At 37.9% G+C, this 67099-nt stretch overlaps 2 pseudogenes; one reads left to right on the forward strand and one right to left on the reverse strand.

Annotated features, from left to right (window-relative positions):
* Window positions 1-2969: 2969 nt before the first annotated feature.
* LOC138393910 (transcription initiation factor TFIID subunit 10-like) lies at window positions 2970-27904 on the forward strand (annotated as a pseudogene).
* Window positions 27905-30716: 2812 nt separating this feature from the next.
* LOC138393911 (forkhead box protein K2 pseudogene) lies at window positions 30717-37216 on the reverse strand (annotated as a pseudogene).
* Window positions 37217-67099: the final 29883 nt, after the last annotated feature.

A 67099-nucleotide genomic window follows, 5' to 3' on the forward strand; every position in this document is an offset into this window, starting at 1 on the left:
TTTCCCTTTAACTAATACTACATCTCTTTTCTCAGTCAAATGTTTGGGAAAAGAAACCCTCAGTTTCTGTCTTCACTTTCTTACCTCTGGTTCACTTCTTTCCCCATTGCCTGCCATCCAGCTCACTCACACACATCCCCAGTCACTGAATTGCCATAGCCAATGGCATCTGTAACCTTCCTCTCCTCCTGGTGACATTTGACTGTGTTCTTTAGGGTATTACATATTGAGTGCCTATTGACCAAGCACTGTGCTAGGTGCTGCCATTACAGAAATGAGAAGAGCAGATGTCATCCCCATTGTGATGGGACTCACTTGATCAGGTTTCACTGCTCAGTTTTGCAGCCTTCACTTAATCCCTCTTAACTTTGCCTATTCTCCAAGTCTCTTTCCTTTCCAACCCCCATTATTATACACCACTTCTCACGGTAATCGCTTCTATACCCATGGCTTCAATCACTTTCTATATGCTCTGATGACAGCACAATTTTAAATTTTTTTTTATTTAACAACATTATTTTATAAAAATTACCTCATATGATAAAACAATAGATATGAAGTTATTCTGTGAAAGTATCACTTAAAAATATGATATTCAACCGGGTGTGGCTCATGCCTGTAACCCTAACAATTTGGGTGCCTTAGATGGGAACATTGCTTGAGGCCAGGAGTTCAAAACCAGCCTGAGAAACATAACAAGATCTTGTTTCTAAACACACACACACAAATAAGCTGGCTATAGTGGCACATCCCTGTAGTCTCAGCTACTCAGGAGGTTGGGGCAGGTGGGTCACTTAAGTCCAGAAATTTGAGGTTACAATGAGCTATTATGATGCCACTGCACTCCAGCTTGGACAACGGAATGAGACCCTATGTCACAAAAATTGTGATATGCTTAACATATAAATTTAAGGAAATTTTCCCAATTACTCTTAATGTTTGATTTATTATGTAATTTTTGAAAACATAAGTTGGTATGTCACAAAATGGATTTAGCCTACAGAGGTTACAACCAGAGAATGCCATTTTAATATGCCTTTTAGAGTCAAAAACTGTCTCCTTCCACAAACCTATTCCTCTTCCTGCATTTTCTGTCTAGGAGAAAGGCACTGCCATCTACCCAGTCCCCAAAACTAAAGCCTTAGCTGCCACTTTTTCCACCTACTTCTACTTTTCTTCCACACCAATCACAAATCTTCCTGCACTATCTCCTAAATGACCACAAAACCTTTCCCTCCACTTCAGTCACTGATACTGCCTTTAGTTTAAATCCTCACTCCTCTCCTAGATGAACAGAAAGTCTGTTGTCCTGTTGCTTCTTTCAATCCCTCCTTACTGTGCAAGTGACCTCACTACAAACACATCTCCTAGTGCCTCTTCAACTTTACAGGGTTCAATACCTCTCATTTTCAAGGATAAAATTAAAACTATACCCCAGCATCTAATTTGGGATCAGAAAGATCTAGGGTTGTATCCCAGATTCAAGCACTGTTCAGCAGTGTGACCTCAGATGACAGAACTCTCTAAGCCTTTGTTTTCTCATCTGCCTGAACTCACTGATGGTTGCGACTGTTTCATACCCACAGTGCCTGGCACATAGAAGGGGCTTAATGCATCCAGTTAAATGAAGGGAAAGCATTTTAAAGTTCACATCAAAAAGTTATTCTGCTTTTTAAAAAGTATACTTGACTTTTTCCTTTATTTTCTAATAATCAGGGTCAGGTGCTTGTAGGAATCCAGATTGTCTGGGATCAAATCCTTGTCTCACCACCAGAGCAGTCATGTGACCTTGGGGAAGGTACTGCCTTCTGCATGTCAATTTCTTCTGTATTAACAAAACCTACCATGTCATTGTTTGGGGGGTTAAATGAGTATCCCACAGCTGGAATAGTATAGGGCACATAGTGCCTGCCAAATGTTAACTATTCATCTTCATGGAATCAGGACTGTGGTACCCCACAGTGTGATTTCCAATTTTGTATGAGGAAATTGTGTTTTATGTGTTGTTAGTAAAAGAAGGAAAATCTGGAAACTGCTGCCTTGGAAGAAAGAAACAAAGGTGAGAAAAGGAAGTTGGTGAGTCCCAGAAATTCAGAGCTGGGAGGGGTGAGTCTGATCCTTATTTTATGGACAGTGAAGTGGAGGGTGATGTATCCTCAGGTCTCATTCAAGACACACAGCAGCAATCTTTATTGAGAGTAGGACCAGTTCCCTGAGGGTTGTTATGGTCATGTGACAGGTGAAAACTAATACTTCTGGGAAGACAGGAGAACATTTAGTTACAAGAACAAATTTGGCTATAAGTTTGGTGAGCAAATGAAAGCTGTTGGACTCTGAAAAACTGAATTGTTAATGGAACCAGCACTTTACTGACAGGGGCTTTCTCTAGGGCCCATTGATGAGGATGGCTCTGAGGAACAAACGCCCACTGTGCTTCCCACGGGACTGGAAAGTTCCCAGTAGCCAGGAATAAAAACTGGAGTCCGGTGCTCACCATGGGAGGGGCGGGGCAGGGAAGGGCAGGACATTGTGAGTCACGTGCGTGGGCTCTGAGGTAGGGATGTTGGGGGGTGGGACTCTGCGTGTGATTGGTTCCTTGTAACCAAGTAACCACAGGACACATTCTGGTTGGCAAGTGCCTGCCAGGGCAAGTGGCCTTCAGTTAGGAGGTGGTGACAGAAGAGGAAGAGGTCTGACTGAGCTCTCTTCTAGCAGTGGCTGTGACACTCAGTATTTTTTCTTTTAATATTTACCCGTTTTAAATAAGCCCAGCTTGTCACTGCCCTGCCACACAAGTCAGCTCGGGGGAGGCAGCCACTGCCGCGGTTTGGGGGTGTGGCAGAGGCTGGAACCCTGCCCAGAGCAGGGCTGCAGGGTCAGCAGGCTGCCGAGAGAGGAGGAGTCGGGCTCAAGCAAAGGTACAGGCAAAAGGCAACAAGGGGAAACAGCAGAGGCAGCCCCTGGGGAACATGCTGAGCTGCTGTGTGTCCCCCAATACCAGCCCCACATTGGGCTGGCGTATCCATCCAACTGAGATGGACTATGAGTCTGAGATCTCCCTGGCGGCAGCCAGGGACATGATGGCAGTGGCTTCTGCACCTGCTGCCATGGAGCCTGCTGAACTGGATTCTGGAGGTGGTGAGGGCCCCCACCTGCAGCACATCAGCGACAAGGGGATGCCCAAAGGTAGGGAGGCGGCACACCTCAGACACATCTGTGGCCTCTGCATCCCCCAGGGTTCCCTGGGAGGCATCCACTACCTCAGGCTCCTTCCTACCTGGAGCTGCTTTTCCAGGGGTGGGTACCAGGGATGAAGGCTGGCTCTGCCTCATGTCCCCACCCCTTATCTTTTCCCAACCTTATCTGGCCAGTTTCTTTCCTTCCTCCTGACCCAAATGCCCAGTTGCTGCCCCCTCTATCCATTCCCCAACCCCACATGGGAGCCTGCAGCCCACACCTCCTTTGGTCTGTAGCTGTCTTCATCATCCCACAGGAACTGATAAATCTTTTTGGTATATTCTCTCCCATTTCTCAATGAACATTCAACTACCCCCATTTATGGAGTATTCATCCCATTCTCCATCCTTCCCCATCCTAAGTGAAGGAGCCAGGGAAGGGCCTCATTGTTCCTTCCTCCCACCCATTAAGGTAGCTGATTCTCAGGATAGTTCACACCCAAATATTTGAGGATTTCTTATTTAAATTCAAAATAGAATTTGACATAGGAGACTCTGTACGGTATTCTTAATACGGGGTTTCTGTTGCCTTGATGAAAGCTTTTTTTTTTTTTTTTCCTTCCAACTATAATTCAAACACAAAGAAAGAAATTTGGGGGCTGCTTAAAATAACTGAAAAGTGTGAAATGTTATTGCCAGAGCTGCAGAATTTTTTTTAATATGAAGTAGTTTACCCATGGATTTGTGATTTCTTTAAAATTCTAACTTTGACACAGATATATATTCAGTGATTTAAGCCTTAATTTTCCTGCTCTAAAGGAGAGGTGGTGTAAAGGTTTGGGAGTTAAAATGCCAGACCCTGCCTGTAAAAGACTGTTTCCATGGCTTCCCTCCTCCGGCCCCCAGTAGAATCCTGTTCAAAGATAAGAATGTTGAGGTAAAAGTTCTTAAGACTCTAAACCACTTGGAGGAGGGAGATGGGAGGGAGAAAAGGAAGAAATATTTGAGTTTTTTTTTTTTTACTTTTTTTTATTTCAGCATATTATAGGGGTACAAAAGTTCAGGTTATGTATATTGCCCATGCCACCCCCACCCTGCTGAGTCAGAGCTTCAAGCGTGTCCATTCCCCAGACAGTGCACATCACACTCATTATATAGGTATACACCCATCCCCTCCTCACCCCCACATCTGCCCGACACCCAATTAGTGTTATTCCCAAATGTGTACTTGAGTTTTTACTTCTAGAATTTTGAAAAGAGATGAATCTAGGTAAAAATAATTTAGGATAACAAGGTGGTTTGTGAATAAAAACTCAGTGCTTTGAAATAGAAAACATTGTATCACAAAGATGTTTACATGTGGCTGGCTTATTTGTTTCATTTACATGCCAGTGGCTTCATTTCTATAGAAGAGAAGCCTTAGAGCTCTTCTATTGAAACTTTCATTAGACTCTTAATTCACTTAAAAGTTAGAATAATTAAGCCTCATGACATGAGAGATGTGCCTTTGCAATTGGGAAGTGCTGTACTCACTTTTCAGAATATTCAAAAATTGCAAAAGAATGAACAAATATATTATGTGAATTAATTGATTGTACCTTTATACACAAAGCATGTAAGTACTTGTGAAAATTTTTGCTCTGCTTGGTGGTTTAAAATAAGCCTGTGAGTGATTTTACAAAACAGTTAGTGGATGGGTAGCATAGGATGAGAGTCCAAAATGGTCTCTTTACATCATTCTTTAGGATGTACAACACATTTTCATGTACATCTTATTTGGCCCTTCCAAATACAAATAAAGCCTATGTATATTCTCTCTATATTTCTGATGAAGAAACAAGGACTTAAAGATCTGAAATGACTGTGTAAGACAGCTACTGAACCACACAAAAGTTCTAAGTTCTCAGACTGGCATGGAGGTGGCAGATATGCCAACTTTGGTTCTCAAAAAATTTTAAAAGCAGAGGAATGCATCATATTAATATTTTACCCAGCTATTTTTTTAAAAAAAAAATTTTAGTGACAGATTTTGCTATCTTGCTCCTCCTGGCCATGAACTCCTAGCCTCAAGCAATCCTCCCTCTACAGCCTCGAAAAGTGATGGGATTACAGGTGTGAACCACCATGCCTGGCTTGCATTGTTAGAAAGTACTTAAGTGTATAGCAATGGACTTGTAAAATAAACTGGTACATCCACACAAAGCAGTTCTATGAGCTATAAAAATAATAATATCTCTCTTTACTGCTATGGAGTCATCACTAGGATGATATATGAAAAAGCAAGGGGGAGAAGATACATTAACTTACATGAAAGAAAGCAGGGGAAATATGTGTTTGTTTATTTAAAAAAAGAAAAAAAACACTGAAAGGAATTTTTTTGTGTGTGTGTGACTGTTTTTCTCTCAACTTTAGTAGGTAGCCAAAGTGAATAATTGCCCAAGTTATTGTTTTGGTATAGGTTTTCCAATGAATGTCAAATATTTACTTTTTCCTTTCGAGTTAGTGAAACTTTTGTTTTTTAGTTTATTGTGCGTTATATAGTATATATATTGCTCTTGCATTTCATTCACTCCTCACAATGTTTTGATTTAGGTAGTGGAGAAATTATACCTGTTTTACATACGAGAAGACAGGCTCTGAGAAGTATAAATTGAGTTTCCAAGATTTTAAATAAGACTTGGTAGATCAAGAACGTAATTTCCAGACACATGGACTATAGGAACAAAATTAATAGAATGACTTACATGGGCCTCTTTGGATATTACATTTTTTTTCTCACCTTTTTTAGTGTATTAAAGTAATTAAGCTTTAGGGTTAAAACAGTAACATTAGATAATAAATGAAACAGAGGTACCAGTAACACAGAAATGTTCTTCAAAGTCTAAGAAATGGAGGTAAGTGCTCTTAAGGAATATATGAAGGAAGAAAGGCATAGTACAGTATATGAATAGTCACAGCTCAGTCACAGTCACTAAAACAAATTGAGGATTAAAAAAGTTAAGGCAAGACTGAGAGTTGATGCAGAGACAGATAAAAGATTGAGAGACTTAAAATATTTGTGTTATGGGCCATAAAACTAATACAATGTGCAGTATAGGGATGACAGAGCAGGTCAGTAAATGCAGTGAGCCTTTACATAAATGGGTGACCAGCAGTTGGCCCAGAAACTGCTTCTATTTAATTGGGATATACTGCAATCAATGTTGAACTCAATATCTTTCTCTGAAATGTGCTGGTTCTTTGATTAATTTCTTGGTCACTGCCCTCCCCCTTTAATATTTTGCAAGGAAAATTATTTCTTGATAGTTTACAATTGTAAAATTTTAACACTGTTGGCCTTTAATAATGCATTTCATTTATTCTAAGGTATATATATTTTTACATTTTAACATCTGTGCAATTGAGATGGATCTTACAACTAATAGAATCTTAGAGGAAAAGCAGTATTCAATGTCAGTGAGGTGTTTTATGGGACTTTTTCCTCTGAGGGATGTTTACATTAATTAGTTTATTTTTTTCCTCTCATGACAACTTTTATTATCCCATATGATGGCAAAGTTTGTCTTATGGGAATTCAATAATCTGTTTTGTAGTCTCACTTAAGTAGGAGATTATCCCACTTTGGTGACCTGCAGGAATAGGTAGGGTGAAAATTTTTTAGAAGCCCTTCTATAACCTGCTCCAGAAGATAATTTTGATGAATCCCCAAATTAACCATGCTGTGGGAAGAAAAACATGTGAGTTTAGCTTTGGATATTGAGGGCAAAATTAACTCACTTTCTGTCATGAAAGTGTTCCTGTAGATTAGAAAATTAAACTTTTTATGCAGCCTTCTTAAGTCTGCCGTGATGAATATCCCAGATACATCACAGCTAAATAAAGGAGTTCATTTATTGAATGGAGTTAAAATTAGCCTTTGATTATCTAAAGAATGCTTGCCAAAAACCACCCTCTTTGTTTTAGCATATTTGATATATTGAGCTGGTGTCTGACAGTAATTGGCCACAGCATCACTTGCTACTTGAGACTGATCCTGAAATGTGCTAGTCATATCAGCATAGAGGAGGGTGATAGTGTTCCTATTTGAGAAGTACAAGGAGGAGGTCATGTATACGATTCATCTACTAGTTGCATCAGATTATTTAGGTACAAGTTTAAAAAAAAGAAGTTGCATAGCCTAGTTTTAGTCTACATGTATGGAAAGATTCAACCACGTTGCATTTCCCAGTAGAATTTTTATATTATTGCCATTATATTTCTTCATATTTATTACTACAGACTTCTTCCAAGACTGCTAAAAGTGATTAAAATTAATGTGTAGCTATTTTTTAGACAGAATCTCACTCTATCATCCGGGCTGGAGTGCAGTGCTGTAATCATAGCTCACTGCAGCCTTGAACTCATGGGCTCAGATGATCCTCTTATATCAGCCTCCAAAAGTGCTGGATTACAGGCATGAGCGCATATGCCTCTAGTCACAATGTGTAGCTGTTTTTAGAAGAATCTTTTTCATTCTTCTAAATTATCACGTCTTTTTCCTCTTCTTCCTCCACAGATTTAACTTTGGAATCAAATCCAGCTGACCATCCAAGGGCAGGAGCAATTTTTCTGAGAAAATCTAAAATGGATGGTAAGACACTATTTTTTTCCTCCAAGAAAAGACTAAAAACTGTTTCTGTTTTATGGAATGCCTTATAGAAAGTATTTAGAAGAACTCATAATTACTTTAAAATTTTCAACTTTTCTTTTATTCACCTGTCATTTTGACATTTGATACACTTGCCTCTAGTTGTCACTGTTTCACTGAGAACATCTAGACTTTCTGTTTATACAGTTTGCCACCTCTTTATGAACACAATAGGCCCCATGATTTAGAAGTGGTCATAGATTTATCCCCATCTCTCCATATTTCTTTACCCTTCTTGCCCTGCTCCAAAGAACACACTTTAAAGATGAACTGTAGGATTTAGCCTGCAGTTTGGTTTTTATTTGAACAAATGAAAAAAACTCAGTTGTTTACATGTGGGGATTGAAACTGTGATTTTGGCCCCTTTTGACACAGTGATCTGACCAGATGATCCTGTCACATCCACATCTGTCCTGCTCAGACATTTAAGCTATTGGAAACCTTTTCATCCTAGTGTAATATAAACATGCGCTGAGGAATTTCCCAGAGGTTGGCCTCAGCAAGTGAAACTACTGCCAATTTTCCAAGTCCTGCTTGTTTTAGGATGAGAATCAGAACCCTAGGACTGTTCTGCACTCCTGCTTATTTACCTGAATGTTATGTTAAATCTTAGTTTATTTGCTAAAAAGCCATCTACAACCAGGTTTTTCAGTTGATCTCAACAGCAAGAATACAAGAATGAGGGTTGTATTACATAAGAATATTAGAAGTCGGCCTCTCCCACGGGTCATAGGAGCTGCAGCGACTGTAACGCAGATCGACCTGGCTCCGGCCTCCACCGCTTTGGCCCCAGGCCCGGTCCCCTGGTCCCGGCTCCCACAGCGCCGCCCACTGGGGCCACCCCCGCCGCAGAGAGCAAGGCCAGCCCCGCAGGGAAGGCAGGGGGACCCGGGGCGGGAGCCCTGGCTGGGGGCAGGGGGCCCTTGGCTGCGCGGGCGGGACCAGCCCAGCGGGGCGGCTCAGGTGTGGGCGGGCGGCGCGCGGTTCACCTGCTGCGGAGCGCGGCGGGCGGGGACGCGGGGCCTGCGGGGTCCAGCCCGCCTCTGCTGGACTTCTTAACGCAGCGGGAGGGTCACTCGCCCAGGGTCCCTGATGCAGCGACTGGCTACTGCCTGGACCCTGCTGGCTTTGAGGCCTCAGACCCACACATAATTCGGCTCATCCCCCAGCTGCCCAGAAATTCATCCCAGATATTGCCAAGGATGCCCTACAGCTCTGCAAAATGAAGGGCCCAGCCTCGGGCAGCTCCCGGAGCAAGAGCAAGGACCGCAAGTCCACTGGAACCGCGGGGGACCTGGCCCTGCCCTCAGCGAGTATGGCACCCATGCGAAGAAGCCCCACACTTCACCTGGGCCACCTGGCCTAAATGGACCTGTCTGTCCGATGTCCCCACACCTGCCTGTTTTCATAATAAACTGGATTGTGACCAAAAAAAAAAAAAAATGCAGCACAATAAAAAAAATAGGGGTTTCTTTTTTTTTTTTTTTTTCCCTATCCTTCAGAAATGGGGTGTCTGTCTATACTGCATTTCCATAGTTCGTGCGTACTTTGCCTGTCTTGAACCAATCATTTCTGGTTAGGATCTCTGTATTTCTCCGTTTCTTGCAGAGCCACGAGCTTCTCTCATGTAGAGTGTGTGGAGGCAGAAGAAAACTATCCCGTCCCCGTCTCTTCAGTGGTGAGAAATGTGTGCCTAAAATGCCATCCAGCCTCAGAGGAGGAGGCCGTGTGGGAAACAAAGTGCAGCCAAAGTCCCTCTTGGAGCATTTACTCTTCTGACCTTTGTTACAACAAAATTATTTTGTGTTCTGTAGGTACCATGTTCAATGCAGGTAGCGCACTCATTTTAAAATTTCAATGTCAGCTAGGTTACTTTCCAGTTATGTAAAGACCAATTTATTTTTCATTGACATATTAGTAGATCACCAATAAGGATGCTTCCAGGGATTCAGATGCATCTAGGGATTGGTGCCTGACCAGAGACTGGTTCTTAAGAGCTGTCCGCTGTTGGATACTGGTAATTAAAGTAAGCTGTGTGTCAATGTAGAATTAGAAGGTACTACTGGGTAGTGGTTCAAATATGCAACAGGTTTACTTTTTGATTAGCTAAATTTCTCATCTGGCCTAATTTGTTTTGCTCTTTTGTACATGGGGATTCCTTCATTTGTATGTAATAGATTTTCATTTATTTCTTATTTATTTATTTTGAGACAGGATCTTCCTCTATGTGACCCAGGCTAGAGCGTAGTGGTGTCATCATAGCTCACAGCAACGTCAAATTCCTGTGCTTGAGCAATCCTCCTGCATCAGCCTCCCAAGTTGCTGGGACTACAGGCATGCCTGGCTAATTTTTCTAATTTTTTGTAGATATGGGGTCTCCCTGTTGTTCAGGCTGGTCCCAAACTCCTGGCCTCAAGTGGTCCTGCTGCCTCGGCCTCCTTTGCAAAGTGCTAGCAGTACAGGTGTGAGCCACTGCACCTGGCCTGCATATAATAGAATATCTGTTAAATCAAAAAGTATAACTAACATATTAGATTTTACTTTATGACATTCATCTTGTGAGGTGATTTAAATTATAAATTTTGCAGAAAATTATTTTTAAAAGAATGGAATTTTATCTGATTTTGTATATTGGTAATTCATCAGATAATTAGCAACTACTTTTATTCTATGACATTTGTATCAGAATTGATCAGTTTTGTTATTTTGAGGGCAAGAAAAGAGGAAGAGCAACCATTTAAAGCATGAAAGTAAACAGTTGAAAAATTAAGACATTAATAGTTTGAATTAAAAGTATGTCTTTCAAGATTCCTTAAAAATATAAAGGAGACCACATACTGTTAGCGTGGAACTCTTTTTTGTGGACTTTCTAAATCTCTTCTATTTTCCTAAGTATCAAATTTATGTGGAAAAACCTTTGACTGAGTGGTGCCAACGTTTTAAGGCTTTCTAACATTTCAGCTAAATTTCAATAACTTGGTTGTGGTACAAAGATCTGCCTTAAACATTTTTGCCTTAATTATTTAAACTTATTTTTTAATCAAAGTAACAGTGATAATAGGTAAGTCCATTTTTAGCGCTCTCTGCTGATTTCCCGTCATAGCAGGTAAAAGCTGAGCTTCCTCACTCCACCGTGACCTTATTTCCCTCCCTCCATTTCCATGACATGTATCACATTTTGTATTAAATCAGTAATTAATATTTGCATTATGATGACTATGCAAATATTGTTTGTTGCTGAGTCATACAGTTTTCTTGCTGTTCTTCTTCTGCACACCCTTCATTCTTTCCCTTAAATATTTCTGAAATCTCAGCACCTCACTTCTCCCAGACAATCCCCTTTTCTTAGCCTACATTAGCTCACACAACCAAATAAGTAGTCACCGGCTGGTCTCCCTGCTTTCACAGCCTTCTATTTCTTGTGGAATTTTTTTCCTGACTACATTTATTTGCCTGTTTTCTAACAGCTATTAATCCCCCAAATTTTGTGACATTTGTCACATGCCCATCTAAATATTTTCCATCTACTAAAACATATCTGTTTCATTTTTCTCTTGGAGACAACTCCTCTCAGCCTTTTGTCATTCTCCTCCAGTATGGACTGCTTTGTTTTGCTAGTCCTGCTTTGTTAGACTGTTTTTCTGGGACATCTCTTTGAAGTCCTCTGGGCTCTCACATAATGGCTCTCTTGTGTGGGCTCCCCTATGCCATAGGTTCTGTGTTTCCCGTGTCTTGTTATACTCCTTGAGGGTCTTTTGTTGTTTTGTTTTTGAGATAGGGTCTTTCTCTGTTGCCAAGGCTAGAGTGCAGTGTCATCATCCTAACTCACTGCAACCTCAACACCCTGGGCTCAAGCAATCTTCCTGTCTCAGCCTCCCAGGTAACTGAGACTACAGGCATATGACACCACACCTGGCTAATTTTTAATTTAATTTAATTTTTTTTTTTATTTTTTGCAGAGATGGAGTCTTTCTTTGTTGATCAAGCTGGTCTCAAGCTTCTTTCCTCAAACAATTCTCCTACCTTGGCTTCTCAAAGTACTGGAATTACAGGCTTGAGCCACCTCACCTGGCCATAATCCCTAGTTTTACTGGAGCACATTTCCCCAGGAAAGGGCACATGGGCAGACATTCTTAGAGATCTAGCCTGTCTGAAAATCCCTCCCATTTGATAGAACATGTAATTCTAGGTTGAAACTAAATTTCATCGTCTGAAGACATTTCTCTATTGTGTGCTCAATTTAGTGTTGTCCTTGAATCTGTTGCCATTGTGTGATATATTCTATGCAACCAATTTCTCATCTTCCCCCCATTCCTTCTCTGAAAGAATTTTAGTGTAGTCTCTATCCCTGAGATTAATCCAATTTTGTAATATGGTTTGGGGGGGATTTTTTCATTTTATTGGGTCCACTAAGTTTGCAGACCATCTCTTCTAGAGAGTATTGTTTCCTTGCTATTTTTTCTGTTCCTGCTTTTTTCTTATATCCTTATTCAAATGTTGGGCCTCTTAGACCAGTATTTCTGCATTGATCTTTAATTATACCTCCACTTCTTTTCAGTTTGTCTTTTTGTTCTACTTCCTGGGGATTCATTGACTGTATACTCTAACACTTCTATTAAAAATTTTGTCTTTTTGAGAGTATTTTAAGAAATTTTTAAAAGTTTTTATTTTCTACTAAATTTTTACCACTTCTATAAATTCCTTTTTCCTGTTGTTTTGATCTCTCTTTTTGGAGCCTTCCCTCAAATGTGTGGTGGTGGTCCCTATATTTTTCTAATTGGAAACACCATGCATGAGCAAGACTTTTGTTAACTGATGGCTTTCAGTGTGAGGATTTGAAGGACAAGCCGGCTTTTCATTTGGGGGACCTCAGTGTATCACCTGAGGGTCTTTTCTCTAGGATAGTTCAGTCTCTTCAGAGAAAGAGCTCCCCACTTTCTACCTGGGGAGTGCAAGCTTGGCTACTTGTACATTTTTCAGTGAATGGACTTTTCCCATTTTCCAAATTTCAGCCCTGGTACCTCTGAGACTGGTACCTCTGAGCCCAGAAACACTCAGGTTTATAGCTCCAGGAATACACATCTAAATTCCTTATAAGATGGGGGCACAGGTGGAGATGGGGCTCTAACCACAGATTTTGAACTTTGTTGGCTTTTGTTTTGTTTCACCTGCCTCCCACAGTGCCATGTGCCTTCTGAATTCTGACACTGCCTTGAGTTCAATGCGGCTGTTCCAGTCACTCTCTGGGTGCACCAACGTTGTGCTTCCACACCAGTTACCACTCCTTTGTCATCTTTTTATCTCTCAATATTAAAAATCATCTGCTGTCAATCCTTTTTCCTCGTCTTGTATACAACCTTTATTTGATGCCTTTAATTCTAATGAATTTCAGGAGGAAGAGGAAATAAGTTCATGGTCCACCCATTAAACCCAAATTTAGAAGCTATATTTAAAGTATAAATCTAAGTTTAAATTCAATATAATTAATAATATTAGTTCAGGCAATTTTTAGTTATTCCTATAATAATCATATTACACTTTTCTACTAAACCCTCACTAGTAGTTGAATTCCAGCTCTGCACCCTGCCACGTGGTCCCATCACTGTGCAACATACATGGAGCTGTTTTCAAGAGTGCACAGTGTTAGATATCTTTAAGTGAATGAGAAGTCATCAATTCAAAAAAAAAAAAAAGAAAAGAAAAAAAAAAGAAAACACATATCCAAAGCCTGTCTTGTAAAAAAAGACAGAGAAAAAGTTTAGTTCACTTTTATTTTTTTAATGGGTTTAAAGTCAGAGAGAGTAGGCACAATGGAAAAAGTCAGTAGGTGGGGACAGGATTTCAGCGAGTACTTGATCTTTTATGGTAAGGCTTGGGTTGTGACTACTAGGTATTATTTTCTAGTCTTTGCTAGTCAACTTTAAATCTACTAAGTACCCTCTTTCCTTTCCTCTTAAAGACTATAAAATTCTATATTCTGGTATTTGTGCTGACTGAAGATAAATGCAATTCTCTGTCCCTGTCTATTTTGTGAATACCTGAAATAATATCTATGAACACTAAACTGTTGGTAGAGTTTTTGCTGTTTAAATATTTTTTAGTATTTGCATTTTATATCCTTAAGTTTGTCAGTATAGTTTGTTGCAATTGTAAGATGACAATGGTAAGGCTTTAGCCATAAAGGGCAATTGTCAAGTTTTCAAGCAAGATGAGGAGAATATTACCTGTTAGAAGCTATAATTGCTTTGCTCAGAAACTTAATTCTGCCACCCTCTAGTCTCAAGAGACAAAGGGATGCTCTTGATATTGAAAAGTTTGCATAGCTGAAATTACACGCACTTGCTGTACGTCTCTTGCTGTGTCCTTGTTAGCAGAGGGTTTTTACATCTATCTTTTTCTGATCATCTTGAAATTTGGGAATGGCCTGGTTGTGGGAAAAAATGAAGCAAGTAGAAATGGCCATTTTCCTGGCATGTTTAGAGTAAGGCTGGACTGATGGGGAAGTGTTTAATGTTTCTTTGGCTGGATCTAGCCAGTAGACCATAAGTTGCTGATTCACTAAATGAGGCCCCATAAAGTTGGTGATTCACTAAAAGTCACATCTAATTCAAAGTTTTAAAGGTTTTAGCATTAATATTTTCAGAGACAAACCATATACACTCATGACAGAAAAATATTAAAGAGAGAAAAATTGGAGAAATCATCATGTCAAGTTCTACAATCTAGTCTGCATTTTGGTCCATTTCCTCTCTGTTCTGTTTATTCTCATGTGTATGTTTTTCATAACAACTAACTTTTGTTATGGTGTAGTGTATGCCACATTGGCACCTAACAGTAGTGACCTTAAAAGATACCTTCTTCCACTGGGAATGAAATTATTTGAATGAGTTAGTTTTCATTTTTCATGCTGCATTTGTTTTTTGACATTATAAAAGTATACACATTAACACAGAGAGTGAATGTGTATACATTAACTGGATAGGTTAAGAAACACAAAAGAGTTAGATATAATTAAAACATTTCTAACTTAAAGGAGAATTTGGCCCTCCAAATAGTAATACTTCTCAAAAATATAAGTCTGGGACTTTTTATTAATAAGGAATAAGTGATTTTGCAGTAGAAACAACTGAAACAAGCAAAAGGGTGTTAGATGGCGTGGATATTTCTTATTGTCGGTTACTGGCAAGTTTTAAATGCTGGGTACTTTTAAAGGCAACAAGTAGATCTCCCTGCCCTGTCTCTCATGTATTTGTGGGGACTACTGATAGGAGAATGTGACAACATGTTAAAAACTATTATATTAATAGGAGGAAAGAAGGCTCATCTGAATTAGTTTTTTAAATGCATTAGAATCATTGGTACTGTGTGGTTTTAAAGAACGCTGCTGTTTCTTCCAACTATTCAGTCACTGATATTTGGTTGCTAATTTCATTTTTTAAGGAAGACAGCTGTCTTAACATTGTTTAGGACATTTGATTATTTGACTGTTGCATTCTTTGCAACCAAATGGATACTTATAAAGTGTTTTAAACATAGTTTATTTTCTACAGGGCTCAAAAAGTTTCTTCTAACCTCTGATATCATTACAGATAAATTCTCACTAATTTGTGTCTGTAGCAAGATTTATCTTCCCAATTGTAACTGATTTTAAATAATAATTTGTCAAACACTTGTTCTCGCTAATTTGTCCCAAATTCTGTGCTCAGCAGCTGGAGGTAGAAGGAGTAAGAGTCCCACTTACCATGTAGAAGCTTGGTTTTTATGAGGGGGCCGTCCTGTAAGCAACTGTTACCATGTAACAAGTGGTGAAATAAACATATGAGTGTACACAAAGGGAAGAGTTTTGTGGTGTGGAGGCTGGCAAAGGTATCCTGGAAGGTAGGTGGGTCCAGTGTGCTGGGAAAGGAGGAAGGAAAAGGCATTCCAGCCAGAGAGCAGCAAGAGTGGGGCAGGAAAGTGTTGTGACATATGTCAAATAGCTCATAGAATAAAATTAATAAAATTTTGAAATCAGTGGAAGGTATTCTCTAAAGTTCTCATTTGAGTAATATAACGGCCATCTTATTTAAACATGAAGTGAAAGTTAAACTAAAAAAGTTGTTTTTGTCCTTCATTCTCTGGCTATGAAAGTCTTCAAGTAATAATTTTATCTTCCATTAAGAAAACAGGCCCAGGGAGACCTACAGTCCCCTCATTTGTTGGTGATTGAGCAGCCCTGGCACAAAGGGCCTGTGTCTCTAAAACATTTGTTTCATCACACTGTCTCCTGAACTAATACATTTATTGTGAGCAAATTAGTAAACTTTATATTAGGCTTTAATTTACCACAATAAATTTCTCTTATCCCAATATCATTGAAGGCATTACATTTTACTGAAATAAATAACTACTAAAATCTCAGTTTTTTTATTGCTTAAGAAAAAAACACTGGACTCTTTTTCTTTTATTTCAGCATATTATGGGGGTACAAAAGTTTAGGTTATGTATATTGCCCATGCCCCCACCCCCGCCGAGTCAGACCTTCAAGCCTGTCCATTCCCCAGAAAGTGAGCATTGCACTCATTATGTAGGTATGCACCCATCCCCCCCCAATATCTTCCCGATATCCAATTGGTGTTATTCCCAAATGTGCACTTAGGTGATGATCAGGGAATCCAATTTGCTGGTGAGTACATGTGGTACTTATTTTCTCATTCTTGGGATACTTCACTTAGTAGAATGGGTTCCAACTCTCTCCAGGAGAACATAAGAGATTCTATATCACTGTTATTTCTTATAGCTGAGTAATACTCCATGGTATACATATACCACATTTTACTAATCCACTCATGTAGTTATGGGCATTTGGGTTGTTTCCACATCTACGTCATTGTGAATTGTGCTGCTATAAACATTCGGGTGCAAATGTCTTTTCTACAGAATGTCTTTTGTTCTTTTGGGTATATGTCCAATAATAGGATTGCTGGATCCAATGGTAGGTCTACTTGAATCTGTTTAAGGTATCTCCACATTGCTTTCCACAGGGGTTGCACTAGTTTGCAGTCCCACCAGCAGTGTATGAGTGTTCCTGTCTTTCTGCATCCATGCCAACCTTTATTGTTTTGGGACTTTTTGATAAAAGCCAGTCTCATTGGAGTTAAGTGATATCTCACTGTGGTTTTGATTTGCATTTCCCTGATGATTAGAGATGTTGAGCATTTTTTCATATGTTTGTTGGCCATTCTTCTATCTTCTTTTGAAAAATTTCTATTCATTTACTTTGCCCACTTTCTGATAGGGTTGTTTGATTTTTTTCTTAGTGATTTTCCTGAGTTCAGGATAGATTCTAGTTATCAGTCCTTTGTTGGATGTGTAGCATGTGAAAATTTTTTCCCATTCTGTAGGTTGTCTGTTTATTCTCCTGACTGTTTCTTTGGCTGTGCAGAAGCTTTTTAATTTAATCAGGTCCCATTTAGTTATTTTTGTTGTTGCTGTGATTGCCTTTGGGGTCTTTCTTCATAAATTCTTTGCCTAGGCCAATGTCTTTAAGAGTCCTTCCCACATTTTCTTCTAGAATTCTAATAGTTTCACACCTAAGGTTTAAGTCTGTTATCCACCATGATTTAATTTTTGAGAGAGGTGAAATGTGTGGGTCCTGTTTCAGTCTTCTACATGTGGATATCCAGTTTTCCAAGCACCATTGATTGAATAAGGGTTCTTTTCCCCAGAGTATGTTTTTGTCTGCTTTGTCAAAGATTAGATGGCTATATGAGGATGGTTTTATATCTGGATTTTCTGTTCTGTTCCACTGGTCTGTGTCCCTGCACTTGTGCCTGAACTCTTATTTTAAACTTTTAAAATCATTTATAAATGGAACTCACAGTAGATTCTTGCTGGATTTGACTATAGGTATTATATCAAAGGCAGCATTTTATAACCCATTCTTCAAACATTGTCTGTGGAAGTTAAGAGCCTTTAGCGGTTTCCCATAGAGCCACACATAGATACCACACAGGCAGTTTATGGAGTATAAGAAATATCTTAATGCTTTATCACTTGAAATTTTTAAAAATTTTTTATTAATACATAATGATTGTACATATTCATGGAGTACATGTTATATTTTGATACAAGCATATAACATATAATGATCAAATCAGGGTAATTGGGACATGATTCACCTGAAACATTTATCATTGCTTTATGGTGGGAACATTTGAAGACTTCTAGCTATTTTGGAATATAATAAATTATTGTTAACTATAGTTGCCCTATTGCACTATTGAACACTAGAACTTTTTCCTTCTATTTTACAGTATTACCCATTAACCAACACCTCTTCATTACTCCTTCCCACCACACTTGCCAATTCACTACCTCCATGAGATCAATTATGTTTAGGTCCCATATGGAAGTGTGAAAATGAAATATTTGTCTTTCTGTGCCTGGCTTATTTCACTTAATATAATGTCCTCCAGATCTATCCATGTTTCTGCAAATGACAAAATTTCCTTCTTTTTCATGGCTAACTAACACTCCATTGTGTACATACGCCACATCTTTCTTATCCATTCTTCCCTTGATAAACACTTAAGCTGATTCCACATTTTAGCCATTGTGAATAATGCTGCAATAAACACCGAAGTGCAAATATCTTCTGGTTACATTTTATGTCTTTGCCTCACCCAAGCGAGGTTTAGAGGCATGCCCTTCCCCTCTACAATGCTCACCGTGTCCATGTCCATTAGTTGTGAGTTTACTTCCCCTAGTCCTCTACTCCATGGAGAATATTACCACCGTTATCACTTGACATTTTAAACAAAGCGAAAACCACACTTTTATAGGTTTAACTTACTGTGACATGTTCTTCTGTTTCTTTTTTCCCTTCAGGTATCTCCAGGGCAGCTTATTAGAAAGGACAGCTCATGCTCAATGGTGTGTCTAGAAAACAATACAGTCAACCAGCCTAACCCTAGAACAACAGTAAAATAGTGAGTACAACTAGGCTGCCAAGGGCAGAGTGACAGACCCCCTTATACTAAAAGCATCCCAGCCATCCTCAGTCATTTCAGCCATTTGGCGCTGCTTTTTCAGGGATCAGTTTGAGAAATTGACATCAATTATATATTAATTTCAAGGGACTAAGTATGAATTTTCAATTTCTGTTTTAATCTTAGACTGTGTAGAGGAAGGGAAAGCCAGTTACCAAATGAGCAGTTCCAAAAAAAATGTAGCTCTTTATTTGATGTATTTACCTTAAGATAATGTCGAGCATAACGAAAAGGAGAGGTTTTTTTTATTGGAAGTTTCTGAAGAAAAAATAGTTCTTTGTGAGTTATAGGCCTGAAGTAATGTATACTACTTTGGAAACTATTCTTGGAAGAAGGAACAGCTTGTCTGATATTGGCAGCAAAACGTATCTGCATTGAAATATACCTAATCAAGCATGAGCACCTTTGAGGTGCACAATCACAGATATACTTTCAAAACACCCTAAGATGAACCATTCAAGTTTATTTAAAAGGCATTAACAACAAAAGTAATCCCCATTGGGTTGTCCTTTGAACATTATTAACACATTGGATTACAAGTGCTGATTTTCAGAACACAGTTTGGAAAATGCTACTTTAGAATATCAATGTCCTTATCCCCATTTTTGCAGTTAAAAAAATACAATTAGCTTATAAACTTAATTTTGGTTCTAATGTACTAGTTTTTTGCTAATTAAGTTACCTGTAACTTCTATATTTAATTAAAACTTGCAAGTTTACACTCATAATAATGTCACTTTCCTCTTTCACTTATAACAATAGTCATGATCAAATTGTGTTTCAGATAAAACTGGACCCTGACTCTGCCCAAAGTCGTGGGTTTTGGTACCTTATTAACTAATCACTAAATGCTTTTGTTCAGACAAGGCCCTAAATCTATGAGTAAAAAACCACTCTACTTTGGCTAGAGTCCCAGCTTTTTTTAAATTCAGATGATTCTGATGTTTCCATATGTAATAAAAAAGTAGTCTCAAAGATTAACTTTGCTCAAACAAGTACATTTTATGCTTTTTCCCCCTGAACTTAGTCTAGTTTTTAGAAGTCTCCCTTTGGAAGTACAGTAAGTTTTAATTTGCTGTCATTAAGTTTTAGAAATGATCATATGACATATTCACTGTTGGTGAAAAAAAGGTTTCTTGAGCAAATTAACAGGGAAAATTGGCTTTTAGGAAAGATTTTGAAAAACGTGTGAGGGGGTAGTATTGCTTGTTCTCAGCGGGAGAGGTGAACCGTTAGATTCACTTATGCAACATTTTTCAAAATACGTATCTGCAAATATGCATCTTCCCACCTCCACCTTCCCTCCATGTCTAGGCACTCACAAGCCCTTTAGGGAAATGGGGAAGAATGTGAGGCAGAATTACATGAACAAAAGCATCCCAGGTGATTCTGATCTCAACCCTAACGCAATCATTCCCAACCTTTGCTGTACATTGGAATCACCTGGGAACTTTAAAATAATTCTGATGCCCAAGTCATAGCCAATGCCATCTAAGTCAGAATGCCTCAAGTTGAAAGTCAGGCTGCTTTAACGTTCTTCAGATAATTTCTGTGTGCAGTAAAGGAGGGACAATGCTGCTTACTTTGCATGTAGGAGGATGCACTGTTTCTATCGGTGGGACTTCGGGCAGGTCAGTTTTAAGCCTTGGTTTCCTTACCTGTAAAATGAGTTGAGTTAAATGTCCTGTGAGGTTGGGTGGTCTTTTCCATCTTATAACTTCAAATTCTGTGATTTTGAAATCAATTTGGAGACAAAACTGCTGGAAGCATTATATTAATAAAAGTGTTCATCTTATATGCTAATAATGTTACAGGCTTTTTAAAAAGTGCTAATAGTATATAGACCTACTTTTAAAAATCTGATTTGCCTTCCCTCAATTATTTTGAGCCTCATTTTAGACATTGGGGGCAAATGGAAACATATAATTTACCAAAGAGAACCCTTTGTTTTCTAACACACAACATCTGTGGATAACAGAAATACAGTAACAGAGTAAGTAGTCTCTGTTCATTAATATTTCATTTAAAATATTTGAGAAATACCTACCCTTAATATTATACTGTGCAGTATTATGCTGCACTGTTAATACTGCTTGTTTTGGGATAGTTATATCTGTCATTGATTTTGCACTTATATTTTCACACTTATATTTACTAACAAATTTTTCAATAATTATTGCAAAAGTGACATTTAATGATTTTATTTGATATAAAGCTCTTTCATTATTTACTTTTAGAGCTAAAATGGAAAACAGGAAGGTAAATGATAGTGAACTAAATCAACTGAAATTCAAGGCCTAACAACTTAAAGTAAACAAAATTGCTATATGAGTTAAATTTAAGCATGTGTACAAATAGATATAACTTTCACAGGATGAAAGATTCTATGGGTAGCAGAACAAATGACAGGGAAAATAAGTAATAATTAATATATTACAATAATCAACAGAAACCTGTCTTCTAACAGCATATTGCCTAGCATGTTGGCTCTCCTATTTTTGCTAAAAGCCAAAGAATTAAAACAAAGGGGAAAGTGCCCACACAGTACTGTTCTAAAGTGGAGAATTGTAGAGCCCCTGGGAATGTTCCCCCTACCACCTTTTAAAAATTGTCTTCAGACATAACAAATGATAAAAATCTGTTGTTAAAAATATTTTTTTCCTCCACAGTGTGACTTTAGTAATATATTACAACATAAATAACAGGTGAACTTTTTTAAACTATCTTGTTTTTCTGACTAATTATTTTGCATGATATCAAGTTTCGTAGTAGGTCATAACTATAGACATAAGCTGTAGAGTGCTTACTAGAGTACTGAAGCAAACCATTTGCAGCTCTTTTGATCCTTAAGATTCTTTTAGCACTTAAATTATTGAGGATCACAAAGAGTATTTTTTCATGTCAATTATATTGGCATTTACTGTATTAGAAATTAAAATTGAGAATTAAAAAAATATGCTTAGTTTAGTTTTCTCAACCTTGGGATCCTTGATATTTTGAGCTAGATAATTCTTTGTTGTGGAATGTGTCCTGTGCATTGTAGAATGTTTAGAAGCACCACTAAGAGCCAGCAGTAACTTCCCCCAGGTTGTGACAACAAGAAATGTCCCCTGGGGGACAAAATCACCCATGACTGACAACCACATTGTTAACATAAATAATATTTTTCACAAAAATAACTTTTCTTCTGCAACAAAAAATTGGTAAAAAGTGTGTTTTATTTACATTTTTGCAAATCTCTAGTGTCTGGCTTACTAGAAGACAGCTGGATTCTCATTCCTGTCTTTGCAATTTGTTTTGGAGAGACAATAAGATGATGACCTAGCCTCATGCAAATATATAGTTGGGAAAAAGGTGTATTTTTAAAGTTTTCAGATAATTATGTGGTTCTCTAATACTACAAAAAAACTCCACAAGTCCTAGTTCCTTAGTTACAATGAAGTTTTACATATCAATGGATTTGTGACATTAATATTCATTAATCTATATTGCACAATAAATGAATATTTTCCTCTCACTTGGAGGAAAGATTTGCTTTTGTTATTATCAGCACCAATCTTATAAAAACATTAATGTTCTGACTCAGGGGGATGGGGGTCGGGCGAGGGTATGGGGGTATAACTACATCATGAGTGCAATGTGCACTGTCTGGGGAATGGACACGCTTGAAACTCTGACTCGGGGGGATGGGGGTACATGGGCAATATATATAACCTGAACTTTTGTACCCCCATAGTAAGCTGAAATAAAAAAAAAATTAAGTATTGAAAAGCAGTCAGGTTCACAGTAGATGGTATAAGTTTTCCTTCTGCTGTAATCTTAGTACTATCTTTTGCTTAAAAGTTTGAGTTTTATTATTGGCAACAAATGCTTGTTATTTTCCTTGAAGTGAAAGTCTCACCTTGTTTATTTCTGAGACTAAAATTTGGTTGTACTTGCAAATAAAAATGGTGTTCTCTGAAAAAAGTGGTTTGTTCAGCTCAGAATTTAATCACAAGCACTTTTGCTTAACACAGCCATGCTGTAGCATGCAGGAGTGCTTTAAGTGAACATTTCACTTATTCTGAATATTAAAAAGGTCAAGATTTAATAACACCATTAACTTTTACTAATTCATAAAGAACATTCTTAAATAAAGGAGGCTTTTTTTTTTTTCCTGCAAGGGGGAGTGAAGAATAGAATGACTAGTGTAACTTGGTATCATTGCCTTGATTCATGCTGAGAAACCAACAGTTTTATCCATGTATACTTTTATAAGTCATTGCAAATGTCAGTGAATAAGCAGACAATGTCTTGTCATTCTTATAAGAACAGATTTGACCTTATGGGCCTCCTGGAAAAGGGTTTAGGAGATCTCCAGAGGTTGGCACACCACAATCGGAGAATCACTGGTTTAAGTGAGTGCTTTAAAATAATGCTCATATGTTAGTTCTATGAACTTTTAAAGTTCATTAAAGACGGTTCTCTTAAAATAAAAAAGGTATTTAAGTTTTTAACACAGACTACTTAAAAGAAACAAGAAATCCATGATAAGAATATAATAGAACTAAAGTGAGGAAAAACCTGGGATATCTGAATCTCATATTCAGATTCAATAAAGTTCTGAAGACTTTATTGCCCAACACCACTGCTTTGTAAAATGCTCTTTGTGTTCCAGTGCAAGGTTAGAGATGTGAAAATATATTTTGTTTATTACCATTACCTGTCAGGGAGGGTCAATACTTAAGGGCAACTCTGGCCGGTCACTGTAGAAGACTCCAGAGAACAGGACTTGATGTGCTGAGTAAAAAGAAGTCAGGAACCCTCTGGAGGACAGAAGCCGGGAGGAGAATTTGCAAAGCTGTTTGCTTTGTTGAAGGTTAGGCAGCTCCCTCCACTCCCCCTCACTCTCAGCAGATATTTTACTAAGATATTAACAATTCCTGGATTAATTTGTAAGTGAACATTGTTATTTTATAGAGATGCAAATAGATACTTTTCCATGAGAAGTTCACAGCCACTCACAGTAAGTATTACTTTTTTGGCGCTATATGTTTCTCTCCTAGAGTTGTGTTTATACCATACTGAAATCAAAATCATCATTCTTTAAGTCTTCCTCCCCAACTCATATGGTACATAATCATCTTATAAAAGGAGTGCTGTAAAAAGGATATGCGAGAGTAAGAACTGACTTGTAGGTTCATTTAATTATTGAGCTGAGTAAATGTACTATCCAAATACAAGAAAATGCATCTTTGTAAATGATAATTTTCAATAGCATCAAACGATATAAATATTTATCGTTAGTCCTAACATGAATTACCTCTACGAAAAGAATTAGAAAATAATTTATTTATTAAAATGGAGAAAACTAAAAATTCACTTCCTCAGGTTCATAGTGGCCACTTTTGTGTGCTCAGTACACACATGTGCCTAGTGACAATTGTACTGGACAGTACAGGATTACAGCCTGGTGGTTACAGAATATTAAAAATGTGTTTTTCAAAGTTTATTGCTGATAATAATGATATATGACCAATATAAGACTTTGAGGCTAAAAATAGCTTAAATTTCCAGAGGTTCTATCAGGAGGAAGTAGAAAGGAACATAAAAATTTTCTGAGCATGCTCAGTGCCAATTTCTTGGGCATGTCTAATGCCAGTTTCCAATGAATGGTGATGATCATTGAATCATTATAGTATTTAAGTTCTCAGTGTTTATATTTAAAAGACTAAAAGACATGTCACCCTACCAAAATCATTCTAAGGGATACAAGGGCAGAAATGTGAAAACTGATGTCTTAAGAGTATTTAAATTTTTTTCTTCAATAGATACTTATATTGCATCTTTTCTTCTTTCTGTGAGGAAATGTTCTGGAGGAATACTTCAAGCATGATCCCGAACACAAACTTATTTACACATATGTTCATATTCTTTTCAGTGACACAAAGGTAACAGCTCCAGGTGCATCGATAGCTTTTATAAGATAGTTCTTATTTATAAAGCACCTTTAGAAATAAAAGTAGATTCCTGAAATTAACATCTGAATTTTAAGGAAAAAATCTATCAAAGGAAAGTAAACACATGCATAAAAGTTTAATAATCATTATGGTTTAAGATGTTGCCATTGTTTTTCTCATCACAAAACAATTGCTATTAAGTACAGCAAGAGAGATTTCTGAATTCTCTCCCAACAACCCATTGCCCAAATGCACCTGTAGTGCACACACACACACGCACACACAGTATGTTGCGGGGATGGGGAGCAGTACTAAAACCATCTGCTCCATAGGCAGAGACTGAGTACAGTGTAGGTCTAAGCTGAGTCACAGACTACATTCCCCAGCTATTCCGAATGTGTGTTGTGACTGAGAACACCTTCCTTAAAGTCTTTGTTCCTTGGATCATGGGTGTTAATCTTTTCCTGATGACTTCTTGTGCCTGCTCAGGAAGTTGCCTAGGAATATGATACCAGAGGACTTGGACAAAGACTTTGCTAGTTAGCTTGCTAAACTATAGCTGTGTCCTGACAGTTGCATCATTTATGCAGAATTCCTGTGTTAAGTCTTCATCATTTGGAATAAGAAATCCTACTCAAGTACTTGGGATTGTTTTTCTCCTCCCCACAGCAAACCTGTAAAGAGAAGTCAAACTGCATGACTTAGAGGGACAGAATACTTAGGTCAGTACCTACTCCTGTAGCATCCAGCAAGGGTTTAGGAGAGGAGGCTTCTGCTGTGCACTTCAATAGAAACCCCTCAGTGGGCACTGGATCAGACACAGGCCTTTCCATGAAGCTGCAAGCCATCTGGGGACACTTAGCACCTGCTGGAGAGAAGCATGGGTGGTGCTTCCACATGCGGAGAGATAAGTGATGCAGGAGGGAGAGCTGGGTTGGGAGACGGGGAAGTTCATTGCAAACAGGGGAAGCTTGATGTGCCTATGAGAGAGCAGAGGGGTCCTGTGTAGTCATCATTTAGATATATGGGACTGGGGCAGGAATCTGAGCTAGCGGTAAGGAATGAAGAGTAAGAGTAGCTGTTCACATGTAGAGAAAGTCTATGGAATAAAAGTGGACAGAGTATAGATCTGTAAGGACTATTGTAATTTAAGGACAAGTGCCCAGAGGGGCAGGTAGAATGGGAGGAGGAAAACTAGGAGACAAGATAAAAGGTGACAAGATAAGAGAGGCTATGGTCATAATGCTAATGCTGCCAAGAAGTTGCTAAGTGATGGGGTAGAGGAGAGCACAGGTTGAACAAAGTTCTTGCCTTTATGAGCTTACGATCTAGTGAGGAAGAAATTAAGTATTTTTTCAGGTATACAAATATCCCAGGGGTGGGAAATACCAAGAAGACAAAGCAGGGAACGAGATACAGTGATTGCATGTGCTCACCATTTTAGGTAGAATCATCAGAAAGAGCCTCTCCCGAGAGGCCACATTTGAACAGTGACCTGACCAAAGTGAGGAAGGTAAGGAGCTCCGGCATTACACCCAGTGGAAAAAGTGGCAAGACTCTGAGACAGGAATGTGTTTCATGTGTGTTCAAGGAGGCCACATCAAGGTGGCCAGCGGGGTCAGAGTGAGGAATCAGGGAAAGAAGGAGGAGAGGAGGTCACATGGGCAATGCTGTAGCTCAGTGGTCCCCAAACTTTTTGGCACCAGGGACCATTTTCATGGAAGACCATTTTTCCATGGACTGTGGGGGTGGGGGCATGATGGTATTGGGATGATTCAAATGCATTACATTTCTTGTGTACTTTGTTTCTATTATTATTACACTTTAATATATAATGAAATATTTATACAATTCACTATAGGTTGTGAACCTTGTCGCTTTCAGGGCATGGAAAGAAGTTTGGTTTTTAATCCAGTTTGACAGTAACTTTTGGTAGATCTTGAGCAGGGGAGTGAAGTGCCTTAATTTAAGAGGTTATGCTGACTGCTCAGGGGAGAGTAGATCATAGTTGGGAGTCAGAATGTAGGCAGAGAAGAGGGTTAGGAAGAAACTCTGGTGATAAAACTGAGCAGTGACAAATGGTGGCTCAGAATGAAAAGCGGACAGACTCCTGATGGAGGAATTGCTCACAGGTTGGAGCAGGGTAACTCATGTAGGTATTTGCCCCAGCAACTAGTCAATGGCAATGCCCTTTCCATTATTAGGGCAGGCTTGGGGAGTTGGGTGTTTGGAAAAAGAGCTGTGCTTTAGAAGTGTGAGGACACGAGGGACCTTGGGAAGAGGAGTCTCAGGACAGTGACAGTTACAGGGGGCAGATGGAGTGGGTTAAGAAGAGACAGGAGAGAACGACACCAATCGGATTTCAGACTGAGGTTGGGGGTGGGGGGAGGGGATGGGTGTATGCCTACATGATGAGTGCCTTGCGCACCGTCTGGGGAATGGTCACTCTTGAAGGTGCTGACTCGGGGAGGGGGTGGGAGGAGGGGATGGGTGTATGCCTACATGATGAGTGCAATGGGCACTGTCTGGGGAATAGACACGCCTGGAGCTCTGACTCGGGGGGATAGGCGGTACATGGGCAACGTATGTAACCTGAACTTTTTACCCCCATAATAGGTGAAATAAAAAAAAAAAAAAAAAAAAAGAAAAAGAAAAGAAGAGACAGGAGATGAGAAGCTGGCACCAGAGCATGATTCTGTGAGCAAATGAGCGGAAACATCTCGGGAGTTGTGGGGAATGGGATGGGAACAAAGGGGACACATTCATCTTGGGGAAAATCTCTGGCAGAGAGGGGGAAAGTCTTCAAAGAGAGGTAATTGTTGGAACAGTGATCTGCAGAAGTGGGATGGGATTGACTGCATTGGTAGGAGAGTTAGCTTCAGTGAAAAAAAAAAATACATCTCTGGGCTGTTTTCAACATGATCATGATGAATGACCTTTTTCGTGTGTTGAATTCAGTTTGCTAATATTTTGTTGAGAATAATGCACCTATGTTTATTAGAGACACTGGCCTGTTGTTGTTGTTGTTGTGTCTTTGTCTAATTTTGGTATCAGGTAATACTGGCCTCATAGGATGAGTTTGAAAGTATTCCTCTACCTTCATTTTTTGAAATAGTTACAATAGGATTGTATTAATTTTTAAAAATGTTTTGTAGATTTCAGCAGTGAAGCCATCAGGTTCTGGGCTTTTCTTTGATGGAAGATTTTTTATTACTGCTTCTACAAGTATAATAAATATTTGTTAAGTATACATTAAAATATATTTAATATATTATCATAAATACATGTATATTTTAATATATTAAATACATTTATTTAATCAATATAAAATATAAATATGTATTATATATATTTTTTATTGCACCCTTGAACAATCTAATCTTTTTGAATGTACATGGAAATTTTACCAAAATTGAGCATATGATGAATGGGAGAGTAAGCCTTAAAAAATTCCAAATGATTTAAGTTGATTAGAGTGTACTTTCTTTACCTTAATATAATTTACCTAGAAAACCAGTAACAAAAATACTAGAAATGCCAAATTTCTTTGAACTTAAGCTAATTCTTTTAAAGCTGTTAATATATTACAGACAATGTCATATTTAAATAAGAAAATATGTACATCAAGTAGTTCAAGAAACTCCAAGAGAATAAACACATATTCATACCAACGCACATGATCATCAAATTGTTGAAAGTCAGAATTTTGAAAGCAGCTAGACAGAAGAGAATCATCCTATACAAATTATTCTCAATAAGATTAGCAGCATATTTCTCATCAGAAACAAGGTCTGAAGGGAGTGAATATCATTTGTAAAGTGCTGAAAGAAAAAATATATCAATATAGAATTTTATATCCAACAAAGCTATCCTTTTTCATAAACGGAAAAAGCTATTGAGATATTCAAAGATGGATAAAACTTAGGAGGTTCTTTGCTAGTAGACCTGCCCTACAAGGAATGCTGAAGGGAGTCCTCTGGCCAGAAATGAAAGGACACTAGACAGAAACTCAAAGTAATATGATGAACAGAGAAAAACTACAAAGGTAAATATAATAGCCTATACTATTGTATTTTTGGCTTATAAACAGCCTTTTTTTTTTTCATTTCCTATATTATTTAAAAGACAAACATGAATATTTATAAATTCATGTTAATAGGCACACCGTGAATGACAATATCACTTGTGCAACAATAACCTAAGGTGGATCTGTAGGAAGCAGAGCTTTTACATGCTACCAATGCTAAGTTGGTATCTAATCAATCTAGATTTTTTAAAATCACATTTTGTCCTTATGTAAATAATAAACATTTCTAAAATTGCCTAAATTTACCATTCTGAGCCATTTCATTCCACCAGGAAGATACAGGTACTTTTTTCCTCTCTTTAAAAAAGTTAAGTACCAAAATAACTACATTTAATTAAATAAATAACATTATGATAATGACACTAAAAATTCAAAATAACGCTAACATCCTCTTTCTATTTGCACTGCTGCTCTGTCCTAACCCCTAGAACACTCTAGAAAGGTCTGGAAAGGAGAATGGTTTTTTCCTAAGGAGTCTGGGCTGAGGCTGGGGGTGGGGGGAGGTTGGAACTTCTCATTCTCTCACTTGTTTCCTTTCCTCTCCTTTTCAATTTTGGTAGGAGATAAGTCAGTCTTAGTTTTGAATACAGTTCTGAAAGGTCAGGTAAGTTTTTTATTGCAAATCAGAAAACAACCTAAATGTTTCCAGAGCTTAATCACAGGGTGCTTGCTTAGACCCTAGAATTAACATTCAGCTCCCGCCCCATTGGCGTGGCTACTCCCGCCTGGAGTGGGGACAGGTGCAATATAACAGAGAAGACAGCTGGTCAGATGATGCCTTGAGCTGGCGACTAAACCTGCAATAACACACTATGGAGAAATCTGTGATCTTTGTTTGAAAATGCTTGTGATAAGAGACTGAGTCTTTTCCCCCAAATGTAGTGGTAATGGCTCTGTTGTTTTAAATGCACAATACTTAGGAGACTGGTTTTACTTAGAATGGAAAATTTTGCCAGGGACAAAGTTAACACAAAGAAACAAACACCAAAATCAGCAAGAAAGAGAACAGTTAAGTGCAGCTCGGATGAGACCGGGCAGTTCTTTCCCATCACCAGCTTGTCCCTGAATTCTCACGGTCACATGCAGCCTCAGCATTAGTCTTCTGTCCTACGCACTGAAATGGAGGTGGATTAAGTTCACCAAGCAACTGCTCTAACGTGGAAAATCTGCAAGTGTCATAAAGCAGCTCCACCTGAACAAGATAAAGAAATCTTTCCATAGGCTGAAAACAACAAAAACACAAAACTACTTTGTTTCTTTTCCCCAAATGAAATCCACAGGAAAGGTCCTGTATGATTTACAAAATTTCCAGAGTAGAAATGGAGTGATGTGGAATGTCACAGACCTCATTATTGTGTAAAGAAAGTGCACTTCGAAATATTCTAATTACACATGTGAACAACAAAATACCGTCTTGCCTGCCAGTACCAGCGATGAGTACTGCGAGGGCCGTGGTGGGGGGCGGATGGGAGGGTGGTCCTGCCTGGTCTCTGCAGGCGGCCGAGTCCCTGGAGGTCCGCTGGCACCTGCCCCTGACCGCTGACCACGCTGGACCATCCTCACACGGAGATGCCTGGTCCTCCAGGAAGGGCCAAGGTTTTCACTGGTAGTTAAAAGCTTCGCTCAAAGGCAGCAGCCCAGGGAGTGCTCAGCAGGAGAGACGCTGTCTCATGTACCAGGTTTTGTTGTGTGTGGTTTTTGTTCAAGTGTGACTTCTGTCTGTAAATTAAGGCGTTTTCAGGCCACCTGGGTTTTGTATTTTCAGTACTGACAGGTGAAGGCCAAACGCAGGGCCCTTTACCCACTGAGAGAGAGCGCACTCCTAGTATCGGTGAGAGGCAATGTCCCCTTTTGGCACCACAACATTGATATTTTAAAGTAAGAAAAACTTTCCCAGTCGCTAGTATTAGACACCCTTTTCCTCACAGCTGCCCGTGACGTGTCCACACTCAGGGTGATGATGACGCTCTGGCCGTCTTCTGTTTTGATTCGCTTCAGCCCTGGCTGCCCAGGCTGGTTGCTGTCCTGGCAGATGCTGATGCGGGGTCTCCAGCACGTGTAAAGGACTCCTCGTGGCATTGTTCCCCTGGCAGTGGACCGCAGTGGGGATTGGTACCACAAGAGTCCCGTTTTGCGTTACAGTTTTTACTGGTAGCTGGTGTTGACCTGGAGGTGTCTGTTGTACTGATAACGAAGATCCTCATCAATCTAACACTAACCTATCACCTGGCTTCTGTAACCACGCTTACCTATTGCATCAGCCTCCTGAGACCCCACCCCTCCGACCACCCAAACCTAATAAAAGTGGAAAAAACTCAGTAGACGGGCTCAGAACTTGGTGGTAACTCCGCTCTGAGCCCGCCAGCAAATAAACCTTGCTTCTCTGACTCCCTGTGTGCCACTTGGTTTGTCCTTGGAACCACACACTGTAACACTTGCTATAACACTACTACAGTGACCATCTGGACAGAGGTGGTCTGTGACATCTGAATGATCTAGTTGGCAGCACCTAATGTGCCATGGCTAATTAGCATGCAGCACATTAGCAATTGCAGCAACAGGTTCTACTTTTACTTCCCTGTGATTTCTACTCTCTTGCAGCTGGGCCCTAGCAGAGGCCAACACAGCTGCCTGAGTGACTACGGCTTGTCCTGAGACAGTATAGGTGTTCTCTGGGGCCAGTCCAGCCATGCTGGTGACTGACACTGCTGGTCTCTGGTGGAGGACGTGAACTGTCTGCACAATTGGTGGCTGGGAGGTCACTAGGTCACCACCTTGCAGTGGTCACTAGGGTGGCAGCAGAGTAGGCAGCAGGCTTAGCCACCTGTAGTAGCTGCCACTGAATGGTGATTAAGACCAGCTGGCTGGACAGAGGTGACTCTGGTGAGCTTTGGGCAAACCAGGCTTCTTGGATGATGGCAAGTCTGGGGTGTGAGTTGCCAGGCTCAGGCTCCCAATGGGCCGGCAAGGCTTCCCTCCACAGGCTCTCAGGGCTCTGGGGCCACTGCAGTGAGCAGACACTACTCCAGCGTGACTGGGAGAGGCTCCTAGAAGAGAGTGGTCACAGAGAGGTTCTAAAGCAAGGTACACTCCTAGGCTGCCTTTTCCTAAAAGTCTGCTCTGTTAATTTCCTTTCAGAGGCAGGATCTCTACCTTCCAGAATGAGCCTTTGCCTGGTTCTTCCTGGGAATGTGGTACTTGGATAAAATAACAATTCAGAGAGAGATCATCGGGAACTGAATTCTGCCACTCCTTGTCAGTCTTGTAGTATGGATAATTTTTAGTGATGTGCATATAAATTCCATTTAGGATGAGTTGTTTACCAGGAGCCATTGTAATTGCTTGTACTATTTTGCATAGGGATAAGGTGGCTTTGAATCATCTTTGGGCTTCCTCCACCAGAGGCTTCCTTTTCATTTTCTGGGTGCGAGTTTTCAGCCACTAACTTGAGGTCAGATGGCATCAGTGGGCCCATTTTGAAACCTGAAGACTCCACTTCCTGGGGGCTGGATGGGCAGGAGTTGGCAGCACTGATAGTTCCCGCTGGGGAGGGCAGGGGGATGATGAGGTGGGCCATGGTGTTTGGAATGTTGATGGTCAGAGGCGAGAGGTGCGGCTGCACAGCCTTCGATGGGGACTCAGGCGCCTCTTGCTTCTTCCTCTTCTGGCCGGATAGGGCAGTGAAAGTTAGTTTGAAGTCTGTGCTTGGAAACCTGGTGCATGAAGCTTGGTAGCTGCAGCAGCGGCACCCGGTGCCTCTGGAACACCTGTCCACAAACACGCTGTTCTGGCCAAGGCAATGCAACTGGAAATCACCACTTTAGGCCTGGGCTGTGCAGGCGGTGGGACCCGGGCTGTCCAGTCATGGCCAGCGCTGCTGCTTGGGGTCGTCAAGATCTCGAGGTGGCACTGGGAGATGAAGCTCAAGTGGCCCATGCTCCATCCACTGAGCCCTGCCACAAGATGCACTTGATGGTCGCCGAGTGCTTGGTAATTAGGTACTCGAACTGGCAGCCCTCCAACTGTGCCACTTGCCCGCAGCCTGGCCGGGACCACCACCCCTGGCCCCGCCGCCCGTGATGGGGCGCTGCTGAAGCCACTGCCATCGGCCTGAGTGGGAGTCCACCGCCACTCACTGGGAGCTAGGAGCCAGAGCAGAGGCCTCCGGTTTGCCAGGGAGCGAGCCAATTAGCAGCGGCTAGTGGCCTCAATCTTGATTTAATAAATTTATAGTGTTAAATTCAAGCACATATAAACCACTAAGAAATTTCAACAGAACAAAAATAAAAGCCAATGAGAAGGAAATCAAAATAGTACCCTACAAAACTTTATTGAATGCGAAGAAGGAATTGATGGAGGGAATAAAGAAAAAAAGGTAAGGGGTACACAGGAAACAAATAGTAAAACAGCATAGATAAGTTCCTCCTTATCAGTAATTAATTAAGTGTAAACGTATGAAACTCTACAATGAAAGGAAGAAACTGGAGGAATACATTTTAAACAACAAGCAACAAAATGATCCAAGTATGTGTTATCTACAAAAGCTATATTTTATATTCAAAGATATATATATGTATATATGTTGAAAGTGAAAGGATAGAAAACCATATTCCATGCAACATTAGGTGTCTATGATATTATCAGACAAAATAAACTCTAAGCCAAAACCTTTTATAAAAGATACAGGCCATTATTTATTGAAAAAACAATTGATTCATCAAAAAGATACAATTACAAACATTTATGCACCAAGCAACAGAACGCCAAAATATATGAGACAAGTATTGACAAAATGGAGAGGAGAAATCAGTCCACAATACAGGTTGGAAACTTTAATACCCCATTTTCTTTACTGGATAGATGATCTAGACAGAAGATCAGTAAGGAAAGGAAGATTTGAAAAGTGCTATAAACCAGCCAAATAGAGCAGACATAAAGAAATTCCTCCACAGAGCATAATGCACATTTCTATCAAGCCCTGATGAAAAATTCTCCTGGTTAGACCACATATTAGAGCAGAAAATAAGTGACAATAAATGTAAAAAGACCAAAGTTATAACAAATATCTTCTCTGATCACAATAGAATGAAGCCAGACATCAAAAACAAAAGGAAAAATGCAAACTTCATAAACAGGAAATTAAACAGCACAGTCATAAGCAATCAATGAAACAAAGAAGATAATACAAAAGAAATTGGAAAATACTGAGAGGGAAATAAAAATGAAAACACAATATAACAGAACATAGATTCAGTGAATGCAGTGCTTAGAGGGATATGTTAAAGCAGTGAATGCCTATATGAAACAAGCAGATATGTCTTGAATAACCCTATATTACAATAGAAGGACTTAGAAAAATAAAGGCAAATGAAACCCAAGCCAATAGAACAAAGGACTAAGAAATATTACAGTGAAGACAAATAAAATTGAGAGGAGAAAAACATTAGAGAAAATGAACAAAACTAAAAGTTAGTTCTCCAGTAGGATTAACAAAATTGATAAATATGTAGGTACACTGATCAAGAAAATAGAAGAGAGGATATAAATATTTACAATCATAAATGAAAGTGGGGACACTAACAAATACCTTACAGAAATAAAATGGATTATAGAAGAATGTTATCAGCCATTGCACAAAGAGAAAACCTGAACAAAATGAACAAACTTATACAAACACATACATTACTGAAAATGACTGATGAGGAAACAGAAAATAGTAATAATCTTATAAAATATAAAGAGGCTGAATCAGAAAAAAAATCAATCAAACATATGGAAGCAACTCCCAACAAAGAAAAACAGTACCAGATGGCTTTCCTGGTTAAGTCTATCAAATATTTCAGAATTTTTAAAAATCCTCCTCAGACTCTTACAAAAAATAGAAGAGGTAAGGTCACTTCCAAATATATTCTGTGGAGCCAGAATTGCCCTGATCTGAAATGCAGATAAAGACACCAAAAGAAAATTAGAGGTCAATATTCCTTAGGGTCATAGATGCAAAAGAGCCTGAACAAAATACTAGCTAATTGGATCAAACAGTATATTTAAAGGATAATACACAAAAAGCAAGTGGAATTATTTCAGGAATGCAAGATTAATTCAATATAAGAAAATCAATTAATTCAATAACAGTAATAGAATTGAGGAGGAAAACACACACAGCAAATCAGCAAATGCAGAAAAAGCATTTAAATAACAGCAAAATCTCTTAGCCAGTATGGTTGCACATATCTGTAGTCCCTGATACTCAGGTGGCTGAGGCAGGAGGATTACTTGGGTCTAGAGGAGTTGAAGGCTGCAGTGCTCTCTACGTTGTGCCTGTGAAGCCACTGCACTTTAGCTGGGGCAACATAGTGAAAACTTCTCTCTAAAAATTAAAAAAAAAAAAACTTTTTTTTTTTATTGACCCCTGGCAAATCTACTTTGAATCCCTTCTGTTATTTGAAGAGGTGTGTGTATGTGTATGTGTGTGTATATATACACATTTATTATTATTATTATTTCAGTATATTGTGGGGGGTAGAAAAGTTTAGGTTACATATATTGCCCTTGCCTCCCCACCCCCACCCCGAGTCAGAGCTTCAAATGTGTCCATCTCCTAGACAGTGTGCATCACACTCATCAGGCATGTATACACCCATCCCCTCCCGCCCCACATCCTCTCAACACCCGATCAATGTTATTCCTGAATGTGCTCTTAGGTGATGATCAGTGAAACCAATTTGATGGTGAGTACATGTGGTGTTTATTTTTCCATTTTTAGGATACTTCACTTAGTAGAATGGGTTCCAACTCTATCCAGGAAAATACAAGAGGTGCTAGATTACCATTGTTTCTTATCGCTGAGTAGTACTCCATGGTATACAAAAAAAACATTTTTGATCAAAGCAGTCAACAAACTAGAAATAGGAAAAAGAGCATTTATTTAAAAAAAATTAACAAGTCAATGGGTAAAGGCTAAAATTTCTCCACATCACCTAAGATTGGGAAAAGAGAACGATGCTCACTTTTCTCCACTTTATTCAACATGGCACTAGAAGACATAATCAGGGAAATTAGGCAGGAAAAATAACAAAACCCATTCAAATTGAGAAAGAAAAAGTAAAATTCGTGCTATTTACATATGGCATGATACTGCCTTTAGAAAAACTCAAATAATCCATAAAAATTTATCAGAGCTAATGAACAATTCAGTAGAATTGGAGGACACAAAATTAACACACAAAGATCCATGATGTTTCTATACACCAGCAATAATCAACCTGAAGCAAATATTAAGAAAACAATTCCATAGAAGAGAAAATGCTCTTTAACTATGGAATAATTTTAATCAAGGAGGTGAAATAATTGAATGTTGAAAAGTACAAAATATTTTTAAAAGTTAAAGAACAGCCTACCAAATGAAAATGCACCCAGTGTTCATGGATTAAAAAATTCAATTTTTAAGATGGCAATACTCCACAAAGTGATCTACACAGTCAATGTATTCCCTATTTTAAAAAGTGCCTGTGTTTTCAGAAGTGGGAGAGTATATTCTCAAATACATATGGAATTGTCCACCTAATAGCAAAAAAAAAAAAATACTGAAAAATAGAAGTAGGAGAACTCACACTTTCGTTCTAAAATATATTACAAAACTGCAGAATCAAAACTGTGGTAATGGCAAATGTGTAGAAAAATAAATATATGGAATACAACTGAGAGTCCACAAATAAACCCATATAATTATTGTCAATTGATTTTTTTTTTATAGTCACACTTTCATTTGATTATAAAAAATACAAAAATACTCACACATGGTTCCTGTATGAATTCTAATTAAGAAACATTACTTTCAGAATAATAATACTTGGTGATAATTTTCAGAAGATTCTAAGAGCTTCTTTACCATTTAAAGGGTACATAGGGTGCAGGTGTTTACGTGAATGTATTCTTAAATAAGAGACTACACCACTCTAATTTGCCTAGCTGTTGCTCTGTTCCAGGTTACTGACTGCTAGTTCATGTTCCAGAGTTTCTTTGCCAACAGGTTACTTACAAAAGAGGCACCTCCAAAGTCTTAGAGTGAATTGGGAAAGGGCTGGTTAAATGAGGGAACAGGCTATCATTCCCCTGTAAAAGTTCATCGTTTCTTTTTCCAATATATCTTTTTATTGAGAACTTCTATTTTTTATCCTGTGTTCCTCCTCTGCCATCTCACACTCTGGCTCTACCTGCTGTATTTTGGCCACCTGCACCTCATTCATTTGTATCAGTTGTAAGATGGAAATCGGTTGATGGGGTTCTTCCTCATGCATCTTTTTAAAAGCACCTTCCTGGGAGATTTTGCTCCTGTAGTTTTTATTGGAAGTTATTCTGACAGCTGAATAACAGGTGGAGCAGTCCCCTCACATACTGGGAAGCAAGGAACTCTTTCTCGTCATTGCACAGTTCTCCAAAAGAAGCAGCAACTGATTCTGGGCTGCAGTGTTGGGTGGTATTCGGCCTCTTCCTCCCCTCATCCCTGACTCTGCAGGAAATAGAGCTGCTCAAGGGCATCGTGTTGGCAATCTTCTCCTTGCCCAGGATGTGCGTACTCAGAAGTGGGCTGAGACTGGGCTTCACGTTCTCTTTCCTTTCACAGCCTGTAATTGTTTTGGTGCCAGGCTTGAAGTTCCCCAGCACTTCAGCTCTGTGGATTCCCGCCGTAGTGTGCTCCTTGCATTCAGCTAAATGTTGGATGCCTGGCAAGTGCTGGTCAGGTGCGTTGCTTGAGGGCAGTATTTCCTATATCGCATCACTTTTCTTACCTTCCAGCACATATTCAGAATTTTCTACTACAGCAAGCAATTGGCTCTTTTCCAATTTGGAGAGGTATTTGGCAGGTTTTATAATTTTGTCCTTTTGTATTTTTCACTATATTCCGTCTGGACACTAGCTATGTGAGTCCCACTGAGGCGCGAAGAGGCAGCAGCAACATACGGCCACCAGAGCAAGGGTCACAGCGGGTCTGCTAGGGAGCCTGAGCTAACAATTGATTGTGAACAAGGGTGTAGATGCATTTCAGTGGGAGGGGGGAAGAGTTGTCAACAAATAGTGCTAGAAAAACTGGATATCAACCATGCAGAACGAATCAGGCTGGACTCCTAGCACAAACCTGTACAAAATTGACTCAAAATGAATCATTTACGCTCATGCAAAGTAAATGTATTTCTGTGTGTTCAACCCCACTTGTGTTTTAACTGGGTCCCCTATCACCTGTTCTCTGACAAACGTTTTCTGTCTGAAATGATCCTTGGGCATATTCCTGTCACTGGATGTTCAAGGCTTTGTTCCCAGAGGCTTTGCAGGTGATGGCATGGACATGCCACGTTTTATATAAAGCACAACATAATTGACCTTTTAAGACAACATAAGAATGGTACATTTTTCATCTGAAGACATTCTTAAAAATGGCTACGTAGAAAATTTGTTTAAACCATTAATCAGGCCTTGATTTGGAGAACCTGCAAAGAGAAACTTTGTTCTCTTCCCCAGGTTAAGAACATACATTACTCACCAGGAAATACTTTGTGGTTAGAGTCTCAATGCAATGTCACAGACTTGTTTTATTCTGTGAAACAATTAAAAAATTTCATTAAGGGAGTAGGTCAAACTAGTAAGGAAATAATCAATTTTTGAAGCAAATAGCAAGTATGCAGAATTCTTATCATATTTTTATAGTTGTATAAAAATAAAGCATGGCTGACGATTGTTTTATGCTGCCTCTACTGATTAACAATTCTTATTTTTTAAAGAAAACTTTACTTAACATCAAGTTGAAAAACACACAGAACTATGTATGTAGAAGTTCCAGAAAGACAAGAACACCAATATTAAAGCAAAAAAAAAAAAAAAATTGAAAAACAGTTTGTAGGTAGATACAGATATAATAAATGAAAATATTTCTATATTTTATAAAAATTTATTGAAATGTAATGAATCAATTTCACTTTTTAGTTTTGATCACTATCCTTTTGTCTTTCTAATCATTTTAATATTTTTATACTAAAAGTGTATTATGTGGGTGTGTGGGCATGAAAGTGTGTACAATTTATAAATATTTGAGAATAATAGTGTACAACTTTTTGATGCACATTTTGAATGTGAGTATGTGATGAAGTATACATAAATATTTCTCAAAGGTTTATGGATAACACTAGTTAATATTTTTAACGTGGAAAATCTAATTTAGAAAATTGTTACAATCTTTAATCTCACAACTAAAATAATCCTTTTTAATTTTTGTAAAGAATATTGAATGTTTTCTTATTTACAAATACCAATAACAACAACAGGAAAAGTGTAAACCCTCTACTCTTACCCATTACAGAGGAAAACATTTTTAAAAATCCCTTTGAATATTTGTGGCATTCAGGACTATGCTATCCTCTCCTTATTGCTATCTTTCTTTCATTTCTATTTAATCTTTGTTTTATTTGTAACTCCTGCTTACTGCTTGTACTAGGAAATTTTCAATAAATATCTGTCATGCCTTACACCTAAGATGGTTTAAGTTCCATAAGTCTCTCTAAAATTATCATGGTCAAAATTTAAAAAATTTTCAAAAGTCAGTATATTTTTATTAAAAAATATACATGTTCATAAAGTAGTTATATTTTTATTTGTCAAAATTATTGGAGGTCCTATGTAAGAATTGGATGGTAAATAAAAAAAGCAATTCCAAGTTGTAACTTGCTCATATAAACAAAAAAATACATCAATTATGTTTAATTAATTCAAACTAGCTAGTGGACAATTTACTAAGTTCTGTTAGTGAAACAAAAAAGTGGTAGGTAGTTCAGTGTAAAACAAGAAAATGTCTCCATAATATTATGCTACCATCCAGGTTTTAAAGACATATCTGACATTTCCATGTAATATTTCTGATAGAGTGAAAAGGCTTTCAGGGTTTCAAAATTATTTGCTTTTCTTGTCACCCATTACTAACCAAAATTTTCACATTTATTTGTGTTCTTATATATTGTAGTATTTTCCCCCTCACAGAAAACAAGCAATTAAGAATTGTAATAATTTCCTTCTTCCACTAAAACGTCACGGTCAGAACAGCTTTTAGATGGTTGTGTGTAATCAGTAAATATCTTTTGAAAAATTAAGACTTTAGCCTGTACTTCTCACAAACGATATGAGTTTTATTATTTCAAACCTACATTCAATATATTGATTTATGGAGATTGGGAAACAACATATCTTATTTTGCACCTAGTCATTTGTAAATAAGTAGGATAAGGAAGAATTTTAGTGGCCAGTTACATTAAAATGAATTTCTTTATTAAATGTCACATGTGTAGACATGTATTTGGCACTAAAAGTTAAAAATATATATATACAGTCAAAAATTCAAAGAATTTACACAAATGTATGGGTGATAAACACATACAAAATTGCTGTAATTCAATGCAAACTTCAAATTTCAAAGAAAATGTAGGTAGAATAATAAATCTGAAATTATCAGGAATGTTCAAAGCAAAAGCGGTATTTGAGTTGGATTTAAAGACTAGATAGATGGTAAGGGCAGAGCATGATATTACGGGCACAGAAGGAAAGTGGCGCAGTCAGAGACCAGTTTAGGTTTATTTTGAGAATGAGGAGTGTACTCAGGTGAGGACTTCAGGTTTGTATAGAAAAGAATGAGAATTAGGGACAGAAAAATATATTGCATATAGATTTTGCAAGACAAACAATAGTCTACTCTCATGAAATGTAACTTATAAACAACTTGGGCTGTCTACTCACACATACGGCCTTGTGGAACACATGCACTTTCAGAGATGATCCAGAAAGCTGATAAGAAAAGTGACTTTCCTGAGGGAGATAGTGGTTAGTGTGAGAAGATGCTGCAGAGGAAAAAGGTTGGCTAAGGTGGGGGATACAACCATGTATGTCACTCACAGGATTTAACTGGTAAGAGCTCTTTCAAAAGTGGTATGATCAGTAGTGCCAAAAATCTATTTTATTAATATTATTATGATATATAGATGATACCTTTAGGAAAAAGAAAATATAATGAAAAGAATGGTCAGGACTAAGAAAAACCATTTTACAGACAGAGGAATCTTAAACTTTATGCATGTAAAAGCATGAAGTAAGAAACATTATGACAAGCAGAGCTTTAAGAAATCAAAACAAAACAAAAAAGTACAATCAGAATTGGTCCATGCTGGAGGCTTTTAAGGATTTTGTAATAATCTGCTGGAAAAGGCAAATAAGTAAATGGAGTCTGGGCACGTGGCTCACACCTGTAATCCTAGCACTCTGGGAGGCCAAGGTGGGAGGATTCCTTGAGGGCAGGAGTTCAAGGCCAGCCTGAGCAAGAGTGAGACCCTGTCTCTACTAAAAATAGAAAAAATTAGCCAGGCAACTAAAAATAGAAACAAAAAATTAGCCTTGCGTGGAGGCTCTCACCTGTAGTCCCCGCTACTGGGGAGGCTGAGGCAGGAGAATTGCTTGAGCCCAGGAGTTTGAGGTTGCTGTGAGCTAGGCTGACGCCACAGCACTGATTCTAGCCTGAGCAATAAAGCAAGAATCTGTCTCAAAAAAAATTAAAAAAAAAAATAAAAAAAATAAGTAAGTAGTAAGTGGAGATGACCTGGGCAGTGATGGACAGGGCAAGGGTCATCAAATATTAGTATTGAGAAGGATTCCAGTGGAATCGTGGGAGGCAAATGTGGAATTACGGAAAATGTTTTAAGCTATAAATAAGTCAGATTCAAGTTGAGCCCAAACTCTTAAACTTATACAGTTTTAAAATAAAAAAGCTTATTTTTGAGACTGGTTCTTCATTAGTAAATCGTTCATGTTTGTGGAGATACTTAACTATTATAATGGTACAAGTTATTTCCTGTATAAAAAACATATTAAATAGATGATAACGTGGATGACTAGCATTGGATATAATGATGCAGTGATGGTGACAACTGTGGTAGTCAGGGTACAGAAGAGAGGTTATGAAAACACAGGGCTTTAAAGAATAGATAGTAAGAAGATAATTTCTTAGGGAGAAGTGGAGGTGAAAAATTTAGGAGTTTCATTTTGCATGTGAAATTTACAGAGTATTATGCTGCATGTGAAAGGTAAATCTGCATGTGGGATCAGTGTCAAAATTAGTAGTATCTTCAGATGTCAAAGCAATCATATAGGAAAATGAATACAATTTGAAATAATAGATAACAAGGATGGGAAAATGTTCCCAGTCATTTTATCATAACCAGACGACATTCAACTATATTAACTCTTGGTTGCTTAGGAGTGTACACAAAATGTTTACAAATGTTTCATAGTCAAATTCAGTATTCACTTCCTCTTATGATCACAAGGATAACTTCTCTACCGATATTACTTTTTGACCACTGACACTCAAATTACATATGGTGAAGGCCAGTTTTAATTTTCCTCCAAATTTTGCTCATTCCTTATTTTCAAAGATAACAGATAACTATAAAATGATATTTTAAAATGACATGCCGAATATATGTGCATAGAGTACCCTTGACATGACTCCATCTTATTAAAGGTTGGTGCAAAAGTAATTGTGGTTCTAGCATTGTTGAAATTTACTGTTTGAGATTGGAATATATTCTTAAGTAACTGTGGATATGTTATACGTCATTTTAATGTGCATTTCTCATTTTATGTGTTTTTTTTTTTTTTTTTGACTAGTCAAGTGCAGTAGTGAGGAGGGGGGAAAGTAGTAGAACAAGGAGTTCAATCTGTAACTGACTGTGAACAATCAAGTGAGATAATTCACTACCTTCGGACCAGCCTCTTTATGTGTTTTTGCTAATGACTTATTACTCGCTGTTTATTTGATATTTATTTTATTTTTATTTGTTTATTTTTTCAAATTTATTTTACACTATGGATATGATGTTAGACAAAAAGCAAATTCGAGTTCAATATGGGTCATAAAACAGTGGAGACAATTAGCAACATCCACAATGCATTTGGCCCAGGAACTGGTAATGAACCTACAGTGCAGTGGTGGTTCAAGAAACTTTGCAAAGGAGATGAGAGCCCTGAAGATAAAGAGCGCAGTGTCTGGCCATCGGAAGTTGACAACAACCAATTGAGAGCAATCATCAAAGGTGATCCTCTTACAACTACAGGAGAAGTTGCCAAAGACCTCAATGTGGACCATCATGTGGTTGTTTTTGGCATTTAAAGCAAATTGGAAATGTGAAAAAGCTCAATAAGTGGGTGCCTCGAGCTGACTGAAAATAAAAAATTGTCATTTTGAAGTGTCATCTTCTCTTGTTGTATGTAATAACAGTGAACCATTTCTCGATCAGATTGTGATGTGAGATGAAAAGTGGATTTGATACAAGAACCGGCTACAAACAGCTCAGTGGTTGGATTGAAAAGAAGCTCCAAAGCCCTTCCCAAAGCCAAACTTGCACCAAAGAAAGGTCATGTTCACTGTTTGGTGGTCTGCTGCCAGTCTGATCCACTGTAGCTCTCTGAATCCCAGTGAAACCATTACATCTGAGAAGTATGCTCAGCAAATTGATGAGAGGCACCAAAAACTGCAATGCCTGCAGCCAGCACTGGTCAACAGAAAGGGCCCAGTTCTTCTCCATGACAACACCCGACCACACATCGCACAACCAACACTTCAAAAGTTGAATGAATTGGGCTATGAAGTTTTGTCTCATCTGCCATATTCACCTAACTTCTTGCCAATCGACTACCACCTCTTCAAGCATCTCAACAACTTTTTGCAAGGAAAATGCTCCCACAACCAGCAGGATGCAGAAAATACTTTCCAAGAGTTTGTGGAATCCCAAAGCACAGCTTTTTACATGACAGGAAAAAACAAACTTATTCCTCATTGGCAAAATGTGTTGATTATAATGGTTACTATTTTGATTAATAAAGATGTGTTATAATGACTTAAAATTCATGGTCCAAAACCGCAATTATTTTTGCACCAATCTAAGAAAAAGACTCCATCTAGTATATCAAAGGGCATGATGTCAGCAGGGACCAGATGTTCAGAGACTACACCCAACCAGATAAGGACATAACCCTTTACTACCAGTCCTCACCAGAGGACTGAAGGGTCATAAAAAGAGCAGGGCTTCACCAGCTAGGTGAGGCCATCTCTTTAGACACCATCTTCTGTCACTCGTGGTCAGCACCTGGCATTTTCTGTCAAAGGCATGCCTAAGTCAAGGACTCTGCCTTGAAAGATGTGATGATCATGCAGATCAGCCCAAGGTACTCTTCTTGTCCATGTTCCTCTCCTTGGACTGGTTCATTAACTCCTTTTCATGTCCTCTTCCTCTTGATGTTAAATATTACTTTGTTGGATATGAAAATTTTAATCTATAACATTTATATATTGATTAAGTATACTAATACGTATGGTTTGCAATATTGACAGACCTGTGAATTTGCTTGTATCTGTGTACCACTGGCTCTGACTACTGAGAGAGCCAGTTGTACTAAAGAGAACTTTCTTTTTGGAAACTCCATGTAGCTCACGGCTTTTATGATTAAAATAGCATCAGTAAAAGTCTGGACTTGCGGAAAGACACAAACATACATGGAGCTGGTTATGTCTGAACTTGTGCCACTCAAGACAATGTGCTTTACTGATCTCATGCTTGGATGTTATGCCATTGTCAAGTGTTATAAAGGTGTGGAAATTTTTAATCTCAGTATCTGCACGTATCCAAAGAAGAGAAATGTTAAGACATGACTGTTGCTGATAACAACAGACCACCTAATGAAGGCAACTGTTAGATCTCTGCCATATATCAATATCCAGGCTGAATGTGTTGTCCAACTCCTAATAAAATTTAACTGTTACTGAAATTTACTCCCTTACAGGGATTTTACACATATCAAGTAATTCAATCTTTATTAAAACAATAAATATCATAGGCTGAATATGATATATGATAGAAGTCAGTGAATTACACTTCTGTAGGTCTTGCTCAGATAACTAATTGAAATATTTTATCCTTAGCAGTTTGACATATTATCAACTCAGGTGTGGTTATGCAAATCAAAAGAACAATAGTAGACCTATACACAGAAACCAATTGTGTAAGACAGAAATAAAAACTTTCAAGAAAAATATATGAAGTGGATTTTATCATTTTATATTTCCTACTTTTTATCTTTCTGCCTTCCCAGTCAACCAGAATTTCTAGTAAATGGTCAATTCCACCATGATTTCTCAGTTCCTCTTCGTGGAATTTGCTAAAAGCTGGAAACTGAGGTTCTTGCACTCCATGCTATTCCTATGATGTACTTCGCAACCTGTTTGGGAATCTTTTCATCATCATTGTCACCCCTGTCAACCAGGACCTTCACAGGCCCATGTATTCCTGAGGAATTTGTGCTTTATGAATATGTGCTATATTTCTGTCACTGCTTCCAATGCCTGTGTTAAGCCTGTCACTGAAAACAGGGGCCTCTCAGTGGATGGGTGTACAACTCACATCTTCTTGGACATTTGTTGTGTGTATGTAGCTTTCTTTTCCTCACCATCATGGCCCACAACCACTGTGTGGCCATCTGGCAGCCCCTCCATTCCCAGTCCTCATATAGCACCAATTTTTTGTCTGAATAACACTGGCTTCCATACTCAGTGGTCTCTTCTATGCAGGCATCACACTGTCAACACCTTCCACTGGCCTTTCTGTGGTTCATCAATTCTCCTGTGATGTCCCCCCTCTGTTGAGGCTGTCTTACTGTGACCCCTCCAGCAATGTGCTCTTACTTCTTGCCTCTGCCATAGGAGTTTGTGGTGGCTGCTCTATCTTAATGCCCATGTTATATATTTGCACATTTTCTAATGTGCTCAAATTTCCAACAAGAAGGTGAAGAAAGGCCTTTTCTCACCCATGCCTCTTATATACACACAGTGTCTGTCTTCCTCAGTTCTCTCATGTGTATGTACCTACAGGCTTGGGTAACTTCTGAAACAATTCAGGACATAATTCTTTCTGTATTTTATACTATATAGCTTCCATTCTTGATCCTATTATAGTGGTGTGGGAAGAAGAATAGAAAGACTGGCACCACATCTAAATTTTTCTGTACTCACATTTTTAGTACTCACCTTTTCAGGTATTATAAGGTTTAAGTCACACAATGTAAAGGCTTCTTCCCAGTGCAGCATACCATCCTTCTGAGCACACAGTACATGCTCAGTAGACATTGTCTTATGCTGGTCTTCACTTTGGAAACTAAGTATCTGTGTGGTGATGAGTGTTGGGCATAAGTCACTCTGTATGCTGTGCTTGCTGTCTCTAGCTGAGTGCTACTAATAATGGATCTAGGTTGAGCAACTTCAGCAGTAAAACCAAACTTGACAAAGAAGCCAATTAACGTACCCCTTCCACACCAGCAGATCACATTTCTTACAGTGAGGCCCACAGTACCACATGATTTATATTCACATTGATGGTTCAGAGACAATTTTTAAGTAATTGCCTCTCAGCCCAGCCTTTCAATTAGGATCACCTGGCTAGCTTGAAAGAAATACCATCACCTGTCTATTGGGCTGGGTGGGAACATCCATGTGGTTTTAATTGTGCCCCAAATAATTCTCATTTGGTACCAGGGTCAAGCATTAGAACTCCCAAATACATTCATGAGATTGAGTTTAGACTTTGTTCCAGAGAGAAGTAACGGGGCCTGCTGTTTTGGGTTTGGTAGGGGCAGATCAGTGTGCTCCAGATTCCCACTGCTGTAGCAGAAAGTCCTGGCACGTGTGGCAGGAGGAGGTCACCAAGGGAAAGACAGGAGAACCTCACATTTTAGTCTCCATAAGGAGACATCATACCTGACTGTTTCCTGTGACTAAGAACCAGTGAGTGTAGCCTTTTCTGCATTTTGTGGTCCTCCTGCTTGTGGATGCTGTGTAAACAGGTAAAGAAATTGTGCTGACTCCTCTCAGAGCATAGTCTCAAGATGTAATTCTGATTGTTCTACACAATCTCACCTGAAAAGAAATTTCAGAGTAGGAGAAGGAGAAGGAGAAATGGCTGGTTTTCAGGTAAGTGTGTCCCAGGTTGCGGGCTGTGTCCACTATTCCTACTGGAATGTCATGCAGAACTTCAATTTTTAGAACTTGTAAACCTTTACTTCTGATCTTTATGCCTTATGAGTTTTATTCCACTACATTTTTTTTTTCATTTCTTCTTATGATAGTCAAGGAGCCCTGGAAAATCCTTCCTCCCTATATTACAAAACCTGCTCTACATTCTCTCCACCGAAGCTTCCTAATAAAATAATCAAGTTTCATAATAAATGTGTGATATGTAATATTGAAAATATTCCCATTCTGACAGGTCAACTTACAATAGTGTGGATATCTGAGATTCCTATTGGGGATGGGAAGGGTCTTTGTATTTGAGTGAAGAAGGGGAACATGTTCTTTCAAGGTTTGATCTGGATGTTTTCATCAGTTCTATGTGAAATAGAACTTGGAAAATGCAGAAAGAGGATAGCATTGATTCCCTAGGATAACAAGAAAATTATGGAAAAATAAAAAACAGAAGACTTGCTCTGTATAATGCAAAAGTACTTACATACATTATTAAAGATTACAAAACATGAGAAATATCTATAACTTGAACTTTGCATAAAACTCTTGATTCTTCATGGTTACATATTGTTGGGCACTACCACCCCAGCAGTGATTTTTTTATCCTCTGTGCAATGGTGCCTAATACAAATTTGTCCCACTACAGTTGATGAAAATTTCCTTCACCTGGTTAAGGTACTCTCTGACAGATTCATCGAATGTAAAGTTAATTGTTTTTCTCTTTATTATTAAGTGTCTTTTGGAGATTTACTGACTGATGTGCATGAACCATCACATTTACACTGGAAGCTCCGCTTTCTTTTTGTAGCTTGCTTTGGAAAATGAAGACTCTTATCTTTGTCTTCTGGTCTGATAAAATGAGATAAATTGAAAGTCTACCAGTTATTGGATGTTGACAAAATACTGTCCTTAGGTTAGAAGCACTGGCTTCACTGGTTATATGTGAAATGCAGAGACTCTGACTACCCCAGATCTCCTGAATTAGAATCTTTATTTTAACAAGATCTCCAGTTCATTATTGTACACATGAAAATTGGGTGATACCTTCTAATTCACTGTTTCTCTACGTGAGAAATATGCACAAGTTATTTCATATGATGTAAATATAGCACACATAAATTTATATGGCTGTATTGAGGCCCTTAATTTCATTTCATTTATTTATTTTTTATTTTATTTTTTTTGGAGACAGAGTCTCACTCTGCTGCCCATGCTAGAGTGCCATGGCATCAGCCTAGCTCACGGCAATCTCAAACTCCTGGGCTCAAGTGATACTTCTGCCTCAGCCTCCTGAGTAGCTGGGACTACAGGCATGTGCCACATGCCTGGATAATTTTTCTATATATATTTTTAGCTGTCCATATAATTTCTTTCTATTTTTAGTAGAGATGGGGTCTCGGTCTTGCTCAGGCTGGTCTCAAACTCCTGAGCTCAAAAAATCCAATCGCCTTGGCCTCCCAGAGTGCTAGGATTACAGGTGTAAGCCACTGCACCTGGCCGAGGCCCTTAATTTTATTTATTTTTATTTTTATTTTTTTTTTTTTATTTTTTTTGTTTTTTTTTTTTTGAGACAGAGTCTCACTTTGTTGCCCAGGCTAGAGTGAGTGCCGTGGCGTCAGCCTAGCTCACAGAAACCTCAAACTCCTGAGCTCAAGGGATCCTCCTGTCTCAGCCTCCTGAGTAGTTGGGACTACAGGCATGCACCACCATGCCCGGCTAATTTTTTCGATATATATTTTTTTAGCTGTCCATATGATTTCTTTCTATTTTTAGTAGAGATGGGGTCTCGCTCTTGCTCAGGCTGGTCTCGAACTCCTGAGCTCAAATGATCCGCCCACCTCGGCCTCCCAGAGTGCTAGGATTACAGGCGTGAGCCACCGCGCCCGGCCGCTTAATTTTATATTAAATATTTTATCATGCAAAACAGTATATGCACACTAGTTTCATACATGTTACACGATCTTCATTCCTGAGAATTAGAGAATTTGTTCAAGAATATCACTGTGCTAAAAAATATCTTATTTGATTATTCCAGTCCCCCATATGTCAGAAACAGCTCTCATAACTTTCATTTTCCTCGTAGTCAAATTAAGAACTCTCTCCTTGGCAACTTGGGAAATATGTGTCTTTTTTCAGGAACTGGTGACATTCAGGGATGTGGCTGTAGAATTCTCTCCAGAAGAGTGGGCATGCCTTGACAATGCTCAGCACAATTTGTATAGGGATGTGATGTTAGAGAACTACGGAAACCTGGTCTCCCTTGGTGAGGATCACTTCAATACACAATTCCTATTCCACACTAAGGGCATTATTTTATTTTTGTAGATTGTTTCTTGGAAATTTCTAGTTTACATGAATGAATTTTATATCCCTGATTTTAAAGAAAATTTGAAGGATTTTGGTATAGAAAATAAAATCACTAGATGTCTCATCTTATCATGAACCTTTTCCTTTCTTGAGCTGAATTGTATACTTCACTCTAGATTAGTGGTTCCTCTAGAAATCAGGGTATATAATTGTTGACTGCACCTTAGAATACAATTTCCACCACTTGTTTTTTATTTGGTGCTAGTGGGAATTGGTGCCCTGGGGCCATAAATTTGGAATAATTTCTTATCATTCTACAGGGTCTGTGAGAAAACAATATTTTGGAAAACAATTTTCTAGAATCTTCTATAATGTTCTGTCTATAAGTATGGTATGTATAAGATTAGTAACTGAAGAGTCTTCAGCAAGAGTCATGTGAATTCTTTCTAATAAAACAGGTCTTGCTGTCTCAAAGCCAGAGCTGATCACATGTCTGGAGCAAAGGATAGAGCCCTGGATTATGAAGAAAGAGGAAACAACAGCTAAATATACAGGTAGGTGAGATTCTGTAAAGCAGATAACAAATGTTAGAGAGCCAAAGCTCAAGGAGAAAGGCAGATATTAAAAAGTGGTTTGGAATGCTTTCTGTATTGGAAATGTTTTTTGAGAAACCTGTGTATGTTTCTCTTTCTCTTAGAGAAGAACATCTTCTGTCCCGTGCTCTTAAACTCTCTAAGAATTCTACCCCTGCAGTGATCTTCCTTAGAATTCAGTGAGAGCCAAACTTCTTGTCATGGCTTATAAGAGACTACATTATCTGTAAACACTGCTATTGTTCGGGGAGAAATGGGAATATCTGTACATATTTTGAAGACCTCTACATTAAAGCATCTTTTGACAGCATTTTGCTTTGCTGCCCCATCTGGAGTACAGTGGTTGATCATAGCTCTCTGCAACCTGAGACTTCTGGGCTCCAGGTATCCTACTACCTCAATCTTCCAAGTACCTAGGACTATGGGCATGAGCCACCATGGCCGGCTGATTTATTCCTATTATTATTATTATTATTTGTTAAAATGGAGTCTTATTATGTTGCCGGGGCTGGTTTCAAGATCCTGACCTCAACTGATCCTCCTTTCTCGGCTTCCCAAAGTGCTGGGATTATAGTTGTGATCCACCATGCCCAGCTCCATTTTTGAAGTTCCTTTGTTGCCTCATTTTTGAAATATGTAAAAGGGAATAGTGGAGATATTGTGATTTGCTTCAGTAATGCTAGAAACACTAGGGACAGATGTTTCATGTTTTGTGCATCATGATTTCCAATCCTAAGGTTTCAGAGGTGATCCTACAGAAATTCAGACTCATTAATTTTATACAAATGCATAGCCTCTTCCTAAACCTAAGAACAGCTAATGGTATTTCATTGTAAATATCCTTTTTTCTTTTTTTATGTATATTCTTTTTTCTAGTATAAAATAAGAGTAAAATTTCAACTTTATTGTACCCAGATTCCCAAGCTGTAATATATTTTCCCTACTCACCTCATAGAATTTGTAAATATACTGTCACTTTGAGTGCTTCAAATTGCTCAATATATTCATACTCCTGATTGATACATTATATTTTGATATTATATTTCATAATTTTCCCCTATTTAGTACTATCAAGGAATTGTCATTCACATATATGTGTGTATGTGTATATATATATTTGTGTGTGTATGTTAAACTGGAAAATTTTTTGCAAAATTTGAATTGCATAACTGTATATATTTATTGTATACTTTGTAGGTATTGCTGCAGTTATACATGGGGGTGCAGAATTTTCTTGAGATACTCATTTTACATCTTTGGTTATACTCAGAAGTAGAATAGATTAATGATAAGGCAGTTCCATTATTTACATTTTTAAACAAATCTCTATGATGACACTACCGGTTTACAATCAATAACAGTGTACAGGGATTGCTTTTCTGCACACTTTGCCCACATTTGTTATGCATCTTCTTTTGGACATTAGCCATTTTAACAGTTGTGAGGTGATACCTTATGATAATTTTGATTTGTGTTTGCATGATGTTTTGGTGATGCTGAGTTACTCTTCATGTTACCTTCATAAAAGAATTTTATGTCTCCCATTTAAATCTTTATTACATCTGGAGTTAGTTTTTGAATACCATGTGAGAAAAAATAGTCTACTTTTATTCATTTGTTTGTGGGTACCCAGTTTTCCAGCACCAAGCATTGAAGAGAGCATACTTTCTGCACTGTACATTACTAGTGCCTTAGGTAAAGGTTAATCGACCTTATATACTTCGGTTTATTTCTGAGCTCTCCATTCTGTTCCATCGTTTTTTGTGTTGGTTTCATGTGCATATTTTTTTTATTACTATCACCTTGAAATATAGTTTGAAATCAGAAAGTGTGATGCCAGAACCTTTTTTCTTCTTTCTCAATATTGTTCTGGCTCATCAAAGGTACATGAGATATCATACAAATATTAGGATTTGTTTGTTAATACTGTGAGTAATGCCGCTGGAATTTTGATAGAGAGTGCATCGAATCTATACATTGTTTTGGACAATATCTTTCTATTTACCCATGTCATCTTCAATTTCTTTTATTAATATCTGATAGTACTCAGTGTTTAGGTTTTTTTTTTATCATTTTGGTTAAATTTATTTCTTGACGTTATTGTAAATGAGAGTGTTTTCCTTTCTTTATTGGATAGTTTATTAGTGTGTAGAAAAACAACTGATGTTTCAATGTAAATTTTATATCCTGTGACTTAACTGAGTAGTTTTATTACTTTATAAGGGCTTTTTTCCTGTCTTCTGTATGGGTTTTGATATATAAGATAATGCCATCTGCAAACAGTGTTATTTTTACTTTTTCCTGTCTAATTTGAGTAGATTCTTGTCATGTTCTTGCCTAGTTTTTCTACTTAGGTCTTGTAGTAATATCATAAAATAGAAGCATTAAGAGTGGTTGCACATTTTCCTTATATTGGTATCTGTGCATGTGAAGGATTAAATACCTTTTCCAGATTTTATAAAATTGTTTTGGAAGGTAAAGATGTTTCCTTTTGGGTACTTGGGCTAAAGGTATGTCCACTGGGTTTTCAATGAGGAGTTGCTGTAGCTAGGTCACAAGGCTGCCCCTTGCTCTGCAGTGGAGTCTGCATTTGGTGGGCCAGTTCTGAAGGGCTTGAGCGGTTTTCAATCCTCTCTTGTTTCTGGGTAAGCTGGTTGCCTTCAGGTTTTTTATCTCTATGACACATACTAGGGTATGATTGTGCAGTTGAGTCTGCACATGGTGGGGCTGATACCAGATGTGTGGATGGGTGTGGCCCCCAATGAGTACCTTGGAAGTTTCCCTTCATGTCACTGTGTGGATCTATGCACTGAAAGAACTGGTCATGGACTGTATTTGAGAGAGCTGTGGCAGAGTCACAGGTCTACTTTTCAGATGACAGTAAGACCAAGTTATTCAGGTCTGCTTCCATGCAGATAGGTGTGTCTCTCCCAAAGTCTCTGGATGAGCAGCACCACTGCAACTTTGTCACAGGGAACGGTTAGAGACTCTGTGTATCCAAGTTGTTTGACCCATGATGTAGTCTGTAGTCAGGACAACGGGTCCTTAATTTTGGCACCTGAATGAGAACCTGAATATTCAAAATGGCCCTCCAAGATCTATGGTTCCACTAGGGTTTAATGACCTTCTTTCTATTTAAGTCCCCAAATTCAGATAAATGTAATTTTCCATGGATGGCTGTCAAAGTTTTGTTGTTTGGAAAAATACAAGTGTATCCTTCCCCTCCCACCATATTACTGAGTTTAGTCTCCTTATATGTTTTAAAATTCTGATCTGTTGTATTTCAATTTTTTTTATAATTTTAGAATCAAAGTTTCCGAATAATATGACAGCATGTCAATTTCTCTACATTCTCACCATATGTATGTATGTGTGTTTTTGCATATATATATATATATTTATTTAAAAGTTCTCAATGTAATAGATGTGAGGTGATATCTCATTGTGATTTTGGTTTGCATTTCTCTAAAGATTAGCAGTTTTCAGGATCCTTTCAAATTCTGTTTGGCCATTTGTATATCTTCTTTGCAGAAATGCCAGTCCACCGTCCGGTTTTCCATCAAGCTATTCACTTTTTGTTGTTGAATTTTAGTCACTGTTTATATATTCATGATGTTAAGTCCTATCAAATATGTGATTTGCATCTATTTTTACCCATTTTGTAGGAGGCATTTTTACTCCACTGAGTCTTTTCTTTGTGCAGAAATTTTGAAGTTTGATGCAATCCCATTTTTCTTTTCTTCATTTTTATTGCTTATGCATTTGATGTTACATCTACTAAAACAGTGCCAGGACCAATATCATGATCTTTCCCTTTTATTTTCTTCTAAGAGTTTTATATAGTTATTTCTTTTTGTTTTATTTCAGCTTATTATGGGGGTACAAAAGTTTAGGTTATGTGTATTGCCCACTCCCCCGCCCCCCGGAGTGAGTGCTTCAAGCATGTCCATTACCCAGACTGTGAGCATTGCACTCATTATGTAGGTGTATACCCAACCCATCCCCACCCACATCTGCCCAACACCCAATTGGTGTTATTCTCAAATGTGCACTTAGGTGATGATCAGGGAAACCAATGTGCTGATGAGTACATGTGGTGCTTATTTTTTTCATTCTTGGGATACTTCACTTAGTAGAATGGGTTCCAACTCTCTTACATATCTCCAGATCAAGTATGATTGGAACTTTATAGACCTTGCATTAAATTTGTATATCACTGTGGATACTATTGACATCTCAACAATTTTAAATCATCTGACCATTGAGCATGACTATATTTAACAGTGTGTTTAATTTTGACATATTTTTGTATTAGCCAGTTCATCTTTTGCTTTTGATTTCTAGGTCCACTTCATTTTTGCCAAAAAATATATTTGGTATGTTTTTAGGCTTCTTCAAGTTGATAAGACTTAAGTGTCCTAACAGCATTTGCCATGTGTGATTGAAACTATTGTGTCTTCTGCTACTTTTGACTGAAGACCTCTGTAAATGTATGTCACATCTAACTGGTCTATAATGGTTTTCCCATTATCTGTTTCTTATTGACCTTCTATCAAATTTTTACATTCATTATTGAAAGTGAAGTCTTGCAGTCTCCTATAATTAGTGTGTTGCTAGGTGTCTCTTGCAACACTTCTTTCCACACTTTTGTTCATATTTGCTTAATACATTTAGAAGCCCTGATGTATATAATATATATTTAAAAATATGATAACATATGGGCATTGCATATATATCATCCATGTATATTCTGTGCTATAGACTTCTGCTAAATGACCCATTTTATCAGTATGTTATAACAGTCTTTGTCTCTTCTGATGGTTTTTGACTTAAAGAGTATTTCCTTTAATTATGGCCACAATATCCTCCTCTAATTATTTACATACATTTTTTTTTTTACAATTACTTTCAACCAATTTGACTTTTTAGAGCTAAAGGAAGGCTTTCATAGGTGGCATATTGTAGGGTGCTGTTGGTTTTTTATCCATAAAGTCATCTAATTTTTCATTAGAGAGTTTCAACCACTTATATTTAAAGTAACTTCTAAAGGATATGAGGTTACCATTGAAATTTGTTAATTCTTTCCCATGTGCCCTGTAGATACATTGTTTCTCATTGCCTGTCTTATTCTCTTTATTTTTGTTTCCTTGATTTTGAAGTTTCATGCTTTGATTACTTTCCCATTTGCTTTTGCATACCTTCTACAGGCATTCTGTTTGTGACTACATTAGGAAATGGAGACTACCTAAAAAATTTCTATGTTATAACAATATATCTTAATCTCGTAACAGTTTCACTTCAAGTGAATAAAAAACCTACACGTCTAAAAGTGCCACATGTTCTTATTAATGTCACAAATTATATCTTTTACATTGTATATATAAGAACAGATTTTTGCACATTTATGCTTTCAGTATTTTTTAATTCTGTAGATTTATTATGAGGGTTTATGAACAATCATGATCACACAGAATTCTATATCTGTTTATAGATTTATCTTTTTTTTGTAAATATATACAATTTTTATTTGTCAGTTATACCTCAATAAAGCTGGGAGGGAGTAAGTCTGTTCTCATATATCTGACAAAGACATCTATTGTGTAACATATACACATTGCACCATTGTGTGAGATTTAATGGTCTAGCCTAGGATTTGGTTTTTGACAACCAAAAAGATTGCCCTTTATGATGCCAGTCTCAAAAATGTTGAGAATGTACCCCAAGCATCCCTTAAGAAAGGGTTTTGGGCCAGGCGTGGTGGCTCACACCTGTAATCCTAGCACTGTGGGAGGCCGAGGTGGATGGATCGCTCAAGGTCAGGAGTTTGAGATGAGCCTGAGCAAGAGTGAGACCCCGTCTCTACTAAAAATAGAAAGAAATTATTTGGCCAACTAAAAATATATATAGGAAAAATTAGCTGGGCATAGTGGCGCATGCCTGTAGCCCCAGCTACTAGGGAGGCTGAGGCAGTAGGATCACTTGAGCCCAGGAGTTTGAGGTTGCTGTGAGGTAGGTTGACACCGTGGCACTCTAGCCTGGGCAACAGAACAAGACTCTGCCTCAAAAAAAGCAAAAAAAAAAAAAAAAAAAAAAAGAAAGAAAGAAAGAAAAAAAGGAAGAAAAGAAAAGAAAAAGAAAGGGTTTTGGATTTATTAATCATGAATTTATCTTAAATCTGTTTATATTTTCATTTGTGCCAATTGGGAAATAATGAGTTGCATGGTCCACTTGTACGTAGGTATTATTCTTTTTCCTCCTTCATTCAGAGGTTACGATCTCAGACATCTGACATTCTCAGTCAGTGAAGTGGTCTGCGTATAAGGACTAAAAATATGAGAGTGGATGTCTCAGTACCAGGAGTGGCCACCCTCAGCTTCGGCGTATCACTGCCACGTGGGACTGTGGGGCCAGAGTGGCCAAGATGTTCTCATTTTTCCCTAGAAGCCTCACATCTGAATTTTTAAACATTGTGCATTCAGTAGAAAAATGTAAAAGACACTGCAGAAAATAGATATCTCATGGCTTCCTAGTTTATCTCTATCTGAAATCTTTCTCTTTCACATTTCAAGTGTACGTTCTAGTTTCTGGGATTTTTTGTTTGTTTTTCAGCTCATTACGGGGGTACAAAAGATTAGGCTATATACATTGCCCATGCCTCCCCATCCCCCCGAGTCTGAGCTTCAATTGTGTCCATACCCTAGACAGTGCACATCACACTCATCATGTAGGTGTGCACACCTCCCCTCCCGCCACCCCATTCCCCCCAGTCAGAACTTCAAGCATGTCCCTTCCCCAGGCAGTGTGCATCGCACTCATCAAGTAGGTATACACCCATCATCTTTAACACAGAGCTTTATGTTTTTAAGTGTTTATAATGCTACCCAACATCATTTTATTTTTCATCACAGTGGACTCCCTTTACCTTTCTTCTGGCCTATTCCAGTGGTGATGAACACCACTGGCTTTTGCTTAACTTGTAAAATCTTTAATTTTTCTCTTCTTTTTGAAAAAAATATTTCCCAAAGGAAGCCTTCTTAGTTGGTAGTATTTTTTTATCACTCTGGAATTTAGAAAATTCTCAGCTGCCTTATTCTCCAAATAATCTTTCTGCCATTTTCCTGCTATATTCTTCTTCTAGGAATCATTCTTAAATATATTGGTCCACCCAATTGTGTCCAATAAGTCCCATACTCTACCTTCTGTTGTCTTCCTTTTAAAATTTTGCTTCCATGACTCAATATTTATAAATGAAATGTCTTCAACTTTCTGATTCTTCTGCTTCATTAAGTGTGCTTCTGCACTTCTCTAGTGAATTTTTCAACTCAGTTACTGTATTCTTCAGCTCTACAATTTCTGTTGGGTTCTTGTGGTTTTTATGTCCATTAATATCTCAGTTCCTTCAGGCATCATTTTACAGATTTTGTTGTCTGTGTTTTGTTTTGCTTGTAGGGAATGTTTCAGATGATTATTTTTAATGTTTTTCAGATACTTTGAATATCTCCATTTTTTAAGAGTTGATTCCTGGAGATTTATGTTTTTTGTTGCTGTGGGACAGGTTTTGGGAATCCTCTGTATGCCTTGAAATCTTGTGATAAGTTCAGTTAATTTTATCTTGTTTTTACCTGTACATTGTAATTTTGTGTGACAGTATTCAACCCTGTTCACTTTAACACAGTATGAGTTAATATTTAAAAATGAATTAGCGATTTATCCATTGCTAAAATAATTCTCTATGTGTTTGCTTGCCTGTACGAGTAAAAATTTTGTCTAGTTTGTTTCAAACTTACTTATTTGTTTTCTTGCTTTGTGGTCTATAATTCTTTTATCTTGACTAGGTGAGCAGTCATAAAAATTATAATTTTAGCAGCCCTTTATTGGTGAATGTGTATTATATTTGTGTGAGAGAAATAATCATGTAAGGAGACTTCAAGATGGCTGACGAGAATCAAGGCTTGTCGGACCTTTCAAGTAGAACAGTTGAGAATTCAACAGATGGGAGTGGAGGATGATTCCTGGTCAGCAGTGGACCATAGGGTCTGAAATAAGTGGATTCCAGGACACTAAGAGCAGGTAATGAGCAGCTGAGAAGAGAGGAGGATAGAAAGTAGGAACTGGCACAAACAAAATCACAGGAATTCTGGAGCCCAGGGAACAGGTAATGGATTTTGACCTCCCCCACCCAGGTGACTCAGGCCTGCAATAGGATGCATGTCTCTCATCCCATGCGAGTGTGCTATGAGCAACAAGAGAGCCAGCATCACTGCACCTGGACACACCGTCCTCTGCACCTGATACACTCCAGGCATCCCAGCAAGCAATTTTAGCTTAAGGTTCTCATAGCTGTGTGACCACACTCACCCCATAGCAACTGCCAAAGCACCTTGCACTGGGTGACTAAGCCTGCCTTGGTCATCGGGTAGCACACTTCCAGCAAAAGCTGCACTGAGTGACTGAGTATACCTTCGGCAATGGGGTGCAAACTACCAGCCAAGCCTGCCTTGGAAAGTGTAGCTGGTGTGGCAACTCAAAGAGGAGGAGGGTGGCCTGGTACTCATTCTTCCTGAGAGTGCTACAGGAAGAGAATGGCCCCTTCTCGCCACCATAGCTGATGCTGGAATTCTCTATGCTGAGATGCCCAGCTCTCAGTGCCACAGGTGCATTTTCACCTAGGTACAGCAGCATCGCCTCAGCTTGTGATCTTCCCATTGAGAGGCACTTGGTGCATTTGCCTGCTGACAGCACAGTCAACAGGATGAGAAACATTGGGGAAGTGTCCTAGTTTCAAAATCAGACAGTGAATGAAAGGCCATGTTCATTGGGAGGGTGCGGAGGAGAAAAGGAAAACACTGGTCTATCAATGTTCCCCCTCCAAACCTCCCCTGGAGAACTGCCATATTGGATTTTGCTGAACCAGGGAGAATCAATTTGCATAAATACTGGTTCCCATGGTAACTAAATATATCTGGTGCCTCTCTTTGAATTAGAGCAGCTGCCCCCAACACCACTCACTTTAATAGAGAGTGCAGCTTGATCCAAAAGTTCCTTGAGCTGCCAGTATTCCCCAAGGGGAAGTGTCCCCCTGCCGGAGTTTCCTGAGGGTAGATAGAAGACACTATAGTTGAATGCGGTCACTTCAGCCCCTTCTGGACCCAGAGGCATGGAATGGACCTTTAAGCCATACGTATCTGTGACCAGCATTTGTGGATCTGGACGACAGCATAATCCAACCTAACCTCACCCAGCCTAATTCCCCACCTGCCTCTTCAGTGGTAGTAAATAAATGACTTACCTGGAGGTTTCAGGGCCCCCACCCACCACCTGGGGCATTGGAGGACTTCTCCTGAGGAACTAGAGCTGGTCACAGGATCCAAAAATGATAGTTTACCTTCTTTCTTCCTGCAAACACCACCTACTAACAGGGAGATAAACTCACATGCCTGTTACAACATTTACTCAATCATAGATGGTGTAGTTGATTCTCACAAACACCAACTGACTCAGAGAATAAACTGCGCATATCATTATCTAAACAAAGGAAAATCCAAAATAAAGAAACAAAGTCTGCTCCAGATAAGAAGGAACCAGTGAATGGACTCTGGATGTATGAAGAATCAGAGTGAAGCATCACCACCAAATGGGAACACCAGCTCCGTAGGAATGGAGACCAACCAAAAACAGAATATTGAAAGGACATATGAAGTATTTCAAACATCGATAGGAAGGAAGCTTCATGAAATTCAAGATAAAGTGGAAACACAACACAAAGAAACCACAAAAACTATGCAAAAACAGAATGAAAAATTTACAAAAGAAATTGAATTGTTAAAGAAAAATTGAACAGTTTCTGGAAAGGAAAAATTCATTCAAGGAACTACAAATCACAGTGGAATGCCTTAAGAACGGATTATATCAGGCAGAAGAAAGAAACTCAGAACTTGATGACAACACCTTTCAATTAAACAAGTCAATCACAGAGATAGAGGAGAGAAATAAGAGGAATGATCAAAGCCTACAAGATACATTGGATCATGTAAAGAGGCCTAAGATAAGAATCTTAGAGACTCCTGAGGATGAAGAAGAAAATAAACAAGGGTTGGATAATTTGGGGGGGGGAAATTGAGAAAAATTTTCCTGTCCTTGTTACAACTCTACATATCCAAGTACAAGAAACTCACAGGACCCTTGGGAGATTCATCAAGAGACAAAAACATCACAACACTTTGTCATCAGAATGGCCAAAAAGGGATACTCCTAAGAGCCATAAGGTGAAAGGAGCAGGTAACTTACAAAGGAAACCCCATTAGACAAACTGCAGACCTCTCAACTGGGACCTATAAGTCAAAAGGGATTGGGGCCCTATTGAGTCTTCTCAAACAGAATAATGCCCAGCCTAGATGTTTGTGTTTTCCAAAATTAAGTTTCACTTGAGGTGAAAATAAAGTCTTTCTCAGACATGCGAACACTGAGGGAATTCATCAAGACAAAATCTTCCCTGAAGGGAGTACTCAAAACTTCTTTATTCATAGATCAGCATGATAAACACTTAACAACATGAAATCACCAAAAAGTTAACGTAGAAATCCAGTGGCTTAAGAGATAAAACAAACCAACAACGTTCAACTCAACAGGATGAACAGAAATCCACCACATTAATCAAATATTTCAATAAATGTGAATGATTTTAACTACCTAGTGAAGAGACATATGCTGGCTGAATACATAAATATACACAAGGCAAGTATCTGCTATTTTCAGGAAACACATCTAACCCACAAGGACTCATCCAGACTGAAGGTCAAAGGACAACATTCTATGCTAATTGAAACCCAAAGAAAGCTAGAGTAACAGTTCTCATATCAGATAACTTTATCTTCAAATCAAAAAAAGTAATGAAAGAGAAAGATGTCCATTATATAATGATAAAGAGAACAATTCTCCAAGAAGGTATAACAATCTAAAATATTTATTATGCACCAACTACAGGAGCACACAGATTCATACCGCAAAATCTACTTGACCTAAACAAGACCATAGATAATACAACCATAATGCCGGGGACTTCAACACCCTGCTGACAAAACTATGCAGCTCCTCCAAACAGAAAATAAACAAAAAGACAAGGGACTTAAATAAAACTCCAGAATATATGGGCCTACCAGACAGTTACAGAACATTCTATCCAAAAACCACCAAAAAATACTTTCATCTTATCAGCTCAGAGGACATTCTCTAAGATTGATCATGTCCTAACCCATAAAAAATGTCCTCCAAAATTAAAAAAAAATAGAAATTATACCATACATTTTCTAACACCACACTAGAATAAAATTAGAAACCAACAAAAAGAGAAACACTCATCTCTACACAAAATCATGTAGACTAAACAACCTACTGCTGAATGATTGGCAGGTCAAGGAGGAAATTCAGATGCAAATGAAAATATTCTTTCAACTAAATGATAATGGGACACAAGTTATCAAAATCTGTGAAAACAGATAAAGTACCCTGAGAGGAAAATTCATAGTCATAAATCCCTACATCCAAAAGACAGAAAGGTTAACAAATCAACAATCTAATGAATCAACTGAAAGAACTGAAAAAGGATGAGCAAACCAATCCCAAACTCAGCAGGAGAAAGAATATAGCCAAGATCATAACAGAACTAAATGAAATTGATAATCAAGGAACTATACAGAAGATTAATGAAGCAGAAAGTTGGTTTTGAATAGATAAACAAAATTGACCTGCCTTTTATGAGATTAACCAGAAGGAGAAAAGATAGGACTCTAATAAGCTCAATTTGGAATGGAAAAGAGAAATTACAACTGATTCCACAGAAATACAAAATATCATCTTTGAATATTCTAAAAATCTCTATGCACATAAACTTGAAAATGTGGATAAAATGGACAAATTCTTAGAAACACCTTAGGCTCATTCAGGATGATATACAATTCCTGAACAGACCAATATCAGCACTGGTATTGAAGCAGTAATAAATAACCTTCCTTAACAATAATGTCCTGAACCACATTGTTTCACTCCTAAATTCTACTATACTTAAAAATAAGTACTGGAGTCTATCCTGCAGAAATTATTGTACAACATTGAGAAGGAAGAAATCCTCCCCAACACGTTTTACAAAGTCAACATTGCCTTGATACCAAAGCCAGAAAAGGACAGAACAAAAAGAAGAAAAACACAGACAAATATACCTTATGAATATAGATACAAAAATTCTCAGTATATTCCTAGAAAATGGAATTCAGCCGGTCTTCAAAGAAATAATTCATTATGATCAAGTGGGCTTCATTCCAGAGATGCAGGTATGGTTGAACATATGCAAATCTATTAATCTAATTACATACATGAAAGTGAAATATAAACAAAGACCATATGATACTCCTAAGATTCACAGAAAAAACATTTGACAAAATTCAGCCCTCTTTTGTGTAAGAATGCTTAAGAAATTAGGCATTGAGGTAACTTACCTCAAAATGATAAAGCCCATATTATGAGAAACACCCAGCCAATCTCATAGTGAACAGGGAAAAATTGAAAACATTCCTGCTTAGAATGAGAAAATATTTCCCTCTATTATAAGTTTTATTCAACATAGTACTGAAAGTCTTAGCCAGAGCAATCAGGCAAGAGAAGGAAATAAAGGGCATCACAACTGGGGCAGAAGAGGTCAAACTATTGCTCTTTACACATTACATGATCTTAGAAAACCCCAAAGATTCTGACAAGAAACTACTGGAATTGAATAATAAGTTCAGCAGACTCTCAGGTTACAAAATCAATAGACTTCACATGGGCCAACAACTGTGAAACTGAGAACCAAATAAAAGACTCACAGCTTTCATAATAGCAACAGAGTAAATGAAATACTTAGGAATATATCTAACTAAGGAGGTGAAGGACTTCTATAGGGAGAATTACAAAACACAGAGGAAGGAATCAGAAGAGGATACAAACATATGGAAAAGCACATCATGCTCATAGATAGGCAGTATCAACATGGTTAAAATGTCTATACTACCAAAAATAATCTATAGATTCAATACAATCCCTGTTAAAATATTAACATCATTTTTATAGATTGAGAAAATGTAATTCTGTGCTTCATATGGAACAGGAGAAGAACCCATATACTAAAAGCAACCTTAAGGAAAATGAAAAAATTGGGAGGCATCCATTTACCAGACTTTAAGCTATAGTGCAAGGATATAGTAACCAAAACAGCATGGTACTGTCACAAGAACAGGACACAGATCAATGGAAGCGATCTGAGAACCCAGACAGAAAACCATCCTCATATAGCCATGTGATAGCAGACAAGAATATACACTGGGGAAGGAATCCCTATTCAATAAATGGTCCAGTGAAAATTGGATAGCCACATGTAGAAGACTGAAACAGGATCCACACCTCTCATCTCTCACAAAAATCAACTCACAGTGGATAAAAGACTTAAACCTATGTCGTGAAACTAACTGTAAGAATCCTAGCAGAAAATGTTAAAAATACTCTTACAGACTTCAGCCTAGGCAAAGAATTTATGAGGAAGATCCCAAAAACTATCACAGAAACAACAAAAATAAGTAAATGGGACCTGATCAGACTAGAAAGCTTCTGCACAACCAATGAAAGTATAACTAGAGCAAATATACAACCTGGAGAATGGGAGAAAATATTTGCATGCTATATATCCAATAAATTGCTAATAACTAGAATTTATATATAACTCAGGAAAATCAGTAAGAAAAAAAATAAAACAACCCCATTAAAAGTGTGCAAAGTACATGCACAGAAACTTTTTAAAAGAAGATGTACTAATGGGCAACAAACATATGAAAAAAATGTGCCCATGTCTAATCATCAGAGAAGTGCAAATGAAAACCACAGTGAGATATCACTTTACCCCAGTGAGAATGGCTTTTACCAATAAGTCCAAAACAAGTGTAGGTGTGGATGTAGAGAGATAGGAACTCTTATATATACTACTGGTGGGACTACAAACTCCTATAATCTATATGGAAAGTTATATGAAACCACATCAAAGTACTAAAAGTAGAACTACCATTTGATCCGGCAATTGCACTACTTGGTATCTACCCCATGAAAAAACGTCATCCTATAATAAAGACATCTGCAGTTGAATGTTTATAACATCACAATTTACAATGGCAAAGATGTTGAAACAACCTTGGTAATTATAAATACATGCATATGAATATATGTATTAATACATATAAAATGTGGTATATGTATACCATAGAGTAGTACTAAGCCTCAAAAATCAGTGGTTAAATAACACACCTTGTATTATCCTGGATTGTGTTGGAGCCCATTCTTTGAAGTATCACAAGAATGGAAAAACATGCACCACACATACTCACTATCAAATTGTTACCAATTGATCCACACATATGTGACCAAATGGAAGTAAAAATCAGGTGGTATTGGCCGGGCGCGGTGGCTCACGCCTGTAATCCTAGCACTCTGGGAGGCTGAGGCAGGTGGATCGCTAGGGGTCAGGAGTTCGAGACCAGCCTGAGCAAGAGCGAGACCCCGTCTCTACTAAAAATAGAAAGACATTATATGGACAACTAAAAATCTATATAGAAAAAATTAGCCGGGCATAGTGGCGCATGCCTGTAGTCCCAGCTACTTGGGAGGCTGAGGCAGTAGGATCGCTTAAGCCCAGGAGTTTGAGGTTGCTGTGAGCTAGGCTGACGCCAGGGCACTCACTCTAGCCTGGGCAACAAAGTGAGACTCTGTCTCAACAAAAAAAAAAAAAAAAAAAATCAGGTGGTATTGGACAGTTGGAAGGGGATGAAGGGGTTGGGAAAATTCACACCTAATGACTGTGGTGCACACAATCTGTGGATGCGCACACTTGTAGGTTTGATCAGTCGGTGCAAAAGCAATAAATATAGTCTAAATGATTTACTCCCATAATATTTTGAAATTAAAAAAAAGAATCAGTTTTATAATATGTAGGAAAGTTTTGAAAAGCCTCATAACTGTGTATATCTTTAAGATATTATTATTTTAATTATTGTAAAATCACAAAAATTACAATCTTAATTACTTTTAATTATTCACACCAGTCATGTTAACTACATCTTCATGCAAAATATGTCTAGAATGTATGTATTTTGTAAAACTAAAATTCAGTACACATGAGAAAACTACCCATTTTCCCTGTTGCCTAACTGCTGACAAACAACATCATGTTTTCTGTTTCTAGGAGTGTAACTGGTTTAGAAATATCATACAAGTATAATCTTGAGATATCTGTCTCAGTGTGCCTGACATTTCATTAAGCATAATGTCATCAAGGTTTATCTCTACTGTGGCTGTTATTAGATTATCTGGTTTTTTTTTTTAAACTGAGAAATAACCCATTATTTCTAAATTTCAAATTGTATTTATCCTTTCATTTGGTAAGGGCAGTTTGGATTTCTTTCATCTACTGGCCTTTGTGAATAATGATGAAATAAATATGAGTGTGAAGATACCTTTTTATTTTACAATATATGCAAGAATTTATATTTGTGTTCCTTTCTGATTCACTCATCCAGTTTTCTGTCTTTTTGCCAGTAGAAAATTTCATTGACTATTATAGCTTTTTTAATGTTTTAAAATGAGGAAGTATGGTACCAATAGCATTGTTTCTCTTTTTGATGATTGTTCAGATCTTTGTGGTCTCTTGAGATTCCATGTTATTTTTGGGTTTGCTGTTTCTATTTTTGAAAAAATTAAAATTGAGAATATGAAAGGAATTGCATTGAATCTGTAGACCACTATCGACATCTTCACAGCATTAAGTCTTCTTCCCTTGAACAAGAATGTGTCCAAAAGTGTGTTCTTTTCATATATTTGTGAATTTTTCTGTGTTTCTTGTTACTTATTTACAGTTTCATTCCATTCTGGTCAGAAATTAAAGTGTGTAAAATTTCAGTTTTCTAAAATTGGTTAAGACTTGTTTTGTGGCCAAACAGGTACTTTTTAGGAAGAATGTTTTATGAGCTATCAAGAAGATTGTATGTTGTATTATTCTGTAGAGTGTTCTCTATATATCTGTTAGGTCTAATTGTTCTATGGTGTTTTCAAATCTTCTGTTTTCTTATTATTAATTTGACTGGCTTTATTATTATTGAAGGTGGAATATCAAAGTATCCTATTATTTTGCTGTCCCTTTCTTGCTTCAATTCTGTGAATGTTTTCTCTATATATTTGTGAAACTTGATGTGAGATAAAGATAGATATCATGTATATGTATTATTTTCATGGATTCTCAGTGAATGACCTCTTTTTATATTAAATGTCCTTGTCTCTTGTGACAGTTTTGGCTTAAAGTATATTTTATAAACTATAACATTTTCCACTTCAAATGTAATGTGCCTAATATAATTTTGAACTCCACTGCTCTTATATGCTTAAGGTTTTCATGGTATGTCTTGTTATATCCTGCCAGCTGTAGTCTATTGTTTTCACAAGATAGGAGGTAAAGTCTCTTTAGAGAGAATATGGTTGGATTTTTTAATCCCTTTATTTAACTGTGTCTTCCGACTTGAAATACTAGTACATAAATATTTACATAATTTTCTCAAAGGGAAGGACTTATAATTTCCCTAATATTAATTGTTTTATATAACTTTGGTCACTATGTTTTCTTTCTTTCCTCTCCATTTCTCCTGCATTGTGTGCCACTGATATTCCTTTGTGTATCTCTATAAACATTGTCCTGATGTTTACTGTGAGAATTACCTAAAATCCTTTGAAGTTGCAAAATACATTGAACTGATAACTACTCAACTTCAGTTGCATACAAAAATTCTTAATCTTTATGTCTGCCCCCAACCTTATGATATTGATGTCAATAATTATGTCTTTTTATATTGTATATCAATTAACATATGGTAATGCTCTTTTTTAACTTTGTCTTTCAAATTTTATAGCATAATTAAATGTTTTGTATCATCATTATAATACTGCATAATTTTATTTTTGATATGTACACACCATTCCCAGAGAGTTATGTAGTTGTCATAGAAGACAGGAACCACCTTTTGGAAAGACCATAAAAAACCAGATGTATGGACATATGTGCCAATAGTTTCAATCTCTTTTGAAAGGGAGTCCAAGAGATGGGATTTTCCTACTAATGT

Source organism: Eulemur rufifrons, chromosome 13, assembly GCF_041146395.1.
Source record: "Eulemur rufifrons isolate Redbay chromosome 13, OSU_ERuf_1, whole genome shotgun sequence".
Taxonomy (NCBI): Eukaryota; Metazoa; Chordata; class Mammalia; order Primates; family Lemuridae; genus Eulemur; species Eulemur rufifrons.